The 72,089-nt window shown below is 29.6% G+C and overlaps 5 protein-coding genes, 1 long non-coding RNA gene and 1 pseudogene across 10 annotated transcripts in view; 2 read left to right on the top strand and 5 right to left on the bottom strand.

The window, feature by feature from the left end:
* The first annotated feature begins 12,604 nt into the window (after window positions 1–12,604).
* LOC111279729 (amine oxidase [copper-containing] alpha 2, peroxisomal-like) lies at window positions 12,605–16,349 on the top strand. The gene is made up of 4 exons (XM_022866755.2): window positions 12,605–13,523; window positions 14,007–14,391; window positions 14,478–14,591; window positions 15,511–16,349. The coding sequence occupies exons 1-4, from the start codon at window positions 12,688–12,690 to the stop codon at window positions 16,246–16,248; spliced, it is 2,073 nt and encodes a 690-aa protein (XP_022722490.2). The 5' UTR covers window positions 12,605–12,687; the 3' UTR covers window positions 16,249–16,349.
* A 4,822-nt stretch (window positions 16,350–21,171) lies between these two features.
* On the bottom strand, window positions 21,172–24,211 carry LOC111279363 (primary amine oxidase 1-like; annotated as a pseudogene).
* A 5,029-nt stretch (window positions 24,212–29,240) lies between these two features.
* On the bottom strand, window positions 29,241–32,340 carry LOC111279722 (homospermidine oxidase-like). Its single transcript, XM_022866745.2, has 5 exons — window positions 31,453–32,340; window positions 30,534–30,918; window positions 30,320–30,433; window positions 29,688–30,226; window positions 29,241–29,598 (listed from the first exon to the last, which is right to left on the bottom strand). The coding sequence occupies exons 1-5, from the start codon at window positions 32,226–32,228 to the stop codon at window positions 29,400–29,402; spliced, it is 2,013 nt and encodes a 670-aa protein (XP_022722480.2). The 5' UTR covers window positions 32,229–32,340; the 3' UTR covers window positions 29,241–29,399.
* A 2,436-nt stretch (window positions 32,341–34,776) lies between these two features.
* On the top strand, window positions 34,777–37,934 carry HSP70T-2 (heat-shock protein 70T-2). 4 transcript variants are annotated; one of them, XM_089756657.1, is made up of 2 exons: window positions 34,777–34,969; window positions 36,089–37,934. In XM_089756657.1, the coding sequence occupies exon 2, from the start codon at window positions 36,231–36,233 to the stop codon at window positions 37,770–37,772; it is 1,542 nt and encodes a 513-aa protein (XP_089612783.1). In that variant the 5' UTR covers window positions 34,777–34,969; window positions 36,089–36,230; the 3' UTR covers window positions 37,773–37,934. The 4 variants fall into 4 exon arrangements, with proteins under 4 accessions (XP_089612783.1, XP_022723042.1, XP_022723044.1 ...); XM_022867307.2 differs by having other exon boundaries at window positions 36,052–37,934; XM_022867309.2 differs by having other exon boundaries at window positions 36,047–37,934.
* Window positions 37,935–40,965: 3,031 nt separating this feature from the next.
* LOC111279361 (uncharacterized) lies at window positions 40,966–44,143 on the bottom strand. Its single transcript, XM_022866365.2, has 7 exons — window positions 43,870–44,143; window positions 43,510–43,627; window positions 43,239–43,327; window positions 43,078–43,124; window positions 42,898–42,986; window positions 42,241–42,374; window positions 40,966–41,711 (listed from the first exon to the last, which is right to left on the bottom strand). The coding sequence occupies exons 1-7, from the start codon at window positions 43,969–43,971 to the stop codon at window positions 41,049–41,051; spliced, it is 1,242 nt and encodes a 413-aa protein (XP_022722100.2). The 5' UTR covers window positions 43,972–44,143; the 3' UTR covers window positions 40,966–41,048.
* Window positions 44,144–68,764: 24,621 nt separating this feature from the next.
* Window positions 68,765–70,772, bottom strand: LOC149510871 (uncharacterized). The gene is made up of 2 exons (XR_016334814.1): window positions 69,269–70,772; window positions 68,765–68,941 (listed from the first exon to the last, which is right to left on the bottom strand). It is a non-coding gene; the product is annotated as an uncharacterized LOC149510871 (long non-coding RNA).
* A 927-nt stretch (window positions 70,773–71,699) lies between these two features.
* Window positions 71,700–72,089, bottom strand: part of LOC111280009 (Survival protein SurE-like phosphatase/nucleotidase) — a 5,155-nt gene continuing 4,765 nt past the window's right edge. For both annotated transcript variants that reach the window (XR_016334774.1, XM_022867139.2), the window contains exon 10: window positions 71,700–72,005. The gene's annotated coding sequence lies outside the window, so the exon portion shown is untranslated. The remainder of the gene's footprint in view (window positions 72,006–72,089) is intronic.

Raw genomic sequence — 72,089 nt, 5'->3', positions numbered from 1 at the left:
GAAAGAGCTCTGGGAGAGAGTTACAAGCTCTCGCCGTCCAATCGTCAGACCACTGCACCAACCGTCGCCTAGGTCATCACCGACGAGATTTTTGATGGTCAAAAAATTTCAATAATACTCTCAAAAGCATTCTTCAACGCGTTCTTCCTAAATCTGACGTTCGTTTTATCAGAAACAGCCCCAATCAATGTAGATCGAGGCTCAAAGCTTTCGGTCTCCTTTCTCTTTCTTTTCTTTTATTTTTATAAAAAAGACACTAATGATTTCTTCGCTTGTTTACAGCGCTTTCTGGCGTTAAGGTTCCTCCCTACGGGGATGACTATTTGTCTTTGTTTTTTCTTTCTGTTTTTGCGTTTCTGTTTGGGTATGGGTTTGGTGTGGTGTTTGGGGTTGTTGAAGGAAGAGGTTTTGAGGTTTTATGGATCTGTTCGAAGGCTTTTCGAGAGAGGTCTGTTTTTTGTCTGAGAGTTTTCGAAAAGGGAGGTCTAAAGGTTTTTTTTAGAAAGGGGTCCGAGAGAGGGATCAAGGGGAAGAAGTTAGAGGTTTTTAAGGAGTTCAAAAGGGGAACAATTGGTGGCTATAGGGTGGCTGTAGGCTGGTGAGCGTGGGCAGCTAGTGGTGGCTGTAGGGTGGCTGGTGCCAGGCATCAGTCGCATTGCTTTTTGCCATTTTTTATTTCTCTTTTTTTGTTTTCTTTATTTTTTTATTTTTTTTATAAAATTAATAATTATTTTTAAAATATATATTTATTATTTTTATTATTTTTATTATTATTATTATTATTATTAATAGTAGACAAAAAAAAATCGGTGTATACAGCTGCCCCTCTTTATACATTGCTGAAAATTATGAATAGGGCAAAGACAAAAACAACGATTTTGATCGAAAGCAAATCATGAATTTTTTTTTTTACAGGTCAGGTCAAGTGATAAAGAAAACGACATCGTGTGTTGAAAAATAAAGAATCGATTAAAGCAATACCGAAAGTCAAAAATAACGAAAGTGATCGAGACGACACTGCTAGTCAAAGAATAACAAGATCGGGATTGAACTTAGATTGAATCACAAGTTAGAAATGAGGAGACCGAGATTAAACCACGAGTAAGAGAAATGCTAAGGATCAGGATTAAACCACGAATCAAAGAATAAAGAGATCGGGATTAAACCACGAGTCAGAAAATAACAACAATCGAGATTAAAACTGTGATTTTAAATTAAAGAGATCGAAATTGAACCGTGAATCAGAGAATAAAAAGATCGAGATTAAATCACGAGTCAGAAGATAACAACAACAATTGAGATTAAATTACGATTTTAAATTAAAGAGATCGGGATTCAACCGTAAATCGAAGAATAAAAATATTGAGATTAAACCACGAGTCAGAAGATAACAACAACAATCAAGATTAAACTACGAATTTAAATTAAAGAGATCGAGATTGAATCACGAATCGAAGAATAAAGAGATCGAGATTAAATCGCGAGTCAAAAAATAACAACAATCAAGATTAAACTACATTTTAAATTAAAGAGATCAGGATTGAACTTGAATCGGAGAATAAAGAGATCGAAATTAAACTGCGAGTCAGAAAATGACATTAACTTGGATTGAATCACAAGTCAGAAAATAAAAAGACCAAGAATAAATCACGAGTCAGAGGCTAACAACAATCGAAATTAAACTGCAACTTTGAATTAAAGAGATCAGGATTGAACCGCGAATCGAAAAATAAAAGATCGAGATTAAATCGCGAGTCAGAGGATAACAATAATTGAGATTAAATTATGATTTTAAATTAAAGAGATCGAGATTGAATCGTAAATCAGAGAATGTTAACTTGGATTGAATCATAAGTAAAAAAATAAAGGGACCGGGATTAAACCATGAGTCAGAAGATAACAACAATTGAGATTAAACTGCGACTTTAAATTAAAAAGATTAGGATTGAATCGCGAATTAAAGAATAAAGAGATCGAGATTAAATCGTGAGTCAGAGAATAACAACTTGGATTAAATTGCAAGTTAGAAAGATAAAAGAAATTGAGATTAAACCGCAAGTCAGGGAAATAATGAAATGATTGGGACTAAACCACGAGCCAAATATTGACGACAACTGGGATTGAACCGCAAGCTAAAAAGATAAAAGATACTAGGATTAAACCGTAAGTCAGAGAAACTATAGAAATGATCGGGATTATACTATGAGTCAAAGATTAACGATGACTGGGACTAAACCTCAAGTCAAAAAAAAAAATAAAGAATTGATCGGAAGAATATCCCGAATCGAATTTATGCCCAGAGGTCTTAGAAGTCATGCTTGGAGGTCTTAGGAATCATACCTGGAGGTCTTATAGAATCAACTGGGATAATATCGTCAATCAAAAAAATAATGAATCGATCGGGATAATACTGTGAATCAAAATTATATCTAAAGGTCTTAGAAATCATGCTCGAAGGTCTTATAGAATCGACTGGGACAACACCACAAGTCTAAAGATAAAGAATCGATTGGGATAACGTCACAAATTAAAATTATACCCAGAGGTCTTAAAAATCAAAATCTTTGAATGTTCCTCTTAATTAGAAGCGAAGAAACTTTAAAATTTAAAAATATTTTACTTAAAAGTCTTGAAAGTTGTGCCCGAAGGCCTTATAGAATCAACTGAGATAACACCGCCAGTCAAAAAAATAATGAATCAATCAAGATAACACCGCGAATCAAAATTATGCCTGGAGGTCTTACAGAATCGACTAGGATAACACTACTAGTCGAAAGATAAAAAATCGATCGGGATAACACTACGAATCAAAATTATGCCTGGAGATCTTAGAAATCATGTCTGAAGGTCTTACAGAATCATGCCTGGAGGTCTTACTGAATCGACTAAGATAACACCACAAGTAGAAAGATAAAGAATTGATTGGGATAACAACGCGAATCGAATTTATGCCTAGAGGTCTTACAGAATCTCAAAATCTTTGAATGCTCCTCATAATCAGAGGCAATGAAATTTTAAAAATTTAAAAATCTTTTAAAACATGGCTTTTGCCTGATCAGAGATTTTTGAGACTTTAAAGGTCTTTTTTGAAGAAGGTTCCCTCTAAATAGAAGCTTTGAAATCTTGATTGAAATTGGTTCATTTTAAACAGAGGCTTTGAAATCTTGATTAAGAACAGTTCATCTTAAATAGAGACTTTAAAACTTTAAAAACATGCCCCTTTTCTTTCTTTTTTTTTTTTGTTTTTAATACTAACAAAGTTGATAAATGCAAACATGATACAAATGTCTATTCTCATCAAATGATGCTAATGAAAATGTCAATGCCAACGTAAGAATGCAAATGCTTGATACATTTGACTTTTTCACAATGCAAATAACAATGTCCTTTTCATGTAGATGTCCCTACAAATACCTTTTCTTAGGATACAGATGCCATAATGCAAATACAAATTATTCTTATGGTGTGAATGCAAATATCTTATGCCAATGCAAGTGATGTAAATACGAATATCTTTCTTGTGATGTAGATGCAAGCGATGCAAATGCAAAGACTCTTCTTGCCCTCTTTTTTTTAAAAAAAAATTTTGTTTAAATTTTTATTGTTTCATTTTCACCTAAAAAATGATCTCAGTATTATGTACAAAATACTCAAATAATCTCTGAAAAGTTTTAAAGTGATCAAAAATTATCCCACATAAAGTATCTTTGTAATTGAATGAAAAAATTTAAAACTCAAGACTTTTGAATCTCTTGAAAATTGATGATTAGTATTTGGAAGGCACATGGGTGAGGTAATTGACAATTCAATTTTTTTCACTGGTGGCATATCTCATGTAGAGCTCGACGAGGGTTGTAAGGATTTCTCTTAGGCTCACAAAAGAGATAATTTTTTTAAAACACTTCTTTTATTGAAAACGTAATACTCCAATATGAGTCAAAACTAACCATTACTTTTTAAACAAGATTTGAGAAGAAGATAAGGCTGGCCTCTTTTTTTTTAAAGGAAGGTCTTTAATGAGTACTGGTCCTTCAAAAAGCTTTGTATCAAGACCTTTTATTTTGGATAGACCTTGGAACTCTGAAATTCATTATGAGGCCTCAAAAATGACTTTAGCTCTAAACTGCCCTTTTGGGGTTTTCACCTTAGAGCTATATATATTTTTTTTATCAATGAAGAATTCAACAAGTATATACAAATTCAAAGATATTGCTCTTCAATCCAAGTATCCACATTTGATCAAAATGAGCTTTTCAGGGTGTGTAATGTAGGTTGAGGTTAAGGGTTCTGAAAGAAAGGATACATAGGCTCAAAATATGTTATTTAGGGTGATTAGGCCAAGGATCCTGATGAGCATTCTCTGACTTTCTTCTTTTGCTCATTTTTTTTGAAACATTTGGCTTTAATTTCAGCAACTTTACTCACCCTTTTTTTTTTTGCCTTGAATTCTCATTTTTAAGGTACATATTTTTTTTCTTTTTTGATTTGATTTTTTTCGAATTCTAATTGAAGCTTCAAATTCTTATCTCTAAGGTTTCTTGGTTTTGCCTTAGAAATACTTAACTTCATCTTTGGCTATTCACTTTCTTGAATCTTGAAATGTCAATTGAAGCCTTGTTCACTTTTTACCTTAGACTTTCACCTCCGAATGGCATTTTAGATGCTTTCAATATCGAATACTTTTTTTGAAGTTAATCTTGAATGTATCCTAATTTTTTCTTTAATGTAGAAAATGATCCTTGGCTAGGGTTTATTTTGGAACAAAAAATTTAATAGGCTCAAATGGGTAGCAAATGAATAATTTTTATGTACGAGAATGATAGAGAAAGATGGTCATTCATCATTTCAAACATGATTACTTGGCTAGAAAAGCAAATCATTGAATATGTCCCTTTTGTTTGTTTTTTTCTCTTTTTTTTTTACTTGTTTTTATTTTTTTTATGCCCCATCTTTTTTTACTCAAGGTTCTAATGATGATCAAGTCGTATAGGATTGAACACAGAGTCCAAAAAGGCTCTTTGAGCTCTAAAATTTTTTTGACATTTTCTTAGTGAAAAGAAGAGAAAAGGTATAAAGGTATGAAATAAATTGTCTTAGGCAGAAAGGGATTCTTTTTTTTCTTAATGTGCCTTAAGACATGGAACAAAGGTTATTTAAGAAAAAAGCTCAAGCATTTTTGTATCTATGGTCATAGCAAAATTTTGACACACATTGAATTATCAATTGGAAAATTTGAAAGAGTATCTGATTTTTTAAATTCAAAATAAACTTTCAAAATTAATCTCTTTTGTTCTTTGCCTGAGAAAAGATTATCGGTCCTTTAAGGTTTGAACTCAAACTCACATTCCGTGAAAGGTTATGGTTGATGAGTCCAATTATTTAAGTGATTAGAAACATGAAAGTATTTGAAAAGGTGTGGAGGTATTTGATGAGCTTTTTCCTAATAGTAATCACCATTTCTTTTAAAAATCCTTCCATCTTTATTGCAAAATAAAACTTTTTTTTTCTTTTTTTTGTTTTTTTGTTTTGTTTTGTTTTTTGAAATCTTGAAAGTTACTTATGTGGGACTTTTTATTCAAACAAATGCATAAAAAGAAAATTTTATGAAAAAGATCCAAAGTATTCAATTATTCCAAAATAGGTTAGATAACTCCTAGAGACACAATGCATATATCATACACATATAGTAAAAAAATAAAAAAAAAATCATCCTATCTTGATTTTCAAAACTTGACACCTCCCTCTTCATCTCAACTTCTCATATTTATCAATTGGATGAAGTAAACAACTTCTATTGTTCTATTACCTTCAGAGTCAGAATGCCATTCTTGATAAAATCTTCAACCTTTTCTTTTAACTATTTTTATTTTTCAGTTGAGTGACCAATTACCCCCATATGGTAATCGCACTTGTCATTAGGATCATAACTCCTTGCTAATGGATTTGGTGTTGTTTTTAGGGCCAGAGGAGTGAGATATCGACCTTTTATTAGCAAAGGCAAAAGGAGAGAAATAAGGATGGATAATTTCTCTTTATCATTCCTTGGTCTTTTTTTATTCTTTGTCGGTTGGGTGATGGATTCAAATGTAAGAACAAGATCATGAATGACTATTTGAGGATGAAAATTTACTTGAAAGCCCAAATGCTGGCTTGGTTGGCAAGATATGGGTTTTGAAAGATATGGCTTATGACAGGGTGATGAGGTTGATAAACAAGATGAATATTGTATGAGATAAAAGTATTAGGTAGATGCCCCTCCATTGTCACTGCTTGCACCTTTCTTTTATTCTTTTTTGATATACTTTTCTCTTCAACATTTGTCACCTCTTTTAACTTAATCCTGCCACTTTTGATTGCATTTTCTATAATTTCATCAGAAATCACCATGCCCGAAAAGTTTTTAGAGACATTTCCAATCATTCTTCCTCAAAAGTTAGATGAAGGCATATTCACAACCATTATTTTTTTTTACAGGCTCCTTTAAATATCCAATTATTAAAAGTGGATAGAGGCATCAATTCATAAAAAATTGGGCCAAAAGAAGTTTTCATTCATTCTTAAAAGTACTAAGTTTACACATCACGAACCATTTTAGGGCTGAGGCTAAAAAGTGCTATACCTATTCTTACTCCCTCTTGTTTCGCCTAAGAAATCCAAAAACAGTTGACTCTGATTGTCGGGAAGGACAACCATTTACTTTAAAAACTTTTTATTCATCATCTTGGCTAACCTTACTATTACCTATAGCACTACCTGCTATCTCAGTATGGATCAGTGAAGGATTTTCATGAATAATTGGCTTCATCTTCGTATCAAAACTCAGATATCCAACTTTCATCAATCTCTGCACCTTATGTTTCAAAGCTGTGTAGTCTTTCAGAGAATAGCTTACAACACCAAAATGGTATTCACATTGGGCATTAGGATTATACCATTTAAGAAAAGGTGATTTATGAGGTTCAACAAAGATAAAGGTAATGAGGTAGTTTCTTAGAAACACCGAGTATAACTCTGTGTAGAACATAGGTATTGGATCAATATGGGCTTTTCCTTTGGTGTTACCAGAGTTTTTCTGTCCTATGATTGGTTTGCCTTGCTGAAAAGGTACTGGTATAGTTGGTCTCTGGGTTAAAGATTGGGCTGATAAAATGATGATTGAATAGCATACTGAACAAGCGATTGTGAAATGTGAGGTGGGGGATGTGGATTCAAGTGTGGAATTTTATAAGGTCACATGATATTTGAGGGCCTAATCCTAGGTGCTTGAAAAAGAGGTTGGAAGTAATCATAAGAAGGATTTGATTACAAGTTATGACTCGAAATAGTTGGTGATGGTTGGTTGAAGCCAAACGATTCCGATTTGAAAATCAAACTTTTGAGCTCAGCCATCTATTTGGCTAGTTCACCCATTCTTCTTTTGAGTTCGCCCAAACTTTGATCACTGTTTAAATCACCCAATGCTTTAGTTTGTTGTGAAAAAGTGCTAAGACTAATAGGAGCAGATTAATCTTGACTTGATGGAATCGCAAGTGACAACGATCTTTGAGGAGGAACAAACTCAACTCCACCACTACATTTAACCATTTCTATCAATTGAGCCATTTATCGTTTCATCTCTCGAAGCTTAAGCCATAATTTCTCTTGATTCAACTCCAAAGCACTAATCTTTGCTTCCAATTGATCTCTTATTTTTGCCATTCTAATTTCTACGAAGACAGACATTTTATTTCGGGATTTGGACCAAAAATTTTGGACTATTACCCTTATTGAATGAATATCGCAAAAACAAAGACACATAAAGTATGTTTATGAATACATGAATATGAGAATGTCACGAAATGCATATATATTTATGACAATGGATTTTTATATGTACAAAGACCCAAATAAAAATTTTCATCAACCATGAATGTGTATGCAAAAAAATGCAATGTATGTTTCATACGACCCTATTATTCATGAATCTATATGCTTGAAATGCGATGACATATTTACATGAATGGTGAGATGTATTCTTATGACTAATGCAACATACTTGTATGAAATGCATGGACCTACTATATGTATGAGATATGTATGTATGAAATGTAATGCATGTGTTGTGCTGGCTTAATAAAGTAAACACTACCTTAAGATACATAACGAGATAGAATGCATGCATTACTTATCAAGAAGTGCATGAGATGCATGTGCTACCTATTGATATGGATGTGATGTAATGCACGTATTATCCTATTATTATGCGCATGGGATGAGATACATGTATGATGTATGAAATGCGAAAGATGAAATAAAATACAAAATTTTTTATTTTGAGAAGGAAAAATGAAATAAATAAGGCTTAAAAATTAGTCTTTATTCGGCCAATAAACAAAGAATTTAAAAAAAATCCTTAATCTTTGAAAATGTTCTTTTATCTTTTTTTTTCTTTTTTTTCTTTTCAATGATTGACCTAAAATAAATACCACATATTCAAATATAATGTACACAATCAAAAAAAAAAAAAAAGAAAATAAAAGAAAATAAAATGACTTAAGAATTCAAAACAAACAAGTAAGAGAAATAATATAATAACCATACGATAAAATAATATAATGTATAATGTCCTAATTTTTGGTAATTTTCTAAAAAGGTGTCATGGCTCTATCCTAGGCAGGTTTCCTATAGCTCACGATATGCTGGGTTATGATTTATATGTCTAAAGGTTCCCAGACTATTCTTCACATCATTGCCTATTATAGACTAGTAAGGTTCCCTGATCCTCGTCCATTATGGATTATTAACGGAAATGGTTCAATCTGAGCGGAAGTGTTTTGCTAGCAAATGCGAGGGTTATCACCTTACGAGAGCGTAGCTACTTCACTTCCTCCTAAAAAGGATGAAGCCCCGGGTATAGAGCTCATGCATACGAGTGAATATGCAAAGTGTGTGCAAAGTAATGTATTAATCAAAATAACATGAATAAATCATAACCAAAAACAAAATCAAAATGAAGTAATAACTAACACATAATTTATTTTATTTATTAACATATATATTTTTGAAAAATTAAAATAAAGGAGATTAAATGAAATGTCAAATAAAACCAATTAAATCCAAAAATTCTTAATAGTGCATAATTAAAAGTTTAGGCTTGACTCTCAAATTTAGTCCCCAGCGGAGTCGCCAAGCTGCCGTAACGGTTTTGGGATCGCCAGACATAAAGTGTTTTAAAATCGAGAGAAATAAAAGGGAGTCGCCACCAATCTTTGTTAGGGTGTGATTGGCCATCCAAAAGTTTATCTTTTTAATAAAACTATAAAAATAAATTTAAAGTTTATCAAAAAGATAAATTTCGATCTACGAAAAATCAAGTTGGGTCCGAGAGTCAGTTACGTGTGGGGAAGGATTAACACCCCCACAACGCTCATAAATTGGTACAATTTAATTACGCGCTATTTTCGGTGTTGGATAAAAATGATTTTAATTTGAAATTTAACACTAATTCCCTTCACTTAGAAAAAAAAATTTTGCTAAAATTTTTATTTAAAAATATTGAGAAAATCTTTAAGTTAAAGAATTATCTTAAAATTCTCCAACATCTAGGTAGAATTTAAAATATTTTTTTTTGCTTAAGATTTAACACAATAATCCTTAAAATGAAATAATACTCTTTATAAAAAATTATTAGTGACTATCCAATATCTAGGCAGAGTACCAAGAATTATTTTTTTCGGAATGCTATATTTATTTTATTTTGTAATATCACATTTTTTTTAAGTATTATTCTTTTTTATTATAAAATATTTTATCATCAAATAATGAATTAAAAATTAAAGACATAATAGTGTAAAAAATTACTGATAATAACATGCTAACGTATGTATGCCAATGAATGTTATGTAGGATGAGATGCAATTTAAAAGTTGGATTCTTAAGTATAATGACACCACCCTGACTCTCCAACATCTAGGCAGAGCTTAGGTGCAATTGTTTATATTTAATATCCCAATTTACTGTTATACTTTTTATTTATTAATTTTATTATTAATGCGAATTAAGAAATCATGTGAAAAGACTTAACGAAGTAAAATTTCCTAAATACCCCATCATCTAGGCGGTATTTGAGAATAAATTGCTTCAAATGAATTTTCACACGTATCCTTAAGATTTTTAGAATGTTTTGAGTAAGAGCTTGGGTAGAGGTTTTAAAGATTAAGGTTTCAAGATTTTGAAGATTCGGATTTTAGAGTTTTGGATTTTAGGATTTTGGATTTTAGGGATTTGGATTTAAGGAGTTTTAAAAACCTAGGATTTTGAAAATTAATAATTAGTGTTTAAGGTTTCGTTTTTAAGAAAATACGAACATCTCTAAAAATCTCCAACATCTAGGTGGATTTTCGAAGTAAGTTCGATTTTAATGATTTTTAAAAATTAATTAAAAATTTCTTATATTTCTTTTATGAAAATTTATTAATAATAATTCCTTAACATCTAGGCGAAATTATTTATTTAAAAAAATATTTTTTATTCCCTCCAACATCTAGGCAAAAAATAATAATAGTAATAATAATAATTATATTTTGAGCATTTTTAATATATATTTTTAATTATTACTTGTTTTCAATTTTATTATTATTAAAACAATTAAATATTTATTTTAACAAATTTAAAAATTTATGATGCATCAATATGTATATATAAAATACTTAAAATAATAAAAATAATAATATATAAAAAATATAAAATTAAAAAAAAAATTTTACTTAAATCGGACTGGTCAACGATCCGATCAACGTTGGTCTAGATCGGTCTAACCGATTTGACTATTCAATTAGTAGTTCAGGCAGTCTGGTGGTTCAGACCGGTTCGATCGGTTCACTGGCAGTTCGTTTGGACTGGTTCAAGGTTGGCTGAAGCGGGTTGGCGGATCAGTTTGAACGGATCTCGGGTCGGATTTGGGTCCACGCGTCGATCTTTCTTGGCTAAAATGACGTCGTTTTGCTCTTTAGTCTTTTATATATAACGAAAAAAAAATTTGTGTTCATTCTTTTCCCGTTTAAAAAAAAAAAAAAGAGAGATGGAGAGAGCTCTGAGGGAGAGCTCCGGGCTCTCGTCGTCTGGTCATCGGACCACCACACCGGCCGTCGTCTGGGTCACCACCGGTGGGGTTGCCGGTGGCAGAAAATTTTCAATAATACTCCCAGAAGCGCTCTTCAACGCACTCTTCCTGAATCTAACATCCGTTTTACCAGAAATAGCCCCGATCGGTGTAGATTGGGGCTCAAAGCTTTTAGTCTCCTTTCTTTTTCTCTTTTTTTTTTTTATTTTTATAAAAAGGACACTGATGATTTCTTTGCTTGTTTACAGGGCTTTCTGGCGTTGAGGTTCCTCCTTACGGGGAGGACTATTTATCTTTGTTTTTTGTTTCTGTTTTTGCGTTTTTGTTTGGGTATGGGTTTGGTATGGTGTTTGGGGTTGTTGAAGGAAGAGGTTTGGAGGTTTTGTGGATATGTTTGAAGGTTTTTCGAGAGGGGTCTGTTCCTTGTCTGAGAGTTTTTGAAAAGAGGGGGTCCGAAGGTTTTTTTGAGAGGGGGTCTGAGAGAGAGATCAAGGGGAAGAAGTTGGGGGTTTTTAAGGAGTTCAAAAGGGGAACAGGTGGTGGCTATAAGGTGGCTGTAGGCTAGTGAGCGTGGATAGCTAGTGGTGGCTACAAGCTGGCTGGTGCCAGGCATCATCCGCCCTATTTTTTGTCTTTTTCTGTTTCTCTTTTTTGTTTTTTTATAAAATTAATAATTATTTTTAAAATATATATTTATTATTATTATTATTATTATTAATAGTAGACCCGAATAAAATCAGTGTCTACAAGAGATTAATTTTTTCCTTTCTTTTTCTCTCTATTTTTTAACATATGGTTTTTGAGGTCGTAAAATAATTGGGCGCCATACAATACCTTGAATCGGTGATGTTCTTTCTATTATGATGGGAAAGTGATCCTGTTAATTTTCATCCTCTTTTATCTATATATATATATATATATATATATATATATAGATATAAGGAGACAACCTTAAAAGATAAGGGTATTTATATTTACTTTTACTGTACCATTTTCTTTGTATTTTTCCAAAAAAGTAAAAGCAAGTCTTTGTTAATAAATTAATCATTCCTCTATGTCTATGAGCACGAGTAAATTTTGTTTTGGTTAATTAGCAAACTTGATTTTGTGTGATTGAAGTTTTTATAATTTATTTAAGAAGTCATATTTTGTTTAGTTTTCAAAATATACAGTATTTATGATCGAATAACATATTTTGTGGAGAAAATGTTAAATTTTTAATTTTAATGATCAAAATTTAATTTATAACATCTTCAAAAGTTAAAAAAAAAAAAATTGAAAAAGAGCTCATTTACCATAAGAAACTAAAATGTTTGTACATAAAAATAAAAATAAAAATAAAAAGGAAGAGTAGCCAACATGGATTGATTGAATTGGTAAGATTTAAATATTTTGATTGTAAGTGATACGTTCAAATCTCATTATCAACGATCTCCTTTAATGAATAATCTTTAAATTTAATATACCTCCTCTTTGAGACTTACAGTTTAATCTTAGAACAAGAAAGCCTTCCCTCACCTTCTATTTTTTAAGCACCAAAAAATAAAAAGAAAATCTACTTATTACTTTGGTTTTTTACCTGGTCCATGATGCATTGCTTATTTTTCTATTTAAGGGCAATTAGAAACTCTAAGTTTTCCACACTAACAATGGCTTCAACGTTGAATGTAGGACTGTTCTTCTCCGTCTTCTTCATCTTCTTTCTATCCCCAATCAACTCTAAGCCCCACCCACTAGACTCCCTCACTCCATCCGAGCTACTCAAGGTTCGAGCCATCGTGAACCATTCCTACCTTAGCTCGAACAACAAGTTAACCTTCCAGTATGTAGGCTTAGAGGAGCCAGAGAAACCAGCTGTAAAATCATGGCTATCAAAACCCACCACCAACCCCCCACCGCGCCAGGCTTTGGTCGTCATCAGGCTCAACCAACAAACTCGTGAACTTATAGTAGATTTGTCAAAACGTTCCATCATTTCTGAGAAAGTCTACAATGGATTTGGCTACCCTTTACTCACTATTGAGGAACAAGAAGCTGCAGCCGACTTAGCACTCAAACATGAACCATTTTTAGCCTCAATTAGAAAAAGAGGGCTTAATGTATCTGAAGTTGTTTGCTCTACTCAAACAATTGGTTGGTATGGAGAAGAGAAGACTAAAAGAGAGCTGAAAGTCTCATGTTACTATTTGAATGGGACAGTTAATATGTATTTGAGACCAATAGAAGGGATATCCATGTCTGTCAATCTTGAAGAAATGAAGATATCTGAATACATCGACAGAGCTGTGGCTCCTTTGCCGAAAGCAGAGGGAACCGAGTATCGAGCATCCAAGCTAACATCACCGTTCGGTCCAAGTTTCAACGCTGCTCCGCCCACACCACCGGGCCAAACAGGGTTCAAAATTGATGGAAATACTGTCAGGTGAGAGTGTGAGACTAGCTATAGATCCAATTTGACTGATATTTTTAATAACTGCCAGTAGGGTTTATATCTTTTCCAATATTATTGTCTTTTATTTGTTTCTATTTCTAATAACCGATATTTTAAAATTTATATGTAACAAAATTTTTAGAATAATTTTCATTTTTGAAATTAATAAATAAATTTAAAATTATTAAAATTATTTTTACGTAAAATAATAATTTTTTAATAAATAATTAAAAAGTAATGAATATGATAGTAATATATCAAATAATTGATTTTTTAAAAAATTTGGTACTAAATATATTTATATAAATTTAATCTTCACATAGTTATGTTTAATTATTTTTTATTTTTCGATACTTATTTACATGATAATTTTTGTATCAAAATAACAAATATTGCTTAAAAAGATAACAATACATTTATCATATAAAAATAGCATTGGAATTTTTTTTCATTAAAATTTTTGTATTTTTTCAGCTGGGCAAACTGGAAGTTCCACATAGGATTTGATGCTCGAGTTGGTCCAGTAATCTCTCTAGCTTCCATCTACGATGCTGAAATGAAAAAATACCGTCAAGTGATGTATAGATCATTCATCTCCGAGCTCTTCGTTCCGTACCAGGCTCCAACCGAGGAATGGTACCACGTAACATTTTTCGACTGTGGCGAATTCGGGTTCGGTTTCTATGCCGTTTCATTGGAACCCCTCAACGATTGTCCATCCAATGCTGTTTTCATCGATGGTTACTATGCAGGCCAAGATGGCAAACCTGTCAAAGTGTCAAATGTAATCTGCATATTTGAAAGACATCCTGGGGATGTAATGTGGCGACATACTGAGTCAGAGCTACGAGATCAAGAGGTTTATAATTCTTAATGACTCTTTTTTTTAGTGATTTTTTTTTCTGTTGAAAATTGACTTAACATTAACAATTTTGATGTGTGCAGATCAGAGAGGTGAGACCCGAGATTGGCCTTGTGGTGAGAATGGTTGCAACTGTGGGCAACTATGATTATATCCTTGATTGGGAATTCAAGCCAAGTGGATCCATCAAATTTGAGGTATGATTTTTTTTCACTTACAACTTTTTTTTTTTTTATAAATGAGTTTGTAAGATGAAAATATGAAAAAGAGATTGCAAGTACTAAAATTTAAAATTTAAAACTATTAATTATTATTTTTTAAAATAATTATATGAATAAATTGAGATAAATTTTATGTTGTACTTTTAATTTGTTAATATAATGTACGCTTAAAATTGTTAAAACTTTCCATGTCCATGCTAGAGTTTTGATAATTTGGGCAGTCAGGGTCTAATATAAGTTTTTCTTATGATCTAGGCATAAATATGATCAAGTTGATAAAATATATACTGAAACATTAAAAACGAATCCTTTTTTTATATGCCTGATTAATGAAAATGAAAATGAAAAAACGAATGAAGTTGATTGATTACTGCCACTACATGGCTTGGCTTCCTGACCTATTCGGAAAGAGTAGTCCATATCTGGTTCAGTGGTCCAATGGTCTATGGCTGCTAGGGCTTCCTCGTCCACTAAGAGACATAGCCTATAGACAGATTTTCTTGGGCCAAGAAAAGATTTATTATCTCTTCTTCGGTCCCTCTATCTTTATTGTACACCACTCGAGGATAAATTGTTTTATTTTAATTAATTTAGTCCTATCCTATCTGTTTGGCCTTTTTATACGTGGCAAACACGTTGTTCATGTTTTAACATCAAAATCATCTAGAACTCCGTTTGATAATAATAAAATAATAATTTATTGATTAAACTGGAAAATAATACATATTTTTCTGAATCTCTATAATTAAATTAAAAAGTTTTACATTCTTCCCCATTTTCGTTCTCACAGCCAACATAACATAATTGCTGTTATCTTTTTTTAATTCCATATTCGAATTCCTTCCACGTACCTAAAAGAAAATACCCAAAAGTTTCTATCTGCTCTCTTCCACAGGTTGGGCTAACAGGAGTGGTAGAAGTGATGGCTGTGCCATACACCCACATTGATCAAATAAAAGAGGAAGTCTATGGTACATTAATAGCAGACAATACCATTGCTATACACCACGATCATTTCCTTACATACCATCTTGATCTTGATATTGATGGTGATTCCAATTCCCTTGTCAAGACTAATTTGGTCACCAAACGAGTCACAGACAAGAACATACCAAGAAAAAGTTATTGGACAGTTGAACATGAAATAGCTAAGACAGAAGCAGATGCAAGGATTAAACTTGGGTTGAATCCAGCAGAGCTCGTAGTGGTGAACCCAAACAAGAGAACTAAACCTGGAAACAAGGTTGGGTATCGTTTGCTTCCAGGACCAGCCGTAGGGCCACTCCTAGCGGCAGATGACTACCCACAAATCCGAGCTGCCTTCACAAATTATAATGTGTGGGTAACTCCATATAACAAGTCTGAGAAATGGGCTGGCGGGCGATATGTTGATCAGAGTCGAGGAGATGATACTTTAGCAGTGTGGACCAACAGGAATAGGAGAATTGAGAACAGGGATATAGTGTTATGGTACACGTTGGGGTTTCACCATGTCCCTTGCCAGGAAGATTTTCCAGTGATGCCAACTTTGAGTGGTGGATTTGAGCTCAAACCAACTAATTTCTTTGAGTATAGTCCTGTGCTGAAAACCAAACCTCCTCACCATTTAAGCTGGCCTAATTGCACCGCATGATCTGGGGCTGTCCTTTAAAACCATGGCTACTTCATTGGGAATATAATGCCCATCCTATTTTCAGTAATAAAATAGAGTTAATAGCACTCTTACTCTTTCAACTTTAAGTTAAATTTTATTTTAATTTTTAATTTTTAAAAATTTTTAATTACTCAAAATTATTTTAATTTAATCCTTCCATTTATAAAATTATTTAAATTAACGATAAATACCGATAGATGTCATGTAGATAATGTCACCTCTTGTAGATGTGAGATTCTCACGTGATAAACGAAGGAATTGAAATATAATTTTATTCAAAATGTAAGGATCAAATATGCAACTATCTCAATATTTACTCTATAAAATATTAAATTTACAATAATTTTTTATATTTTTTATTGCAATATAATTTATTAGTTAAGTTTTTTTTTTTGACAAAAATAGATATTCCAAAATTCAAATTAAGTGATTAAAATCGTTTTTGTAAAAATTCAAGTCATTTGAAAAATTATATATATTATATTAAAAAAATATTATTTTACTAATAAATCATAATAGAAAATGTTATTTTCTATCTACAAAACTTATTTTCTATAAAATATTAAATATTTTTTGTTTTCCTTTTCTAATATATTTTATCAAGAAGAGAAAAAGGGTCACAAAAGAAAAATACAAATAATTAAAGAAAAAAAATATTTTTTTAGCATTTCATATATATTTTATTAAATATTATAATTTATTCTTTTAACTTTTATTGTGGCATTATTTATCAATAAAATACTATTTTTAATAGAATGTTTATTTTCAAATAAAACTAAAATATTAAGTAAAAATTTTCATATCATTTTTTTAAAAAAATAAAAATTTCTATATCAGCTTTAAAAATTAGAAAAATTCATATAATTTTCAAATAATAAGTAAAACTTTTAATATCATTTTTAAAAAATAAATTTATTAATCTATTCCAAAATCTATTTTCTTTAAAAAATTATTTTTAATATACTTTTTAATTAAGAAATTTATGTTTAAATAATAAAAATATATTACTTTCACTAACTTGTTTTATTTTCCTTACCTGATCAAAGGAGGTAAGAGCCATTTTTTTTTTTAATTTTATATTAATATATAATTTTAATAAGAATACAATCAAAATAATTTTTTAATATGAAAAATATTATGAATACATTAATAAATAAAATTTTTAAATTGATTTGAAAACTTTTAGTTAATATCTTGAAAAGATATGAAATTTTTTATTTAAAATTTTAAATTGACATATAAATTTCTACTTAATTTTAAAAAAGATATGGAATTCTTTGATTAAAAGCATTTTAAAATTTTTAACTTAATTTTAATTTTTGAAAATTTATTTTTCGTTAAAAATATTTAACTAATAAAATATATTATAATATTTTATAAAATATATTTGAAATATAAAAAAATTTGAAATAGTAGCATCCTTGATTCCTAAATTTTAAGCGAAATTCTATTTTGATCCACCTATTTGCCACGTGAAATGAAAATTGCATCATACACATGTTGTCAACCGGTATTTATCATCAATTTAGATGGTCCATAGATAAAAAAATCAAAATAGGATAATTTTGAACAATTAGACATCCAATTAAAACATTTTAAAGAATAAATAGAATTTAACTTAAAGTTTAATAACTACGAGTGCTATTTACCTTCAGTGATACATTTCAGAGTAAATAACACTCGTGATTTTTAAATTTTGAGTCAAATTTTATTTTAGTTCTTAATTTTTTAAAAATTCTAATCAAATCTTTAATTACCCAAAATTTTCCTACTTTGATTCTTCTATTTACGAAACTATCCAAATTGATAGTAAATATTAGCTGGCACCATGTGAATAACATTAGCTAGCTAATGTGGCAAATAGAAGGACCAAAATAAAATTTTATTCAAAATTTATGGACTAATGATTTTTTATATATTTATTTTTATAAAATTTAAAATTTAAAATAATACTTTTATTATAACACATAACTTATTACTTAAATATTTTTGTGTTCTCAATATAAAATAGATTTCTAAAAATTAAAATTAAGCTAAATTTTCAAAATCCTTTTTACAAAAGTTTGTATCATTTTAAAAACAAATATTTCTACTTTTTATTAAAAATATTATTTTATACATAAATAATAATAGAAAATATTAGGTAATTTTGGGTTTTAGAAAATAGATTTTTTTTTTTTTGAAAAATAAAAAATTTTAGTGAAACCGTGTTTGATAATTGAAAAAAAAATTTGAAAACAAGAATGAAAAAGAAGTGAAATATGAAAAAAAAGAAAAGTTATTTTCAATTGAGAAAATAAGGGAATGTATAGTACTTTTTTTGACAAGTTAACCATATTTGAATTTTTTTAATGCCATTAATTAATAAATATATATTATATTTATAATTAGATGCCATTAATAATATTATTATTGAATATTTTATTTTTTTCATTATTTTTTCATTTTAAAAAATAATTTTTATTTTGGTTTACCAAATACATTTTTTAGAAAATGAAAAATAGAAAATAAAAACTCTTTTCTAGAAAATGAAAATAAAAATAAAATTTTCAAACCAAACAAAGCCTTAATTTCTACCCAAAAAATCTATTTTCAAGAATATTTTGTTAAATATACTTTCTAAAAAAGAAAAAATTTAAAATTTAAAATAAAAACAAAAGTAATTAACAAAAAATCTTATTTTTAATATTTAAAATATAATTTATAAAATATTAAATTTAAAATCTAAACCCTAAACCCTAAAAAATTAAAATTAAGTTAAAAATAGAAAATCATATTAAAATTTTCGTATTATTTTAAAAAATTAAGTAAAAAATTTCACATCATTTTAGAAAATAGATGTATTAATTTATTTATAAATTTATTTTTTATCCAAAAAATTCTATTTTGAATCGATTTTCTATTAAAATTTATATTTATAGAAAATAAAAATATTATTTTTAATAACTCGATTTTTCTTATTGGCTGGATCATAATGTTATGAACTTTTCTAATTGTCTATTTTTTAAATTTTTTATAAATATAATATTTTAATAAAAATAGATTCAAAATAAAATTTTCAATAGAAAAAATTATCAATAGATTAATATATCTATTTTTTTAAAAATGATGCAGAAATTTTTACTTAATATTTTAAAATGAGATGGAGTTTTATATTTGATTTTTTTAAATCGATATAGATATTTTTACTTAATTTTTTAAAATAATAAAAATTTTTCAAAGGGATTTTAAAAATTTTAAGTTAATTTTAATTTGTGAAAATATAATTCCTAATAAGAAAATTAAGAAAAAAAATTATATTACAATAAAATTTAGTATTTTGAATATTATATAGAATTATTTTAAAATATAAAAAAAATCAAGATAGTAACATCTTTGGTCATTAAATTTTAAGTAAAATTTTATTTTTATCCTTCCATCTGGCACGCAAGAGGTCAGCTGGCATCATCCACATGGCACCCGTTGATAATTTTAATCAATTTAAATGGTTTTATAGAAAGAAAGACCAAATTAATATAACTTTAGACAATTAGAGATCTAATTAAATTTTTTAAAAATTAAAAATTAAAATAAAACTTTAATATTAAAATTAAAATTAAATATTAAATATTAATATTAATATTAATATTAATATTACATTTTAAATTTTAATATTAAAATTAAATATTAAATATTAAATATCAAATATTAAATATTAATATTAAATATTAATATTAAATATTAAATATTAAAATTAAATATTTAATATTTTTTTCTTATAGTTATATATAAATGAATACGAATAAGATATGGATAATGAAAATAATATCTCTCACTGCTTGAAATTTAGTAAGGGTTTGAGTTATGATATCCGCTATCCAAAACTGTTAATCAATATTCCTTTTTAGTGCGGCTGTCCATTTCAATAGGTTTTTTTAAAGAGGAAAAACTTTCCATCTTTACAAATGGAGAGATTTAAACCTTTTGTAAATGTTGGATTTTATTTCATATTTAATTTATATGTTATTTTTTGTTTGAATAAAAAGAAATAGGTTATCAATGTTGAATTTATTTTGTACTATTGATGAGTCTATCACTTTGGTTTTTAATAGGTTGAATTCGGATTAGAATTTTTAATCAGAGAGCTGCCAAATAAATAGTTACTAAAATAGATAATTAGAATATATTTTCAAACAATTTTAATTAAAAGTTATGGATATCTTAATATTAAAGAGTTTTTGTTAGGAATATTTAAAAATAAGCAAATATTCTACTCGTCATCTTAAATGAATCCTTTTCTAATAACAAGGATGGAACCCTGAAATTTTAGAAAACATATTACTTGTAATTCTTTTTACTACAATACTATACTTGTCTAATCAAAATAAAAATTTACACAAGGGTTCATCGTTTATAAATGTAAGTTTCACATAAAATTTTGATGGATCTCAAATTTTGAGTTGTAATTAGTTAATTGTATTACAACTATTATAAGTGATATGCTCCCAAAATTTTAAGATTTTAAATTTAAGTCTTATCTTGTTTAAGTTTAATCTAATAGTTTATTTTAGATTTATCTATCCATTTATATATTATTTCGTTAATTGTTTTGTTTACTTGCTTTAATTTATTGATTTCTTATATGAAATGTAATATTATTATGATTATAATTTTTCTTTGTACTGATAATTTCATTAAAAAAATTTGTCAAATTTGGATGTAGACGTTGGCATCCTAGTTATTTTTTAAAAATTCTACATTGCTTCTAATTATCTTAATAGTAAAAGAAAAAAGCTTTGCAAATTCAAATATTTTTAGAGTGCATTTAGATGAAAATTTTTCAAATTTTTTGAAATGAAGATATTTAAAATTTTATTAATTTAAAATAATAACATTTGTAATAGAATTGTTTGGATAGATTTTTTAAAATAAATTTTGAGTATTAGAATTTAATGAGATAAAAGAATTAATTGTAAAAAAGAATAATGATGATTGGAATAGAAAAAGAAATATATGTATTATAAATGTCCTTAGATTTGCAAAAAAATTATAGATGTTACCAATAATATGCAAAAAAATTAGATCAGCATAAAAACCACTAGTCCACCTCTCTGACTTATTATAGGCAGTCACCCAAACTTGGTATTTGGTATAAGATGCCCTAATTTGAGGATAATCGTCCTCAGCCAACAGAGAAGTCGCCGGTTCTCCAGGCATTAACCGGTAACCCATTTCATTTCCAAGCTTTGTTTTCTTATTTGGATTTACAATCAACAAGTCAGCCGGCTCTAAGCCAAGCCGAAACTGTGCATCTCTTCCCTTCTGGCGGTTTCTCTAACGACCTCCCAGTAACTTTTTCTTGGAGAAGCGCTGAAGTCCGTTGCTCTTACCGTTTGTAATTTGGTCTTGACAAAGAAGTTAGCATTACCGTCAACGTCAAGATCCAGGTAATATGTGAGGAAATGGTCGTGATTAACGGCGATGATGTTGTCCGCTACTAACGTGCCGTGAAAGTTAGTCGATATCTGGTTGTTACTTGTGCAAGTAGTGCCTTTCATCAATAGTATTCCTGTTAAATCCACCTGAGAAGCAAAACCCATGTAATTACGTTGAATCTCAAGGATGTAAAAAAAAAAAATAAAATGAATAAATTTTATTATATTCGTGATTTATTTGTTTATATAAAAAATATTTAAATGTTTATAATCATTTATTATATTTAATAAATAAATATAAATAAATAAAAATCAAATTTGTTTACCTGAGAACATTTCGTTCCTTTACGACCGTACTTAAGGTTGAATCTTACCCCAACTTTGATCGTGCCACTGTTCTTGAACTCCCAATCAAGCACGTAATCGTAATTTCCCACGGTAGCCACCATTCTAACAATCAAACTTTTATCTGTTTGCCCACTCCTTATCTGTCAAACAATGAAAAAGTCAATTCAAATCAAAATCAATAAATCATTTGTAACCTTACTAAAACCGGCAGACTAGATTAGCTTACCACTTTTCCAGGATTATTAATTTCAGCATGTCTCCAGGCAATGTCACCAGAATACCTTTCAAATATACAAATAACCCTTTCCATTTTCTGTGCATGTCCATCAGCTCCCGCCCAATACCCCTCCAAATATACAGCATTCTCTGGACAGTCAATTAATGGCTGGAGAGTGCTGGCAGATCGTCCGAAACCGAATTCTCCAATATCCATGAATGTCCTGAAATAGCATTCACTTTCAGGATCCATATATGAAACAAAGGTTTCAGACACATGACCTCTATATAGAATCTGTCTGGACTTGTTTGTTTTTGCATCCAAAATAGAAGCTGTTGATATTACAATCCCTGCCCGAGCATCAAACCCAACATGGAATTTCCAGTTACCCCAGTTGACAATGTTTCCTTCGATTTTGAACCCTTTTTCTGTCAAATTACAGGTGACAGAATAAGCCTTCTGGTTTGATCGAAAATCAGTTCCCTCAGCTTTAGGCAAAGGGACTTTGAATCTATCAATGTACATTGTGATTTGCATTGAATCAACGTCAACAAAAATACTAATTCCTTCAATAGGCCTTGCATAGACATTAACGTTATATTTGGATAAATATTAAAAAAATAAAAAAAATAAAAAAAAAGTTTTTTTTTTTTTTTAAAATGATATATGTAATCCTTGTTTGGATAATTAAAATTAATAAAGGAAAAAAAAGGAAAAAAATTTTAGCAATCAATGTTTGGATAAAGAGTGAAAAAGAAAAAAAAATGATTTATTATAATAAATTTTTTTAATTATAACATTTCATTACCTGTGATCTTAAAACAATCCTGGACTATAATATATTTGTTATCTTGTCTGATCTCATAATTGCTACTATATCAAATAATTTTTAATCAAGTGAAACAAAAATATATTTTACAAACATTCATTAATGGATTTTGAGCTAATCTATCATCTCATAAACTCAAAAAATTTATCTATTCATATTCAACAATTCATCAAAATCAAATCACCAAAAAATTATAAAAAAAACTTTTATATTAAAAGAGATATATGAAACTTACTTGAAAAAAGAGATGGTTTTAAAAAAATTACAAGATAATTGTGATCTACTTAAGTTTTTTTATTAGGATTTTAGTATTAATAAAAAGATGGACATAATAATCTTTTTATAAAAAAATTATTTTTCAACTTTCATTTCCCTAGCTTTTCCTTTAAATTAGGATATTAAAAATATTGAATTTACAAGAAAAACCAAAAATTATTTAATTTACACTTCTTTCGTTTTTTTTATATTAAAAATTTATTCAAACAAAAGAATTGGGATTTTGTTTCCTTTACATTCCTTTACTTTACTTTTCTTTCCTTTCTTTTCCTTCATCTCCCCTCAATCCAAACGTACTATAACCGAGCCTCATCTATAGTAACACGACACTCTAAGAGCTCTTTTTGTGACCTTTTCTCCATACCAACCAACAGTGAGTGGTACACAAGAAACTTCAGACAAGTTTAAACCCGTTTTCAGAATTGAATTCTTGTACTTGGGGTATTGCAGAGGCCTGGAAAAACTCATTAAACGTGAATGGAGGATAACCATGACCAGTATAGACATGGCTCGATTTGATTGAACCAAAGGCCAGGTGTACAACAAGTTCCCGAGTCTCACCTCCCCCTCGAGCCCCCACCTTGGCTTGTCAAGTAAGAACATTCTTATTTTGCTTGTTTGAAGATAGCCAATTAAGAACATCTTTTTTTATCTGGTTCTTCGATCCACGAAGTGAAATGTCAGATTAGTAAGAGAAGCAAGATTAGTCTTATCAACTATGAGCTTTATCTGGTTGATTTCACCGGAGGTGTGAGGATCTAAGGGATGATAAAGGCTAAGACTTGAACAACATTGTAGCAGAAAAGCTAGAACCAATAATGGAATAGTCATGGATGAGAAAAGGGAAAATAATTTCTTATTATTTCATTACGAGAGTTACAAGGGATTAAATAGGCCAAGATCCAAATCTTAACTTTCTAATTAACCGAGCACGAATCTAGGAATTGAAGGACAACCTAATAACTGAGAATCCAAATATTTTTATATGTATTAATTAGATCAGATTATGTAACAAAATAAAAAATAAAAAAAAAGAACTCTTGATATATTTCTACGGTTATCTCTAAACAAAAAAATTAACCAAACAGTTATGGTTTAAGAAAGCTCACTGTTTTGAATATATAAGGAACTGTATTAATATTTATTGTCTCTTTCCAATAAACTATTTATAGTCAAGGGAAAATCCTTACGATTTTGGGTGAAAAGTCAAAATTTTAAAATTTAATTAATTTAATTGTTTCAATAACAAAAAAAAAAAAAATTGCTAGCCTTCATTGTCAGATTCCTTTCACAAAAAAATTATATATTATTATATATATATGTATATATGTATATATATATATATATATATATATAGAGGGTGTCTTTAAATTGTCTTGTTTTGTAACCTATTAAAACTTATAGTATAAAAGAAAACTATTTTTTGTTTAATTCATTTAATTTAATTTGATTAATAGTAATTTAATGTATTTTATAGTAATTTATTTATTAAAAGTAAGAATATTAGTTATCTAGAAGTGAATATTTATAATTAATTTTTTTAAAATTATTTATTAAATTAAGAATATATATTTATTAAATACATGATGCATGTTGATTATCTAAAATTATCCACACGTCAAAATAATAGACATTCAATATTAGATTTTTTATATATATATATTTATATAAAATTATAGTTAATAAATTTCTTCCATCCTAAGCGGACATTGCACATCGCTGAAATTTTAATGGGTCCTTGCTTGCACTAAGAGCAAGAATACTTGACTTGCTTTGCTTGTAGTTGTGCAAGTGAGGGAATACGATATCCTTGAAGGCTTGAGCCTGAGTGAACCACGTGCTGAATAAGTTCCGTTAGCTGCTCACCAGGATAATACCGTGAAAGATTAATGGAGTTGTTAAAAGAAAAAGAGATAATATTATGAATGACTCTTAAATTATAATAAAATATTACATGTGATATTTAAATTAAAAAAATTTAATGTGATATATAAATTATAAATTTATTAATTAATTTAATATTTAAATAATTATTAATTTTTTACGTGCATCATTTGAAATTAATTATATTATTATTTAATTAACGTATTCATATGATAAATATTATATTAAAAAATTTTTAAATTTAAATATCATATAATTTAAGAATAATTTATGATATTAAGTAAAGAATAAAGCTCATTTGTTTCGGTCTACTAATTAAAAATTTAGCAATTGGCTTTGAAACATTAGTTAGTTTGTTATTAAAGGGAAAAGGGGAATGAATGAAGAAGATTTGGTGAAAAATCGTTTGGTATCCAGGAACAGGACGGGAAAATAGCTGTCTTTTGTTTTTTTTTTTTAATCTTACTTTTCATGAAAATATAAGTTCTCTTTTCTAGTTAGAAAGAAAAACCCAGCCCAAGTATTATAATAGTAAGTTGCATATAATTTATACTCGTTAAACAGACTCCATCCTTTTCTTTTGTCCCAAACAATCTTTCCTCCCTTTCCTTCTCGGCTTCTGCTTTTCTTCCTTTCCTTCTTGGCTTCTCCTTTCCTTCCTTTCAAGTTTCATCATTTTCCGTCCTTTTTCTCTTCTCCTTTATACAAAATTGTTGCTTACCTCACCACATGATGCAGAAGAATAGAGTATTTTTGGAGCATCTTTTATATATATATATATATATATATATATATATATACACGTGCTTGTGTACGCAATAAGTACAACCAAAATGACCAAGCAATCTTCCAACTGAATCTTGTTTATGTCTCTTTAAAAGTTCAAATGTTACTTGAATTCAACATTAAGATGCCATACTTTTTGAAAACTACGGATAGGGTTTTCATTATTCATCCAGTCAAAGTTAATAATCCAGAATTCAACAATTTATTTGTCAAAAGCCTAATTTATTAACTGTTGTTACTTTACTCATTTAAAATTAGTGAAGTTGTCCAATCAAATTAACAACTTTCAAGTACCAACAAGTTGTTGTTTTCGAAATATAATGCTTGATACCCCCTCCAATGAGTAAAATCTGAGCAAGGAAAGTATGTAATTATTGCTGATGTTTAGTGTTTTTCAAGCAGAAATCAAACTACATCAGAGTTTCAAGCTGCAGGTAATGGGGAACAGTTAAGCCACAAGACATCTTTAGCTGGTTTCACTTGGAGCACTGGATTATGATCTCAAACAAATTTGCTAGCCTAAGCTAAATTCTGCCGCATTGAGTTTACAAAAATCTTTGATGATGAAAAGATGTACATAATGCATAGAAATACTATCCCCTTGCTCCTGCATTTATAACCAGCATTACTATGTTGATAATTGATCCCAAAAAGAGAGTCACATTATGGAAATGATGTTGGGAAAAACAACAATACCATGCGCAACAATCACACACAAAATAGCAAGCTCAAATCAAGAATAAGAACACACAAATATATTTGGTTTGGCCCAACTCAAAATGGCATACTCCAAACACAATCCACTAACAAATAAATCTTTACAACTGTGAGACTTTTAGAATGAGAAAAGTCTCCTAAAACTCCTTGCTCAAAACTTAACCAAAAACCCAATTACACCCTTTAATAGCCTACTCACTTAGCTATTCTCTTGGTGTCTAACTCTCTGGGGTTACTAAACTAAAACCAAAACATCTTATTTATAGGGGTGAAACCTTTTATACCTTTACTAAACTCCCGATGTGGGATACAAGACAAATTCAAACTTACTTAACTTTCGATGTAGGATTCTGAGATTTAAGGCAAATCCCAACAAATCCTCCCTTGACTTGAATCTCCAAACACTTCAACAGTATCTGCAAAGCTAACATGCTTACCTTTCTTCTTTTCTTTCATCACAGGCATTCCAGCAACTGAGCCTCCATCAAACATGTACAAGTGATTGACCCTATTCCCTTGTAGAATCACAATACTATTTTTGTACACTTTCAACCAATCATTACTACCATAATATGTGTACCCTCGAGAAGCTAACTCACCCAAAGCAATCAAATTGTAGTGACAATTTGGTACATACCTTACATGACGAAGTGTCCTAATAACACCATTGTGAGATTTAAGGCGAACACTCCCAATGCCTTGAATCTGCACCTTTTCTTTGTTAGCAACCACAATATCCCCATACTTTTCATTCTCATTCAACTCCACAAAGCAGCTCCTATCATTGCAAACATGAACTGTAGCAGCTGAATCTAAAACCCAACCTTTATCACTTTTCAAAGTCTGGGTCTCATCCACACAAGTTGTCAAAACAACATCATCATCATCAGACAAGACAGCAGCAGTATCACTCTTTTCTTCATCTGATATCTTCTCATCATTCGTCCTTTTGAAAGCAGCCATATCCCTTCTCAGCTTCCTACAGCGCACTTGGATATGTCCCTTCTTACCACAATAATAACATTCTACATCACTGTAATCTCTGTCTCTTGACTTAGATCTCCATCTTGATCCATCAATCCTCTTTTGAGTCCTCCCTCGATCAAAACCCTCTACAGCTAGTGTACTCCCTCCAGGTGATGAGTTCTGAGCTCCCATAAACCTTTCATTCTCACACAACAGGGCAGTCACATCATCCAACTTCAAAGTAGACCTGCCTACCAACACAGTCTGAACTAAAGGCCTATAAGACTTAGGCAAAGATGCCAGCAAAATTAAAACCTTCTCTTCATCTTTTAACTCATCAACAGAAATCGCTAGCAATTGAGAAACCAATCTATTAAACTCATTCAGGTGATTATGAAGAGTCATACCTTCTTCCATCTTCAGAGAATACAGATCCATCTTCAAACATAATCTATTAATCAACGACTTCGAAGCATAAATACCTTCAAGCTTATCCCATAAACTTTTCGGAGTACTCTCAGTTAACACACTGTACTTTACTTCTGGAGCTAACGCCAATCTAATAGTACTAACAGCCTTCTTCTGAATCCTATTCCAATTAGCATCAGACATTCCCTCAGGCTTACTACTTTCTAATGCCTGATCCAACCCTTGTTGTACTAACAGATCTTGAATCGTACTTTGCCATAACATAAAATTACTCTTTCCATCAAATAACGAAATCTCAAACTTAGGCATAGACATACCAGACATACCTTCTTCAGACATCTTCAAACACTGCTTCACGATCTCTTGGACCCACGAACCTCGCTCTGATACCACTTGTTGGGAAAAACAACAATACCACGCGCAGCAACCACACACAAAATAGCAAGCTCAAATCAAGAATAAGAACACACAAATATATTTGGTTTGGCCCAACTCAAAATGGCCTACTCCAAACACAATCCACTAACAAATAAATCTTTACAACTGTGAGACTTTTAGAATGAGAAAAGTCTCCTAAAACTCCTTACTCAAAACTTAACCAAAAACCCAATTACACCCTTTAATAGCCTACTCACTTAGCTATTCTCTTGGTGTCTAACTCTCTGGGGTTACTAAACTAAAACCAAAACATCTTATTTATAGGGGTGAAACCCTTTATACCTTTACTAAACTCCCGATGTGGGATACAAGACAAATTCAAACTTACTTAACTTTCAATGTGGGATTCTGAGATTCAAGGCAAATCCCAACAAATGATAGACCATTTTTATCATATCTAGCTCTTTTGATTTATTAATCCAATACCAGGGCTTGAATCCATCAATGATATCACTAAATCAGCCCTCTAAAAGATAGAAACCAAGTGATTTTTATGTATTTTGGAGTAATAATGAGTCCAAAAAGTCCCGTTTCTTTGTGTCCAAGGTGATTTATTTTGTTGAGCAAAAAGAGTTGAGTTGAATCATGAACCACTTTTCTGTTGGTAATTTGGTTTCAATGATCTTCACTAGATAACATTGCATTGAATTATGAACCACTGTTGAGTTGGTTTCAAAATGGTGAACTCCACAATTTTCTTTTCTTTGCTATAATCCAAGAAAATCAAGATTATCTCTTCAAAAGTAAAGAGTGAAAATGAAGCAAAGAAAGTCAGTTAGTGTTCTTCATGCTGAATGCACCAAATTCACATTTTTCATGCCAAGCGTTATATGGAGCAATTAGGCCACCTGCCAAAGCTAGTAACTTTTACTTTAAGCACGGGATTGTTCTCAAAAAAGTTGGCTGGCCGGAGCTCAAATCCGTTGCTTATTGTTGGCATCAAAGGAAAATCTTCTTGGTAAGGTACATGATGAAAACCAAATGTGTACCATAACACAATGTCCCTGTTCTCTATTCTTCTATTCCTGTATATTAAACCAATAATAATCAACATTATAGCAATACCGATCAATCCAATAAGGAAAAGTAAAAATAATCTTTAATAACACTATACCTGCTGCTCCATGTTGCTAAAGTGTCATCTCCTCTGCTTTGATCAAGATATAATCCCCCTGCCCATTTTTCAGACTTGTTATATGGTGTAATCCACACGTTGTACTTGGTGAAAGCTCCCCGAATCTGTGGATAATCATCGTCTGTTAAAAGGGGACCGGTAACTGATCCTGGGATCAATCGGTAGCCAACGAGGTTACCCACTTTAGTTTTCTTGTTAGGATTCACAACTAGAAGATCAGCTGACTCCGAGCCAAGTTTAATTTTTGCATCTGACTCAGTTTTAGCTGTTTCACTAACAACCGTCCAGTAACTTTTTCTAGGTGAGCTTTGGTCAGTAACTCTGGTTGTTTGCAATTTGGACTTCACAAAGGAGTTGGATTCACCATCGACATCAAGATCAAGGTAGTAGGTGAGGAAATGATCATGGTGAACACCTAATGTGTTTTCTGCCAATAATGTGCCATAGACTTCCTCATGTATTTGGTCTTTGTGGCTGTATTTTGATCCCCTTACTTCTAGTAATCCAGATAGTCCAACCTGTTAAGAATGGTAATTTCAGACAAAATCAAAACAAAGGCACCTAGAAATCCTTAATGACATTAGTAAAGTAACCAATTAATGTGACTTTACTGTGACTTTAATGGATCCAGTCTGCTTGAATTCCCAGTCATTTATGTAGTCATAATTGCCCACAGTTGATACCATCCTAACTACAAGGCTCACTTCTGGCCTAACCTCTGTAACCTGCAAAACCATTAAATTTCCATTGCATTAGTAAACCTTCCAAAACTTCAGCTGAAGTTACAATAAGAACCACCAAGAACTTACTGAAATTTTGACATACCAGTACTTCTGGAATCATAGTCTCAGTGTGTCGCCACATTACATCGCCAGCGTTCCGTTCGAAGATGCAGAAAACATTAGGCATCTCAATAGGCATCCCATCCTGCCCAGCAACAAATGCACCCATGAATACTGCATTGGCTGGGCAGTCTCTAAGTGGTTCAAGTGGCACTGCACATAGACCATATCCATATTCCCCGGCATCAAAAAATGTTCTATAGTACCATTCTTCAGTTAAATCCATGTATGGAACAAAGAGCTCTGATACAAATCCCCTATACATCACCCTACGAAAATTTTGCTTCTCAGTGTCATATATGGATGCTAAAGATATTATTGGACCAGCCCGAGCATCGAAACTCATATGAAAATCCCAATTAGCCCACCTGATTTAAATCAACAAATGGACAATATTGTGTTAAAGGAAACCAAACCAAGGAAATGTGTACAAATTTACCTAGTAAAAGTTATGGAAAAGCGATAGCATAAACTGAACATAAACCCCACACTGAAACGAAGTCTTTTGTCATTTCTAGTAGGAGTCTACAAGTCATTATCACTGAAGAATGGATTTTTTTTTATTTTTATGTAGTCTAGGGACAGAAAAAAAGATTATAAGTTAGAGATTCGAACTCTAAACGTACTCAATGCTAGGTCGTAGAAGGTGCTACATTAACTGAGTTAAGCCTCCTATTCATCTTAAGAATGATTTTTTTTTTTTTGGTTAATTTTTTTAAGAATGAATTTACTATATGACATTTAATTTCCTTCCTATGTATGATATTACCACTACCATTAATATACATGTTGTCTCTTCAACAATGAGTTCAGACAGCTTTACAAATAGGCTAATAATTTCAACAACTAGTGGCAGGATAAGAAATAAATAGTCATAGTTGGCCCCTCATTACTGCACTTACCTAACTCTGTTTCCATCAATGGAGAAACTAGGCCCGTCTGGTTGCACAACCGTGATTCCTTTCAACTGTGGCCCGAAAGGTGCCCTCTGCTTGGACTCTCTGTAATCTGTCCCAGTAGCCTTTGGCACAGGGATCATGAATCTATCCTGAAAATGTATGATCTTCATTTCTTCAAGATCAACTGTCACAGTGATTGCCTCTATAGGCCTCATGTACAAATTAACTGTCCCATCCAGATAATAACACAAAACCTTAACTATCCTTCCATTTTTTTTCTTCTCTCCAAACCATCCTACGGCAAAGCTTCCGCACAGAACCTCCTCAATCTTGAGCCCTCTCTTACTTATGGAAGCCAAGAACGGTGCATGCTTAAACAACAACAACTCTGCGGCATTTTGTTCTTCAAAAGTGAGTAAAGGGTATCCATAACCATTGTAAATTTGATCAGAAATGATTCTGTTACGCGATAAATCAACGATGATTTCACAAGTCTTATGGTTTATACGTGCTATAACCAGGGCTTGGCGAGGTGGGGGTGTCGTGGAATAGCTCTCCAGCCAGGAAATGACAACCTGTTTATTTGGTTCTTCTAAGCCTATGTATTGGAAGGTCAAGTTGTGGTTGGAGGTGGGGAATGATTGTTTAACAATGGCTTGAACCTGGATGAACTCGTTTGGTGTTAAAGAGTCTAGAGGGTGTTGGATTTGGTGGGAGAAGGGAACAATGGAGAGGGTGGAGAAGAGAAAGAAGAGGAAATTTTTTGAGTAATGTGCCATTGTTATTTTTTAGTGATGGACCATGGATGGATAGCTGGCTTTATATCCAAGTAGTTCAGTTTTCTATGGAAAAAAAACAAGATAGTTGTCTAAAGTTGAATTATACATATGTGAAGGAAAAATATCTATGGAAAAACAAGAAGGTCGTTTCCTAAATTTCAATTATATGAACGAAAATGATCTTACCTTGAAATGGAGTTTTCAAATGTACGAAAAACAAACAATAAGATGAATATGTTTCTGTACAGTTTTGGAGTTTAGATGAGACATTATTTTGTTTGGTGCGGGTCATATAATATCCTACTTCTACTATTATTTCTATTTAATGGTATTAATTGCATTAAAATTTTTAATTTTTAATATAATACAATAACACAATAAAAAAAATACACAAATAATATTATTTAAAAATTTAATAAAAATCAAATGGCATAAAGTATAATACAATAATTTTTATCTTTTATATATATATATATAAATATTAAATAAATACATAAATTATTAAATTTACTTTTTAAATACAGCAATAATTTAACCGACATAAATGTTTGATCTCTCGACAATACTATTTTTTTCATGGCAGATCGGACGATTTTGATTGCTCTTTTTTGAGTGTGCTGATATGTTCGGATCCATCGGGCAGAAATGAATTTAAATTCATTTTATTTATAAACAAAGTTAAATAGAAAGGGGAAAAAAGCTAAAATTTACTTATAAAAGCCCATTTTAATTAAGGAGCCCAAATAGGAGTGTAGGGCCCCAATCAGACCCTTTGTCACATCGACAAAAATCAAAACCTGACTGAAAAAAAAAAAAAGTACTCCCTTGCAAAACGGACCAAGCCCATGTCGGTACTTATGTAAATTGATTAGATGACTTAAATGATTAAAAAAAGCTAATATTACAAATTGTATTAAAATTACAATAAAATATTTAATATGATATTTAAATTTAAAATATTTTTAATGTAATATTTAAATTATAAATTTATTAGTTAATTTGATATTTGAATAATTATTTGTGTTATGTATCATTATTTAAAATTAATCATATTAATTATAAATATCAATTCTTAATTTAAATATCATATTAAAATTTTTTTAAAATTTAAATATTATATTAAATATTTTTATTATAGTTTAGAAGTTATTCGAAAACATTAACCCTAAAAATTACTTCTAGCTCAACACAATTTTTTTTCACTCGTGTCAATAATTTATATACTTTATTTTATTTCAATATTTTATTTATAGATTAATTTATTAACTCGTGATCTGAATTCTGATGATTCATTTTTTAATTTATCTAATATTTATTGTTGATAAGTATAAATAGTTGAGAAAATGGTGAGGGAAGTAAGATTATTTACAATTTTAACTAATAATATTTCATGTATTCACTTCTCATTTAAAGTATTTTTTTAATAAAAATATTGTAATATGAGATTATTAAATTAAAAAAATTGATTTTATGTATTAGAAATTGAATTAATAACAACTCATGAATCAATTTAATTAAGTTTCCAATATTTATTTAAACAAATAAGTTTTTTCTTGCTATATATTATAAATTTTTTGTTATGACTCAAATTTAAAGATTAAAAATAAAAAATCATTTAGTAATTGATTAAAATTATTTTATTTAAAGATACAAAATTTGAAATCTTATTTTTGAAATAAAAATCAAACACCAACTCAAATATTTGGATGTTTAATTATTTTATTTAGTGATGCTATATCAATTTTTATTTTTAAAATTGTTTTGTTATTTATTTTAGGGATAAGTAAAATTTATTAAACAACTATAAAGGAAGAAAAAGAATGACTCTCTACACTATATTTGGACTGAGAGGAGGGGAAGAAAAATAAAAAAAAAATAATAGAAACAAAAAAATTATTTTTTTATTTAGATAAACTATTCATTTAAAAAAAAAAGTAAAAATCCAATAACTTTTGGCATATCTTATAATCTTAACTTTCTTAATATCTCAATTAGGAAGAAAAACTAAGGAAAAAAAAGTCGAAAAAATTTTATTTTTATGAAAGGTTTATTATATCTATATTTTTATTATAACATTAGATTTGATTATATAACAGACGTATTTTACAAAGATAATTTTCTTTTAAAAGTATTTTATATAATATTATGATTTATAAATATTTTATAATTTTTTAAGTCTTAATAACAAAATAAGTTAAATTATTGTTAGAATAAATTAAAATGTTGAATTAAATACAAAATTAAAAGTAAATCAATAATTAATTAATACATCTTATCATATTAAATATACTTAATTTTATTTTAAAAAATTATTTATACAAATTAAATAATATAAAAATATATTTATCTATTATATGTTATTTTATTAAAAAAATATTATAATTAAAAAAATATATTATAATAAATTATTCTTTTCACTATTTATCAAAATAATGATTCTTAAAATTACTTTTTTTTTTTTACTTATTAATTTCAACTATCCAAGAAGTATATATACTTCCTTTTCCCTTTTTTTTTTTTTCTTTTCTTTTATTAATACCTATGAAAAGAGCAGTCTCTCTCTAGGAAACTCTAGAATTTTTTCTCAGTGCGTAAGCAGAGAGTCAACCTGTCTCGATTCTCAACTCTTCTTCTCGCCTCTTCTACTTTCTACATTCTTAGCCACCTTCTCCTTTTCTCTACTAAAAACCATTCTCCAGTCTCCAAATTTGGCTTTACTATTTTGCCCTTGCTTTTAGCAGGTTTGCATTTCTCTTACTCACTCTTCTTTCGTTATTGATTTTATGAAGCTCGTTTTTTTTTCTTTTATACAATCCTCTTCCATTTTTTTTCAATGCAGCTTGGGAATGACCAGTTCTTTGCTTCTTGTTTTCGTTTTCTTTGAATGTCGAAGATGTGAAATATATAGTTTATAGAACTGGGTCGGTTTTGTTTTATCCCAAAAGTGGACGATTTTTAGTGTTCGGATATGGCTTTTTATTGGAAATTTAGGAACTCGATCGTCCACCAGTGTTGTTTTTGATAGCTAAAAGTTTTCAGCTTTATGATCTTCTTCTGATGGGTTGTTAACTACTTGGGAAATTTCAGTGTTGGGGTTTATAGTCTGAATGGCTTTTTATGAAACGCTCTTTTTCTTTTTTATCTTTATGGGTGACTATATGTTTTATGTTCATAGTGGAGTTTTGAGTTTAGAAATCGCAGGCTTGCATGATTTTGTCTATTGGTTTGTAATAGTAGTATATTTCAAGCGTTTGTAAAAAGTCCTACATGAATGATTGTTTTTATAATTCCATGATGTAGTTACCCTGCAAAGTTTGAGGCTAAAATGCCATTCTAATGGTTGCTTCTGGGTACTTAAATAAGCTTTCTTCAAATACGCATGAGGATGGGAGATTAACATTGCATTTGTGACTTGCTGGGATTGAACAGTAATCATTTTTCGTTCTTTTTTTTTCCTTAATAAAAAGTTTATGGTTTTTGAATTGGCTAAAACTTTTATAGTAATAGTAAATGTACTGTTTTGAGGCAATATATGGTTCATAAGTTTGTGAAATTGAGTTTTTATAAAAGAATTGAAAGATATTGTTGTGGCATTATATTTTATGCGTGGACAAGGACTTAGAAAAAGTTTTTCAATTTTCTTGTTACTAAGGGACTAAATATATTTCAGGATCAGAGAAAAATACTTGAAGTCTGATTCCAACTTCTTATTTTTGCTGTGCTTGTTTTTTCACAAGTGTATATGATTATTAGAAGCTCCTTTTCATTGATCATGAGTATAGGATAAATGTCATTGTTGTTTAGTTATTCTGTCAAAGTGCAGGAATGGCTGAACCAGCGTACACTGTGGCATCTGACAGTGAAACAACAGGGGAGGGGAAATCTTCGTCTGCTTTTCCAGAAATTGCAATTGGAATTGATATTGGAACTTCACAATGCAGCGTCGCTATCTGGAATGGCTCACAAGTAGAGCTTCTCAAGAATACTAGGAACCAGAAGTTGATGCGTTCATATGTTACATTCAAAGATGAAATTCCTTCAGGTGGAGTGAGCAATCAACTTTCTCATGAGCACGAAATGTTATCCGGGGCTGCAATCTTCAACATGAAACGTCTTATTGGACGAGTTGACACTGATCCAGTTGTTCATGCAAGCAAAAACCTTCCTTTTCTAGTTCAGACTTTGGACATTGGTGTTCGTCCTTTTATTGCTGCCTTGGTGAACAATGTTTGGAGATCCACTACACCTGAAGAAGTTCTTGCAATATTTCTGGTTGAATTAAGAATCATGGCTGAAATTCAATTGAAGCGGCCTATAAGGAATGTTGTATTGTCAATCCCAGTTTCTCTTAGCCGGTTTCAATTGACTCGAATTGAACGAGCTTGTGCTATGGCTGGTCTTCATGTTCTTAGATTGATGCCTGAACCAACTGCTGTGGCATTACTATATGCACAGCAGCAACAACAGATGATACATGACAATATGGGCAGTGGAAGTGAAAAGATTGCTCTCGTTTTTAATATGGGTGCAGGGTATTGTGATGTTGTTGTGACAGCTACAGCTGGAGGAGTTTCACAGATTAAAGCCTTAGCTGGAAGTGCAACCGGAGGAGAAGACCTTCTTCAGAACATGATGCGCCATCTCTTGCCGAATTCAGAGAAACTCTTCTCAAGCCACAGTATTAATGAGATCAAGTCAATGGGATTACTTCGAGTTGCAACTCAGGATGCCATTCACAAGCTCTCTTTCCAAGAGAGTGTCCAAATTGATGTAGACTTGGGTAATGGGACAAGAATATGTAAGGTGGTGAATCGGGAGGAATTTGAAGAGGTAAACCAGAAGATCTTTGAGAAGTGTGAGAGTGTGACAATCCAATGCTTACATGATGCAAAGGTAGAGATAGATGATCTGACTGATGTAATAGTTGTGGGTGGCTGTTCATATATTCCAAAAATAAGAAATCTTGTTAAGAGTGTATGTAAAAGAGAAGAACTTTACAAAGGTATGAACCCACTAGAAGCAGCAGTGTGTGGGGCTGCACTAGAAGGAGCAGTGGCTTCAGGTATCAGTGATCCTTTTGGCAGCTTGGACTTGTTAACTATTCAAGCAACAGCTCTTGGAATTGGGATACGAGCTAATGGGAATACACTTGTGCCCATTATACCTAGAAACACTACAATGCCAGCTCGGAAAGAACTGATCTTCACGACTGTCCATGATAGCCAGACTGACGTATTGATTGTTGTCTATGAAGGTGAAGCGGAGAAGGCAGAAGATAATCATCTGCTCGGCTATTTCAAGATTATGGGAATTCCTCCAGCACCTAAAGGAGTTCCAGAGATAAATGTCTGCATGGACATTGATGCATCAAATGTGCTCAGAGTTTTGGCTGGGGTCATTCTGCCAGGTTCTCAACAACCTGTAGTTCCAGTAATGGAAGTAAGGATGCCAACCGTTGATGATGGGCATGGTTGGTGCGCTGAAGCTCTGCATAGAGCATACGGGTCAACTCTGGACGTGGTGACAGTGCAGAAGAAAATATAAAATTGATGCTCTTCCTTTACTGTTTTTTATTTGAATATTTTATGTTTTTTCGTCCATAAGAGAACCAGTTTTCAGCTAGAACAGTTGTGTTCTGTGTTTGCATACTTCCATAGATGTGAGCTTGGTGTAATGAAATAAAGCATGTTTGGTGTTATTTATGTATATTCTTCCTTTTTCTTCCTTTACAACCCCTCAGGACGCAAGGATTTTTTGGGTTCAGACTACTAGACCATATATTTTTTACTATGTTTCATTCATTTCTTACTGTTTTATATTTATGTATATTCCGTTTATGTTGATTAGACAATCTGGAGAAGATGGCACCGGCAACTGCAATGAGAGTCGTGATTTGTGTAGTCCTTATTTTGCACCCATTAACAGTCTTCGGTGAGTAAATTTTTCTCCTTACCGTAGCCTATAATTTTTTTTTTTTTCCAGGTGATGATACTGGCATCAATTATGGAAGAAAATCTGCCTTCTCCTAGACGGGCCATTGGTTTCCTCTCAACAGAATTGAACGACAAAATCTAATTGATTAGGGTTCAATATGCCAACCTTGAAATCTTAAGAGGCATTGAGTGGAACCAATGTGGTAGTGACAATAGGGGGTTCCAAATGAGGCAATTACGCGTGTGGCATCAAGCCAAGAAGCTGCAGATAAGTGGTTCCAAGACCACATTGTCACATACATCCGAAGAGGTGTCGGGTTCCGATATCTCTGCGCAGGCAGTAATGCGATCCCAAGCATCTTATGCCCTAAGAGCCATAGCAAATCTCCAAGAGCCAATTAGCTGTTGGAACTTGGAAGCAGATTCTTAGGCGCCTCATACCCCCTTTCCGGGGCCAATTTAATCAAATTATATGAGCAATCTGACTTGCTATCTCTATGGCAAAGGCTCACCACTTCTAATCTATCTGTACCCTTCCTTTGCCCTTGCCTCAGAGCCTAACCATATTTCATTAGACTATGATTAATTTGTTTCAGTCTCAAACGCCCGTCATTCCATTAGTGTACTATAATCTATCTGATCCTATGGTATACGCCTTTATAGCAGCAATAGTGAGGGCAAAGGGCAAGGAGGATGACAAAGTTGTGTTCTCGGAGACTGGCTGGCCAACTGCAGGTCATGAATGAGCCTTATTCAAGCATAGAAAATGCAAGAATTTGTAACAGCAAATTGAGGAATCATTGTTACTGGAGTAGGAAGAACACCAAGAAAGGCAGATGTGAATATGGAAGTATACATCTTTGAAACTTTAAAATAAAATTTGAATATGCCTTTGAATCCTATAAAAAATGGAATTTAATCAATTTGCTTTTGCATGTAAATTCTATGACCAAAAAAACACTGTTGTCCTTACTCTACTAGTCTAATCATCCTCCACCAGCATCATCATATTCTAAACTTTGTGGATATGGATCTTGGATGATTTAATTAGGTGTTGTTCTGGGTAGAGGAATTTGCTGCGTTATTTAGACCTATAACGAATGGGCTTCACCACAGCCTACTAGAAGAGAGGAATGTTGGTAAACAGTTAGATTGGTTTCCTAGGAAGGTATCGAAATCCTTTTCAAGTACAGTACTCAGTCATTAACCATTTCTATAGTAATTATTCAATGTGAGTGGTAGCTTGACTTCAAATTTAATGAATTTGTATGTTTGTGAATGCATGCATGTCTTAGCTTTTTAAGCGTAGGGATTCTTTAGATTTACTTATATGGAAAAAGAAATACATTGAAAAATCAAGGTGGCAGAACATATTCAATGAAAGATTGCTTTTATATTTGTCAACTTGATAAAATTAACAACACAGAGTAAAGGACCCCAAAACTTAGTTTGATTGATTTACAGTGATATTCAATATATGTCAAGTTAACTCTTAACACTTATAATTTTTTTTTATTTTTATATTATGACCTCCTTTTAAAAAAATTTAAAAAAAAAAAGGAAAAAAGAAAGAGGGAATGCTCGAATCTCACTGAATCTAAACAATCCTGCAGAGACTAATAAATACAGACGCATCACACCGCTCAGACGCTCAGTAATTAAAATCCCATGACAATCCCATTCCCTGGATATGCCCCAAAAATCCAAACGAAAGCGACGCTTCCCAACCTGGCAAACAACAAAGGATGAACTCCACACATTCTCTCTCTCTGTAATCGTACCCTCATTTCTGGCCCTAAATTTACACTCTCCTCCCAAACCCAAACCCCAAAAATTTTCACCATGGATGGTAGCAGTAAATTTCCAAACACAAAATGACATCTCTTACACGACGACACTCCTACTTTTCTTTTCTTTTCTGTTTTTTACATTTTCCAAAACGAATTACTCTTCCCAAATTTCTCCTTTCATACTACAAGTAAAGAATCAGAAGCTCTTTGTTTTGAGTTTGACTCCTTACAACAACATAAAACGACACACAATCCCACCCAACTCTGCTAAGTTGAAACCAATGCATAATAAACAAATAATATGACATATCATATGAAAATGTTTCTAATCAATACAAATAGAAGATTCAAACTCAAATGCTCCTTTTTTGGCGCAAAACCAAAGTAAAACATTAAAAAGTCATAGATTCTACATCTCCCAAAACTTAAAACAAATAATATATTAATATCAACTATGAACTATTAAAACATTTGAAAAAAAAAAAAAAAAAAAACCAAAATAAATTTTTTTCAACGCTTTGGTTTTATTTGGTACAATGATTTCCAATGCAATGTTCAACGTTTCGACCACGGTGTCTTCTTCCCATGTCCTCCAAACGCCGACTTTAATTAAACAAATTTTTAGCCCAACAATGCTCAAATTTTGCACAATAACTCACATCCCACCTCGCACGTTGTCTCCCTCAATTCATTCATTTCTCTTCCTCGTGCTAATCAAATTAATAATTACAGCACCAGCAGCATGAAGATTGTGTTCTTTTAACACTTGAAGTCAATGTAAATATATGGATTAATATTATGAATAATTTTTAAATTATAGTAAAATTTATAATATTATATTTGAATTTAAACATTTTTAATGCTATATTTAAATTATAAATATATTGATTTTTGAATAGATATTTATTTATCATATATTATCATTTAAAATTAATTATAATAAAAATAAATATCACATTAATTAATAAATTTATAATTTAAATATTAAATTAATAATTTTTAAAATTTAAATATAAAATTAAATATTACACTAAAATTCAATGTTTTCGTAACATTAACCAGTAGCTCTATGCATTTTTTTTTTTTGTTATTTTGGATTAAAACCGTTGTGATACTGACATGTGGCGACGTTTGACTATGGAGATTAGGCCACCTAATGGGGGCCGCATCATTGACCTGTATATCATCTCATCGTACGGCCTCCTGTAGAACTTAAAAAATGGCAAGAACGACTCTCGAGACTTTTCTGTCTTGGTACTGACGTGGCAATCCCTTCCAAAAAACGTGGCAGGTGATCGCAGAAAAAATGGCCGTGGGGTTCGCGGATAGTTGGCTTTGACGGATCCACTGGCTTTGCTACGTTGTGGTAGAGGTGTAGATGGGAATAAGCTCTTCCTCATGGTGATGTTACCACGTGGGGTCCTGGCAGCCGGTGATGCAAAGGAGAGGGACCTAGCGTTGAGGGGGGAGATCAGAGCTGGGCCGATGGAGGAGGGGCTTGTGGGTCCAACTTTGAATGATGACGTGTCAGTCAAGGTGAGGTACCAAGGCTTGAGAGAGTCAAAATGATGTGATACGGTGAAGGAGAATCTGGAGGAAGAACATGAGCCGATCTTAGCCGTTGATTTCATTGAGGGGTCAAACCGGAGAGATGTGACTGTTGAATACGACGGAAAGTCGTTAAACTCTAGTGATTCTTCAAAATCTAGTGATGATACCACCATCGTTGCCGTTGATAGCTCCACAAATGGACGAACACCCTACAGAAGAAGAGAATGTTTAATTTTACACTAGATTTAGGCCTCATTATTCTAGACTAGTCAAAATTTTCAAATGCATGGAAACTAAGTTATTAACCGAAAAATTTGCAAATGATCACGTAATTTTTCATGAAAATATATTAAAAAAACAAATGCGAAATACTTTAAAAGTTTAAAAAAAATCATATATAAATTTATCAAAAGTAAAAATATATATTTTATATTTTTATAAATTATCATATATAATTATCATATAAATATAAAATAAATATATGAATTAACTATATTTTATATAATATAAATACAAATAGAATCATATTTATGTAATTTCAAACTCATCCGATAATCAAGATGGAATAAAAGGACCCACCAAGAGAAAACTAGAGTGTAAGATTTGACTTAAGCTTGTGATGATCAAACGGGGAGCATTTCAGGCTTAACAGAATTAGACTTATGATTATTATTTTTTCCAATAAGTTTTGGTACGCAACAAGTACGAACAAAGAAGTGGGCAGAGTTTTCAAATTACCTTCCAAAGATAGGAAAACAGCGAAGGTGGGTCGATGACAAAAGCCTTGTAAAGTCGTCCAGGGTAGTACTCGGCCATAATTTTCAGTGCTGCCAGCAATAAGTTCATAAAAGCCGATGCTGATCTGAAAAAGCCTGTCCAAAACAAAAAAAAAAAAAAAAAATTCTCAGAATCATCAGCAAATTCCCCAATCCCCTTTACAAATTAATAAATTCAATTTCTTTTTTTTTTTTTACTAATTTATGATTAAAAAATTTAAAGTCCGACATTTACAGAGGATTGGAGATAAAAGCTTTAAAAAGTAGAATCCTGGGTACTTCTGGAGTTCCCAAGTGTAGAAAAGAATAATAATGATAACAAGTCCAATTACCGATAATACCCTATAATCCCCTAAAAAAGTGATATTGACTTTGACACATCAAGGGGCACTCCGGACATTATCTAAGGTTGTCTCAGAACCTGCGGGTTGTTCGACATGGTTACATGTCTTGGGCTTTTTTCTCTCATTTATTACATTATTATAAAACTGCTCTAGCGGCGTGCAATGACGACACAGAACACAAAATGACTCAAAAGTAACTCGAGTTTCAAAGTTTTGTGGAGTTTTTCATTGGATTTTGTAAGGGTATTGTAGTCATTTGAATTGTGAAAACTTACTTGCATCGAAGAGTAGAACTAATTGTTCTACATTTTTGGGCATGGTTCCTATAGCAACCTCCAATGTAAAAACCAGCAAACGAGTAAGCCTAAAAACATGACAAACAAAAAAACAACAAAATTTAGATCTTGTTTTCCTTAGTTAACAAGAAAAAGAAGACAAGAATTTGTGTTACTCACAGTTTCTGAGAGTGGAACTTTTGGTAATCTTGTTTGATGCTGAAAATCTGTAACAAAGACAAACAGAACAAGATTTTCAATTCCTAGAAATGATTTTCTAGCTTCAACTCTTGAGAAAATTAGTTTAGTGGAAAAGAGAACAAATGGGAGTTGAAAATTACCACGATAGGTTTGGACTCTTCATCATGACCAGCTACATAAGCAACTCCCTCAGCTAACTCAGCTGAGAACTCATCTGCTATCAAATTTTCTGTATATATCCAAAACAAATTAAAAAAAAAAACCCAGGAAAAGAAAAGGAAAAGAAACCCTTTGAGTAACTTTTAACGTTCAATTTGAAATGCAAAAGCAAGACTCTTTGATACATAAGAAACAAAAAGAAAAAGAAGCTATGGAAACAAGAAGAAGAATAGAAAGACAAAAAATGGTTACCAGTGCCAATACTCTCTCTCCAAGAAAGACAAGCTCGTAAGTGTTTAGCAGCCTTCTTCACATTATCACATTTTGCCCTTAAAAACCTCTCAATACAAGCATTGTTGCAGTACTTCTCCTGTTTCATGAAACAAACAATAAATCACATCAGAATTTGAAAACCTCAGCTAGCTACACAGGAATCTTATGTCCTTGGTACGAGAAAATGATTGGCTATAAGATTTTTTTATGAAACCGTTGATGAAAAAAGTTTGAAGCACTATATGCAAAAAAATGAAAGGAGTAGTGAAATTAAAAGAAACCCTCCCTCATAATTGTTGTTTGGTGACAGAAAGATCTGAAAAACTGAGAAAACCCCACCTGCTTCACAGTTAATGGAGACTGTTTCCTAACAAGTTGAAGAACAGCTTCAACTCTTTCCTTCGCTTTCTCATCTCTCAACTGATCTTCTTTCTTCCACATTTCGAGAAAACCAAAAATAAAACACCAATATTCCAAACTTTGCTTCACGCAACAATTAAAATCTTGCAGTAAAGAGATGAATATAAAAAAGAGAAAAAGAGAGAGAGGGAAGAGATGTTCAAAAACTAGAAAAGTTGAATCATGGGAGCCTACGGGTTCCTATATATAGCGGAGAGATAGCTGATAACGCCGTTATATCATGCCGTGCCAAGAAAAAAAGAATATATATATATATATATAGATATTTATAAAACATAGGGTAAGGTTCAACGTCAATAGTGCTTTTGATTTTTCGATTCCTAAACGGGAAACGTCGTTCCCGTTCATAGCATAGCCCACCGACCGTTATAAGTTCTCGTTTACCGTTGATGTTGAAAAAATTTGTTGCCTTCAAAAATTATTTTTAATCCAAATGGAATATTAAATAATAAAAAAATTTTGATTTTTTTATATAAAATTTTGATTTTTCAACTCAAATAAAAAATTTGATGTTTTTGCCATAAAAAAATACGTTTAAGAGAAAAATCACTTTATTATCTATATATTTTTAATATTTTATTATTTTATATATATATTTTTTTTATATTTTAATTACTTACAACAACACCAAATATTTAAAATTTCTAATCACACGTTTTAAACAAATTTTTTTCAATGTAATTTGTTCAATTCAAACTTATTTTTAACCATAACAATATGTAATCTACAAAAGTAAATGGACAAATAATTGCATTCACACTACAGAGTACAGTGTTTACATACAAATTTATTGATTTTAGGCATGATTCTAGTAATTTAATATAGAAGTTTTCATGCTTTGAGGGATGTTCCTAGCTATTTATTTGTTGTTATTCCTTGGTATAAGGTAAATTAGAGTTTTCTTTATCCTTAAGTAATCTTTTAGATTATTCTTTAAGTTTTATATCTTTTAGGTAAATTTTTTAGAGTGGTAAACTTCTATTATTTTATATCCTTGATTAGAATTCTTATAGTGATATTTTTGTATTCCTTAGTTTCTAGTCTTTGTAGTGAACTCTTATCTCTTTTAATCCAAAAATCATATTTTGCCATTATTCAAATTCTTGTGAGTTATCTTATTTGTGAATTTTTATGTTTGCAGTTAATCTCCACATCATAAACATCAATTCTTGGCATTAAATTAGTAGTAAAGCTATGACAGATCATCGTCATCAAGCACCAGTAAAAAAGTTTGAAGTCAACACCGATATTACGGTAACTACTAATATTAACCCTAAGGATACCCTCATAGAGGAGATGCGATAACAGATCATTTAACTACAACATCAGCTATATATACAAGAAGAAAAATAAAAGATAATGAGGCAATAAAAAAAAATAAAGAAGATGAAGGAGAAACAAATTCATACCATGAAAATAACAAAGATTCTGATAATAACACCTTATTTCACCCACAGTAAGTCAGAGACTATCTAAGCAGAAATTAACTTCAATCTAGTATATTCAATCGAAAGATAAAGATTTTTAAGTTTGAGGGAAAGATGTAACATGAAGAATTTTTAGATTGGCTACACACAATGGAATGCGTATTTGAATACCATGATGCCTCTGAATATTGTAAGGTAAAGCTAGTGGCCATCAAACTTAAAAAGCATACATCATTTTGGTGGAAAATTTTAAAGAAACAAGGAAAAAAAGAAGGCAAAATAAAAATTACACCTTGGGAGAAAATGAAAAGAGAGTTAAAAAGAAAGTATCTTCCAAACAACTTTTAATAAGATGTCTTCCTTAGGCTCCATAACTTGAAGCAAAGAGATCTCTTAGTAGAGGAATATACGACTGAGTTTGACCACTTCATACTAAAATGTGAATTGGTGAAATAGGAAGAGCAAACTATTGCTCGATATCTTGAAAGATTGAAGATTGAGAAAGTTAATGTGATACAGCTACAACCTTATTAGACTTTCAATGATGCATGCAAGCTTGCCCTTAAGGTAGAGAGATAAGAAAAGAAGGCCCATAGTAGAAACTTGAAATTTGGGTCCCAAAAAGGTTATATCAATAAAAGTGGCTCATCCAAGACTATTGTTCCTTCTAAATCCATTCCAAAATAACCTTAAAAGAAACACGAAACCTCAACAAGCAAGCCTTAGTCTAGTATATAAACCAAAAGGCATTTTAAATGTCAAGGGCTTGGACATAATACCTTAGAATGCCCAAATAAAAAGATTATGACTCTAGTAGAAAAAGACTTTGAGAAAAATACAGAAAAGCTAGCTAAAGAGAATCAAAACCTTAAAGAGGAAGAAAAAGTAACCTATAGCGATTACAGAGCATCTTTAGATATACAATGCAGCTTAAGTACTGCACATGCTAAGAAAGAAGATTGATTGCATAAAAATATATTTTACACTCAATGTACTATCTATGAAAAGGTATGTGATATTATAATTGATAGTGAAAGTTTTGAAAACATTGTTTTTACCTTTATGATGCAAAAATTAGGTCTCGAGGTAGTGGATCACCCCCAACCAAATAAGCTATCTTGACTGTAGAAAGAGAATGAAATCAAAGTTAGCAAGAGGTGTTTGATTCTTTTTTCATAAGAAAGCAATGCAATGATGAAATATGATATGATGTAGCTCTAATGGATGCTTGTCATTTACTACTCGAAAGATCTTAGCATTATGATAGGAGGGTCATTTATGATGGTTATCGAAACATTTACAAATTCGTGAAAGATGGATGTAAAATCATCGTACGCCCTACTGAGCCCATGATGATGTCAAAACCAATCAAAGGGGAAAGAAACAACTTGTTTACCAAAGCCAATTACAGGAAAAAAATTAAAATGGGCATACTTTATATACACTAGTGTTGATTGCAGAAAATAAAGATAATGAGAAGCCCCCTACAATGATACAACCATTATTAGTAGAATTTCAAGGTGTTGTTCATGAAGAGTTTTCAGCTGGTCCACCACCAATAAGAGACATTCAACACTATATAAACCTTATCCCAAAAGTTATTCTACCCAATAAGGTAGCCTATAGGATAAGTCCTAAAAAGCATGCGAAGTTGTAACGCCAAGTTGATGAATTAGTGAGAAAAGGAATGGTGTGTGAAAGCATGAGCTTTTGTGCAGTCCCAACCCTTTTAGTGCCTAAGAAAGATGGATCATAGCACATGTGTATAGATAATAGGGCAGTCAACAAAATCATAGTTGATTATTGTTTTTTTATTTCATACTTAGATGACTTGCTGAACCAACTACATAGAGCAATTATTTTCTTCAAGATAGATCTACGCAATGGTTATCATCAAATTAGAATGAGGTCTGGATATCAATGGAAAATAACTTTTAAGATAAACGATGGTCTCTATGAATAAATAGGTTTATGGTGTCAAATGAAGGAATAAATATAGATCCCAGCAAAGTTGAGGCGATTTTAAATTGGCCAATACCAGCATTTTTGCATGATATCCAAAACTTCTATACACCTTTTTATAGGCATTTTATTAAGAGTTTTAGCTTCATTATGGCTTTCATCACCAATTTTTTAAAAAATAAAGCTTTTAAATGGACTAAAGAAGCCTAACATAGCTTTGAGCTCATTAAGACTAAAATCAGTGAAGCTCTCATCTTATCCCTATATAATAGACTTTATCAAGTATTTAAGGTGGAATATGATGTATCCAATTCTGAAATATGTGCTATTTTAAGTCAAGGAGGAAAGTCTATAGCATTTTTCAATGAGCAGCTCAATGAAGCCAAAAAAAAGGTATTCAATTTATGACAAAAAGTTTTACGCCATTTATAGGGCTTTATTCCATTGGAGTCAGTATCTTCTCCCTAAGCCATTTGTCATATATTCAGACCATGAGGCTTTGAAGTTTGTCAATAGCTAACATAAGTTTAATAAAAGACATGCAGCTTGGGTGAAGTTCCTTCAAGTCTACAACTTCATTATCAAAAACAAATCAGGAACTCAGAATGTAGTGACGAATAATTTAAGTCGAAAGCACTTCTTGTTAAGAAATATGGTTATTGAAGTTATTGGATTTATTGTAATCAAAGAGCTCTATGAGACAAATCTTTATTTTATCCAAATTTAGGAAGAATGGAAGTAAGGACCACACAACCTGTTTTTGTTGCATAATGGATATCTCTTCAAGGCTAACAGCCTTTACATTCCTCATGTTCTTTGAGACAAGCCTTAATCAATAAGACTCATGATAGTGCACTAGGTGGACACTTTCGATAGGATAAAACACTTACTTTTTTAAAAGATAAGTTTTATTAGCCCAAGAATGGAGAAGGATGTGATGGAACACCTTCAATGATGTACAATGTGCCACATTGCCAAGAATTATGATGCCTTTCTCTTCAAAGCTAATTGCTTGTATAGTCCTAAAAGACAAGCTATTTTTACCAAAGTTCATGATAGTACATTGGGAGAACATTTTGGAAAGGATAATTTTAGCTTAGACTTTGTAGTGGGATTGCCAAGTATTCAACAGAATAAGGATTCCATCATGGTGTTTGTGGATTTTTTTTTTAAGATGGTAAATTCTATTGCTTATAACAAAACCATAGATACTTCTCATGTTTTTTATTGGTATTTCAGAAAGAGCGTGAAGTAACATGATATTCTAAAGTTTATGGTGTTCAATCAAGATTTCAAGTTTTTAAGTCATTTTTAGTACACCCTTTGGAGGAAGCTTATTACTAGTCTTAATTACAATCCTTCTCATCATTCTCAAACTAATAAGCAAACTGAAGTTATCAATCACAGCTTGAAAATTTTCTTAAAAAGTTATCTGGGAAAAAAACTAAAATAATGGGAACTTGTTTTACTATAAGTGGAGTTTGCCTACAACTATTCACCAAGTCAAACCATTGGATATAGCCCTTTTGAAATTGTTCTTAGTAAGAATGCAATCTATCCTTTAAATTTAATTCAACTTTATACTAATTAGCATTTTGATGGAGATATAGAAAAAAGAGCCTAGAGTATCAAAATATTTCATGAACAGGTTCAAAATAGAATTTTGTAGAAAAATAAGAAATATAAAAGGATAATAATCATGCATTGAAGATATGTGAAGTTCAAAAAACATGATTAGGTGTGGATTAACTTGCGAAAAGAGAGATTTTTTTCAAGAAATTTTGGCAAATTATAACCTAAAGTAAATGGTCCATTTAAAATTCTCCAACGTATTGAAAAAAATTCCTATAAAATAAAGCTTTTCGACTCTTATGGAGTATCTTTCAACTTCAATATTGCTAATTTGTCACCCTACCATAATAAAAATACTAGTTCAAACTTGAGGACAAGTCTTTTTCAATCAGAGGAGATTGATACTGGAATGTCTGCACATCATACAATTTGGGCTGAGACTAAGGTAGACTTATCCAAAAATAAGATAGATCTATCCTTAATCCAAATTCGTTAAATAAATGCAAAAATAAGGTAGGCTGAAATAAAAAGATTATGTTCACACTAGCTAAAAGAAAAGAACATGAATATGGATAGGATAATGGTTAAATTCATTATTATGTAATTTGTAAGAGTAAATAGGTAAATAATTGCATTCACACTACAGATTACTGTGTTCACATGTAAATCTCTTAATTTTAGGATGATTCTAGCAATTTAATCTAGAAGTTTCTATGCTTGGAGAGATATTCCTAGCTTATTTATTTGCTATTAGTCTTTGGTATAAGACAAAATAGAATTTTCTTTATCCTTAAGCAATCTTTTAGATTATTTTTCAAGTTTTGTATCTCTTAGTAGGATTTTCTAGAGTGTGAACTTCTATTATTCTGTATAACTTCAATTAAAATTTTTAGGGTGGTATTTTTGTATCTTTGAGTTCTAGTTTTGGTGGTGAACTTTTTATCCCTTTTAATCTAATAATCATATTCTACCATTATTTAAATTCTTATGAGTTATCTTCTTTGTAAGTTTTTTGGTTTGTAGTTAATCTTCACATCTCAAACATCAATTCTTGGCATCAACTTGGAAAGTATTTTGTTTGGTCAAACGAACTAGATCTAAAGAAATAAAGATTGCATAAAACCCGAAACATGTATTGAAAAAAAAATAGTATTGCCAAACTTGTAAAAGCATGAAAGAAATAATTAAACAAAAGTGCATCAAAACCAAGAGTGAGTATTGAAAAAGAATTATGGCCAAATACTTGTAAAGCAATAAAAGAATTTGAAACCGAAAATAAAAAAAAGTTTTGAAAGAATACTTGTATTGAATATAAACAATTTAAGAAAACAAAAGCTTTTGTAATAGCTAATCGATCACCTTAGCCTAATATAAAAAAAAATTTTAAAAAAATTAAGAAACTAAAAGAAAAAAGAAAAGATGAATGGTGTGGAATGAGATGTTGAAAACAAGAATGCCTCCCTATTTATAGATGGGAGTTTCATCTATGAGGTAAGATAAGGATTACAAGCTCAATTCTATCTAAACTCTAAAGGATAAAAGTCATCTTGAGCTTTAAATGTTGGCCGAACATGGGATTTTTGGTCTTTGAAGAGCCTTGATCGATCATACATCCTTGGAATCAATCTTAGATGTTCATCTTGAATGGCATACATCTTAATCTTATAATCACGAAGAGGTTTCATCTATTTTGAATTCCAAGACCTTGTTGTTGGTTCTCATCTGAACTCTTAAGATTAATCTTGTAAAAATCCTTCTTGAAATATAACTATTTGAATGGTGATTAAAAGAGCCATGGTTGCATTTAATCTTTCTTTGTCGAATATCATAAAGTCATTTCTTGAATAAAAATCTTCAAATAACCTATACATTATAGAAGTCCTCTTGGATTTAGGAAAATCGAATCAATGCAGGAGTCAAAGTGTCATTACGATTCCTATTTCAAGTTGAAATTAAGAAATCCTACTTCAAGTAGAATTTAGTTACTTCTTTAACATGCATGGCTAAATATTACAATAATGAATCTTGTTTTAATCTTGCATGAACTTTGCATGAAAATGAATAAAAATTTTACTCTAAGTAGAAAAACCAAAAGATTGAGAAAACAAAAATCGAACAAACCAAATTTAGCAAATTATAAAATTTTTCAACTAAATTGAAATTCTAAATCTCTATATATTTTAATGCTATAAAAAATGGACTCCTAAAAAAGATTTTCAATAATGCTAGTAATTTAAACAGTATGATAATAGAAGAAGTTTATACTCAATTCAAGATCAGGCATTATAATTCAGCCTCATATCGTCCAAAGATGAATGAAGTCATAAAGACTGCTAATAAAAACATCAAGAAAAAACTAGAAAAGATAACTAATAATTATAAAGATTAACACAAGAAGTTACCTTTTGCCCTTTTTGTTTATAGAGCATCGATGCGTATTTCAACGGGTGCCACCCATTTCTAGTTGATATATGGAATAGAAGTTGTGTTAATAGTCAAGATAGAAATTCCTTCTTTAAGATTTCTAATTAAGGTTGAATTAGAATAAGCATATTGGATTCAAGATTACTACGAATAGTTGAATCTTATTGCAAAAAAGAGACTCATATCGCTTTGCCATGGTTAAATTTATTAGAAAATAATTATGCGATCACATGATAAAAATGTTCGACTCAGACGCTTTCATGAAGGCAAATTCATTTTTTTAAAAAATCCTTCCAAATCAACATGATAGTCACAAAAAATGGATGCCAAATTGAAAAGGCCCATATGTAGTAAAAAAAGCTTACTTATATGAGCCGTTAATGTTGATAGAAATGGACGACGATGAATCGCTAAATCCGATAACCTTCGATATTGTGAAAAAGTATTTTATCTAAAAAGAAGAAAACAAAGAGGAAGAATGAAAAAAGAAATAAAAAAAATAAAAAAGGCTAAAATTGAAAACTTAAATAAAGTGGTTTGACTCACAATGCTTTATCATGGTTAGATATACTAGAAAATAATGATGCAAAAACATGATAAGAAAGTTTAACCTAGACATTTTCATGAAGGTGAATTGGTTTTCAAAATGATTATTCCAAATTAACATGATAGTTATAAAAAATGGATGCCAAACTGGGAAAATCTATATATAGTAAAGAAAGCTTTTTCAAATAAGCCATTAATTTTGACAGAAATGAATGGTGATAAACTACCAAATTTGATAGCTTTAGATACTGTGAAAAAGTATTTTCCTTTCAAAAAAAAAAAAGAAAGGAATAATGAAAATAGAAAAAAATGAAAAAAAGAATGAAAACAAATGGCTAAAATTGAAAACTCAAATAGGACGGTTAAAGTAAAAAAAGAAGGTATCTAAGTTGCAAACATAAAAATGTGGCCTAGATAAGACGTGTCAACATCATTTAAGGATCTCATCACATAAAGCAAAGTTTGATTTGATAAACTCAAAAGATTAAGAGTATTAATAGAATGAGTTTTTAAGAAAAAACCTTATTTAAGTTGTACAAGATTATCCAAATGTTCATTATTTGGGAACTGTTACCTTAGCTAAACCTCCATCTATAATGCGATTAGAATTGCACATTTTCTTATTTTATCTTGACAAGTTTATTCTTATTCATTTCACCAATGAATATCTTTTACCTAATTTCCCTTACTTATGTTCATTTTCTTCCCATAATGATCGATGCATTGTATTTATCATGAATTTGGATAATGATTTATAGTTTTTATTGAATACTTATGCATTACTCTGAGAGAGAATTTAAGGATTAGAGGGGCAATAAAAAATAAATATAAAACCAAAAAGAACAAAGAAAAAATAAAAAGCTATTAAGGACAAAATGTCCAAAGCTTTCAATTGAAAGTAAACATTGTTGAAAAAGTATGAATTTTGTGATTAGATAATGAAATCGATCAAGGATCATTTTAAGTCATGAAAATTGATTAATTGAACCTACAAGAAAGTCACGAAGCTGTGCTTGGAAGCTAAACAAGAGAAAAAAAAAATAGAAAGGATAAGGAAGTTGATATTGAAAACTTTGTTACCATAATTTAAGATGAATGATATTGATTAGTGTCAATATGACATGCATTGCATTCATCACATTCATTACACATATTCAGTAAAAAGAAAATAAAACTTTAAATTTTGAAATTTTGGATTTTGAAATCTAGATTGCCAAAAAGGATGAGAATTTATCATGAATAGGAAATTTTGAAATTTTCAATCCTCAATTAAATATGGCTTTTCCCAAAAAAAAAAAAATGAAATCTTCAATTGAGAAAATCTTTTCAAAAATAAGCACGATTTGTAAGATCATTGGATATGATTTACAAGTTCACCCACATCAAACTCTTGAAGGATTCTTTAAGATTTTTAAAGTTTTAATGCCTTTTTTTTAAAAAGAGCTCTTTTTAGATAAGATTTTTAAATTTCCAATGCCTCTGATTAAGAATAGCTCTTTTTATATGAGTTGTTTAAAGTTTCAAGGCCTTTATTTAAGAAAAATTCTTTTCAAATGAGATTTTTAATATTTCAAGGCCTCCGTTTAAAAAGTGCTCCTTTCAAATGAGATTTTTAAAGTTTCAAAATATTTGTTAAATAAGAGCCCCACTTTTTATTTGTTTAAAATTATTAAGCTTTTGATTAGGAGATCATTTTTATCTTTTCAAAGTTGTTGAGTCTTCAATTAGAGGAATACTTTTTTATCTTTTCAAAATTGTAGAGCCTTTGACTAAAGTATTTTTTTAAAAGAAAACAACAAAATAAAAATAATAATAATAAGCAATTAGATTGGAAATTGTTATATTCGTCTTTGCTCTATTTTCGATTCTCAATAACGTGTAAAGAAGGGCAACAATAGAATCTAAATTTTATCTGGATTAATTTTAGGTTGGATTAAGACAAATTTTAAACAACTTATATTTCACTCAAATCTACTGGGTTTGGTCGGTTTTGAATATTGCAATTGATTGTTGTCTTGTTAAGTCCTTTGGGTTTTTGGGCCACCAATGGGCCAAATTGCAGCCCAATCCAATTTCAGATTTTATTTAAATGATTTGGGTTTGAAAGCCCATTGGCCAAATTAATTGGGCTTGAAAGCCCAGTGAAAAATTTTAAGTCGAAAATTATTTTCTCATTTTTATTTTATTTTAATTTCATTTTATTAATTAATTAATAATAAAATATTCAAAAAAATCAAACCCAGTTGTAAACATTAAATGATGATTACACATCATTTTTCCTTTTTTTTTTCAACTATTAAAAAAATCATAAGCATTTAATGTTTCTTCAATCCACCACCATCGCTAGTTCTGCTAGCCACCTGACATAACCACCCAAATCGCATTTAGCTCCAAAAATTAAAGATTTGGATCCTTAAAAATCTAGGATTTCATCCCACTTTAGCTATTTAAAATGAGCCATTCACAGATAATGAAAAAAAAAGTAAGACACGATTGTTAAAAAAATCATTATGTGCCTCTACCAACACTAAAACAATACCTCATCTACTACCATGATCGAAATTCCAACCCCTCCAGAACCAGTAATCATATCACACAATCCTTCAACTGTGTAGAGAACCTATTTGAAACTCCCTATTACCACCACCATCACCACTGAACCCAACACACAAAACCACCGTTTTATAGACCTAAAATCAACCTAGCATGCTCACCACCACCATGCCCTAAATCACCAAATACAAGCACACATACCACTACCAGAATTGGTCATTCACCCAAATCACCTAGCCTCCAACAACCACAACATAAGTCACCACTACAACCTTCATTGCCACCTACCGAACACCCCTCACCCGGACCACTAACTCGGGACTTACCTCCAACCAAACAAGCCAAACCTTAGTCTCCCAAAAAGAATATGCAAAAAAAAGGTAAGAACCTAAATTATCAACGACATTCCTATAAGGAACCACAGCATAATAACACAAAAAAAACAAAACAAAATAAAGCAACAAAAAATAAAGAGAGAGACAGTTTCAACCTAGGATATTTTTCGTTGGTTTTAAAGCTTAGAATGTAAGGACGAGGGAGGTTAAGACAAGAGCAAATACATACTAAAAGAATGGGACCATTGGAAAGCCGAAAATTGGAGTTTTGGAAAAGTTTTCTAAAACTTTAGAAGTAGATGTACGCTTGTAGGGTTTTTTTTTTTTTTTAATAAAACCAAACTTAGAATGGTTATGCAGAGGCTGAGAGGAGTTTTTGGTAAATGTTAGGGTTGAACGAAGATCGAAGGTGGCGAATGACGGCTGTTGCAATGACATCGACGACCAGAATCTAGGCTTTTAAGGTTTTCATGTGGGGTTTGGACTTGCTAAAAAGAAAAGCTCTAGGGTTAAAGAAAGAATGGAAGGGACGAAATGAGTTGAAAAAAAAAAAGGGTTTTACAACATAGCAAAACACGGTGTCTTGAAAGGAAAGGATCGACGTGCTGACCCGTGATCCAACCTAGGATCCGGATGTTCGACTCACAAAGAACCGCTCCCAACCGACTTGAGCCATATCCTGAACTAGCTAAATTGCTCACCTAAACTGCCTATCCTTTTTATTGACCAACATTGGTCGGCCATTGACAGACCAATTCTGATTTTTTTTCTTTTTAAATTTTAAAATTATATTTATATTGTTATATTTATATTATTATATTCATGTTTAAAATTTTATATTTATATTGTTATATTTATTTATTTACTTAATATATACATGTTTAAGATTTTAAATTTGTTTAAGTAGGCATATATTTATTTTAGCCAAAATAAATAAATAAATAACAATAAAATAAATAAAAAAGATTTCACTATCAAGGTTTAATGTCCATTTTGTTAAAAAATTCTTAAAATGGAAAAACTATAAAATAAACTAACTAATAAAAATATTTTAAATGTTATTAGAAAGATGATAAATTTAGAAAAAAAATTCAAATGACATTTATTTTGAAACAAAATGAAATTAAATAATAAGAATTAAATAATTAAATAGTTGAAAGCCTAAAATTTTAGGCCCCTTTTTACCTTTTAAGGATAAATGTAATTCTTAATCAATTATAAAATTTTAGAACAATTACGAATGTGTAATTTTCTAGAAGAGAATTTTTCTAAACTTTACTAGAATGTTGGAGAATTTAGAAAACTAAAAAAGAGTAAATTATGATTCCAAAGGTCATATTTATTCTCAAATAAAAGGAAATAAATGAGTAATAAAAAAAGTAGTGTATATAAGAATAAAAAAATAAATAGAATTAATTATTTAAATCTCACTAGGCAAAATTTTAACAAATCATGAATCAGGATCATTAATCAATAATAGGATTTTAAAAAAAGATAATTTGGATAAAATATCAAAGATTAATTTTATTTTTAATAAAAATAAGAATAATAAGAACCAAAATGATAATAAAAGGAATGGAAGAAAGAGAAATTAGAAATTAGAGTTTTCATGAAACTTTTAACAAATTCGACTACAAAACTTTTTCAAAGCAAACAAACGGATTCTTTAAATACTCTTGAAGTCGAAAACATTTCTAAGGGCTTTATCAAAATAATAGAGAAATCCTGAAATTTTTTTTTAATATTTAAGTGACTAAATTTAATAAAAATAAAAGATCTTTTAATTAAGATTATTTAGATAAATATAAGATTAATTGGTACTGTATTTAAATGGATATTGTAAGAATATTAATTTTTTTTCACACGTAATCATATTCTCAAATTTAACTCTATAATATAAACCAAAACCTATCATTTTAAGAAATCTTAGTTAAACTTAAAATTTTTTTTAAAAAATTAATTTAATTCGGAGGTCAATCACAAATAACCAAAACTATCGGTGGTGATTCCTAACTCCTTTTTCCAGATCTATTGATGGATTTCCGATGCCCACATGTTATGAATGCAGTCGACCATCCCTTTGTATTTTAAATTTCCAAAATATTATTTGAAGCTGAGCAGTCCATCCTCCTTAGAACAGTCAACTCCTTTCAACTTCTAAAATGCATTCATCAATTGAACGGTCAATTGCTTCTTATAGTAGTCAACTTTTGTCAGTATCCCAAACGATTACTCCTTTAAGGTAGTTAACTTCTCTTTGATAGCAGTCGGCTGTAATGGCTTAACTCAAATTCTAAAAAATTCTTAATTAATAGCAATTTATTCCCATAATTGATTTTCAGTTATAGTAGTCGATTGCACTAGACTGGCAATCGACTACTAATTATATGGAGATTATGTTTAGCTTGTATTTATCAAAATAGTTGATTTGATGCTATTGGTAATTAACTGCTTTTCTTGAAAGTCTAAGACAGTCAACTCTTACGTGTATGGCAGTCGATTGCCCATATGATAAATCATATTAAGTAGATACTTTAAGTTTAAAATCGTGCTATTTATCTTACACCTTACTTTAAACTATTCTCTAGTTTAATATGATTTCTTTTTAATTAAATATTTACTTAATCATATTATTTTTACATTTTAAAAATATTTATAACACGTTTAAAACTTATCAAATCATTGGAGTCCAAACAAAATGTACATATATATCAAATCTTATGGAGTGCAGCATTTCTTTAATGTGGACTTACCCCGAGTCTTTAGTTGGTCACTAACATGAGCAGCATGGCAATTAATACAAAAATACATATGCATACTTGCTTAGTCACTGCATTCACAAAATCCAAACAGCTCATCGATGGTCCATTGTCTTATGTTATCCTATTCTTTTTGGTAGGAGTAATAACGGTTCGGTTTAGATCAGATTCAATTCAATTTTTTTAAAATATTATATAATATTATAAAAATTTAAAATTCAATTCGAATCTTCTTTAGATTTGAACTAAACCGAATCAAATTTTACTGGTTCAGTTTAGTTCAACTTATTAATTTTTAATTTTTTTATATTATTTTAATATAAAATTTTAATAAATTTAATTAGATTTTGATATAAAATCATTATTTTTATTTTATAAAAATTAAAAATATATATAAAAATTAAAAAATTATATAATTTGATTTAATTTTTTTTTTAGTTTTTTACGTCTCAATCTAAAATTCGATTTGAACTTAATATATATATATTTAATATTTAAATTTGATCTGAATCGAATAAAAAAAAATTAATCCAAACCCAAACACTACAATTTTGAATCAATTTTTTAATTTTTTTTCCTCGTCTCTACTTTTTGGAATGGTTTTACCACAATCACAATTCAACTCTTCATTGATTTCGAAATTGAAACTTTCTTGTACTTAAATCCTTTTAATCAGAAAATTTAGATTTCTTCTATTATTACTAATTAATTATGGTGTATGTATATTTGGGAAATGAGTTTGCTAAAACATGACGATTGTGCTTTTTTTTTAATTAAAAAAATGATTAAATTCAACTCTTTCGTAAGAAAATACATATATTTAATCTACAAAGATTACTTTAAACGGTAAGAGATTATTTTTTCTTTTTAATTAAAGTTCAATTTTGCATAGAGATTTCAAGAGTAAAATTTTAAATGTATCAAATCGCTGTGAAGAAATGTACCTTTAAAATTATTTAGAAAACATTTAGGTGGAGGTAAAATCTTAGATTTTCTGATTATTTATATATAAAAAAAAGTACGTGCTTATACTTAAATCAAATACTCTATGATTACACTTTTAATCCTCAGCTAACAATACCATTTGGACCCAGCCTTCTCTCGTCCCCGTAGTCGAGAGCTCATTGGACCAACACTGTACCATGTTAATTAGACCCAAGCATTTAAAAGAAACACACGTACAAAATTTTAAAAAATAAATAAATTCCCCAAACCATTTGGAAATTAAACCTTCAACAAATCATTAATTTTTGATATCCCATTATGCATTAAAAGATAATTTAATTATTAAAATACAATAAAGAAAAAGTCCCTCAATTTTAACAAATTATTTCGATTACATTAAATAATTTAAGCTAAAAAATAATTGGATTAGTGATATTTGGACCGAATATGCTTCATAAATTGTTTGTCCTTTTGGTTGTTGTGATATAGTCTTCTTCTTGGTTAAAATATTCTTTTAGAAAAAAAACATAGACAAAATTTTTATATGAATATTATAAGAATTAAACCATTTATTTATCTATTTTTTGATTTTTTAAAAACGAAAATAGCTTATATAAACAAATTCAAAGAAATTGTTCACGCCTACAAGGTGCCAACCGCCGACAAAACAAAATACTACTTTAGAAAAAAAAAATTCATGAAATGAAGTAAGCTTTGCATACTTTTACAAGGTGACACGTGCTTAACTGCCATTGGACGTGGTTTTATTTATGCTTGTTTTGGAAAATATGATACCCTTTTTGCATTGAAACATGATGCATGAGATCATCCATTATAAACTTATGAAAGTAATAATGCCTAAAATGGTTTTTAAAATTTTTAATGGTTTTTTTTATATATATAAAAGAGGTTTAATTTAAAAATAAAGAAAAAGATTGTAAATGATAAGATTTGAATTATAAATTTATTAAATATATTTTTTAAAAAATGAGTATATAAATTAACTAAATTAAATATTAAATTTTAATAATAATCACTTCATCTTTGATGCCTTCAGGTTTAAGCTAATATGAAAAAACTCCTTAATGAAAAAAAATAAATATGTAAAAAATGAAAATTTTTATATTTCCCTTCTAAAGGAATTTTCATCATGGATTTTTTTTTTCCCAAAATGAAATTTTGCAAGTATTGAATTATTTATGGTATAATAATGAACGGACTTAGACCCAAGCCTAGGGCCTATGAGGCCCATACAATGATAAATATCCACGTGGCTTCAACAACAAATACTGCCCATAAACTGAATATCTCCTATTGGTCGACATACACTTGCAATAAAAGTCGACATTGGATGGGAGATTAAATGGGGTGAAATTAAAAATATTATGGAAATGAAATTAATTATTATAAAATTAAAATTAAAATTAATTGTGGTATTTTTTTTTAGATAATAAAAATAATAATAAATTAATGAAATTATTTTTATTTAAATTATAAATTTGTTAAAAATTAATAATAATTTTTTTATATAAATTAATTTTAATAAAATATTTTTTCATTTGATTATTTATGATATCATTTTTTTGTTATATGTATAATTAATTATGTATCTATTTTCTATTTATGTAATTTTTTTATTTATAAATAATTGATTATATATTTTGTTATTATTTATATTTTCCCTTGAATGATTATTTTTATTTCTAAATTATAAAATATCAATATATTTATTCATCTTAAAATAAAAAACTAATATTTATTCCCGTTATTACTTATATAATTATTTATTTTATAAGATATATATATAACTAATAATTTATTTAATTATAAATTTTATTATTTATTCATTAAATTATTTATTAAATAATTATATAAATGATATGTTAAATAATTATAATAAATTAATTTGAAAAACTTTAAATTGAAAAATAAAATAAAATAACCAAAAAAAAAAGGTAATGAAAAATGCCAAATCAGTCTACAAGTGCAGAAACATATTCATCCATGCATTGTAATCTCAAGGAAAAATAATAACAAAGTAGTTGGGGTAATACGGGAAAACAGAGGTGCAATGGTTAGTAAAACTTCCACTGCAATTGCCGGTGACTAAACAGAGGTCTAGTCCGGTTGGAACATATCCAATTCCACTCAACTGATGTGTCAAACATGAATCAATTTTTTTTTTTTTATCATTCTCCTTTTTTTTTTTTTTCATTTTATCAATTTATTTTTGAATTTTTACTTAAAAGATTTTCAAATATTTATTCTTTGTCACTTTCCCATTTTTCTTTTTTATTTTCATTTTTGTTAGTTCTCTTTTTATATTTTTGGTTTAAAGGTTTTGAAATTATTTATTTATTGAATGTAATAAATAACTTTATACAATAATATAATAAATAAATAAATAAATAAGTTTTTAGCCAAAAAGGAAGTAACTAGTTAAAATATTTGAATAAATACATAAATAAACAAATAATTAGATAATCAAATAAATTACATTTTGTATTTAAGAGAAGGGAAGTGCCAAATCTTGCTTTTGGGAGAAGAAATACATGCACGTATACAGAGTGAAATGCTAGGATGCAATCAAAGAAACTTCTGGTAAGTTAAAAAAGTGATTATATTTATAATCAATTAATTAAATAGATAAATATACAAATAGTTAAATATTTTTTGTCCATTTTAAATATTTGTAAATATATAATATTATTTAATTTTATTAAAACTTATTATTTTGATATAAAGAAAGAGCGTTAATTGTCATACTTAAAAATTCTAAGGTTTAAGACATAACATTGCATACTTATAAGATGAATTTCATAAGTATATAAGGTAACATATATCTAACAAAATTGAAATTAAAACTTTAAAATTTTCTAAAATTATATTTTTCAAAACATTAAGTCTCAAAATTTTAAATTATACAACTTGATCATATGATACAAAAAATTCTAGTGAAATAGGATTTTTAAAATTTTAAAAAATATTGGAAGGCTAGCAATTTGAATGCATAAATTCAAAATAATAGAATTTGTAATTGTATTGTTTGGATAATTATTTTTTAGAAAAAAATTTTGAATATTGGGATTGGATGAGATAAAAAAAATAATTATAATTGATAAATAATGATTGTAGAGATAGAAAAAAATAATTATTTTTAGAAAGAAATTTTAAATATTAGAATTTAATGAGGTAAAAAATAATTATAATAAATAAAAAATGATATTAGAGATAAATAAAATAAAATACTAAAAAAATGTAATATGAGTGTCGTTATATTTGTGAAAATATCTAGATATTACTAACAATATGAAAAATTAAAAAATTAAATTTGATAATGAATTTTTTTAATTAAAATTGAATGAAACAAAAGTTGTGTGTTGCGTTGACTTCTTACCATAAAACGAAAGAATTTCACGATATCCACTTAAATTGAATTTGAACTCTCCAAAATTCCTAATTCAAAATCCAAGAATTTTGATAATTTTAATTTTTATTTTGCCAAACAACGTAATCATTTTGCAATTTTAAAAATTTCTCCACAAATCAAATCGCTTTTTAAAACTCTCATCCAAAGTGTCCTTAGAACTAATATCAAAATGCTCATATTCAAAACTATACAAAAATAAAAGATAGATGACAATCTTATTAATACAATCTTTCTTCGCAACTAAATCTCAATGATGCAAATACAAAAATATGAAAAAAAAAATTAAAAAATAAAATAAATAAAATTAGAGGAATAAGTACAACAACTACTAAGTAATCAACAAAATATTTTCACAAATTTTAATAGTTTTTATAATATCGAATATATTATAAATTACAAAATATATCAACTTTAATGAAACATTAGGTGGGCGTCCACGATCAAAATTTTTTTGTTTTGTCTTCTTTATTTATCATTTTTTGTTGAAAATTTATCTAATTTAAAAAAAGTAAAATAAGCAAATGGTAAAAAAAAAAAAAAAAAAAAAAAAACCCAAACAAGAGAGACACATAGATATATAACTTAGCTTCTTATTCTTACAAAATATATTTTACAAAAATAAATTTTTTTATTTTATTTTTTGCATGTGGGAACCTCTAAATACAAAGCTTTAAACAAATAAAAAATCTGTGAATACATATATATAAATATAAAATTAAATAGCAAATAAAGTATATACTTTTATATACAAATATATTATGTATAAAATATATATAAATATAAAATTAAATAGATAATAAAATATATACTTTTATATATACTATAAAATGACACGGGGTAGAACATTGTCAACCGGTATTTTGACTCATCCTAGAATTTTATAAAAAAAACGACTCAAATTGATTTCATATAGAATTTTTTTTTATAAAAATGCCCATAACAAATTGGGATGGATAGGAATCTATACCTTGAATACCTTGAATGAAAATAACTTGAATGAAAATAAAATAAAAGTTCAAAATGAGTAAAATTTATATAATAGATCGATGAATTAAATTTTAATTATATTTAAATATACTAATTTTATTAAAGTAAAATATTAAATAATAACTTAATTAATATAATGCATAAATATAAATATAAATATAAAATAAAATAATTATATATATAAACTCAATGTAAAACGAAAGACTGTAAACTCACTTTCGACGTAATCATAAAATTTTACAAAATGAATGAATTAATTAAAAGTAATTTTATATATATTTGAAGTAAGATAAAAAAACTCTAAACTCCTCTTAGATTCAATCACAAAATTTTTAAAAAATCACATATATTGAAAAATAGTAAATTGAAGTCCATGAAATATGATTTGTCTTGTAATTCTTATATTCATCGACTTTTTTCTTAAAAAATTTATTTAAAAGAGTTAAAAACTTCAAAAAAATTGGTAAAACAAAATGAAAGAAAATGAAGTCAGATGAGAATGACATATGAATTTATTAAATTAAGATATTAAAATAATAATTTTATTAATATAATACATATATCTAAATAATGATTTTTTTGTAAAAATTAATCATAAATTTTTAAAAAGAAAAAATTCAAAAACGTAAAATAAAGGAAAGGATTGAAATATATATATATATATATATATCAAATTTGAATGTGAAGTCAACACATCTGTAATTCTTTTCTTAAAAAATTATTAAATTAAAAAAAATTTTAAATCAACAATATCAAATGAGTTTCACATCTAATAAATGTTAAAATATAAAAAAAAAAAAAAGTTTATTAGATATCAAAAAAAGACAAAAAGAAAGAGATAAATAGAAAAAAATTTAAAAAAATGAAGCAAATGAATTGATACGTGGCATCCTTTGGTATCATGTGATCAGACAAAAAGAATTTGAAATTATAAAAAATATTTATTAAATATATAAAAAAAAAAGAAAGTAGAAAAAGAATAAACATGCAAACACACAATATATTCTTGGTATAAAGTAGGTCTCATACATAAAATTAAAATATTTAAAAATATTAATAGAAAAAATAAAAATATAATAAATTACTTGACATGCTATATACTTTTGGTATCAAGTAAATCAGATACAAAAATTTAAAATATTAAAAAATATTTATTAAATATATAACAAAATAAATAATAGAAAAAAAATAAAGGAAAAAAACTATACACATGATATACTCTTAATATTAAGCGGGTACAATGCAAAAAAAAAAGGTTTAAATCTTAAAAAATATATTTTTATAAATTTTTTTTAAAAAAAGTGAAAAAGACAAAAAATAAAAAAAAATAAAGAAAAAAGCTTTGTGTAAAGTGGATCTCACCTTTATAAAATTTAAATCTTTTAAAAAATAAGTATTAATTATTTTAAAATATATAAAAGGATAAAAATAAAAAATGGAGATAAGGGAGTACCATCGAGCACCCCTAAGGAATTGGTACTCTACTCCGTACATTTATAAAATTTAGGTTATGGATATTAGAATAGACAATTAAAAATAACAAAAAAAAAAAAAAGAGCTAAGGCTAATAAAGAAAAAAGGAAAAAGAAAGAAAGGGCTAAAGTAAAAAAAAAAAAAAATTGGAAGTTAAATTAGGGTGCCATGTTGACACTTATACTTAAAAGATGACAATGGGATAAGTCAAAATAAGTTTAAGCCCCTTTCGATTCTTTAATAATTTTATTTAATTTTACATTTAATTCAATATTAAATAATTATGTTTTAATATGTGACTTTAACACGATTTATATATGTATAATTTGTATTCGATTTAACTTATTCACAAATGAATTTAATAATTTTAATTTAATATAATATTAATAAAAATATTATTTTTTATATAACTAACATTCTAATTATATATAAATGTTGTTCTTTCTAAAAAATAGTATATTAAATAATAAATTTATTAATATAATATAAATAAATAATAAATTAATAATAAAACATAATTTTATATATACCTTAAAGAAGTGCATCATAAGCCTGTCTCTAACCTGTTCATAATTTTGAAAAAGAAAAAATTTATCCCACTCCTGATCCAATTTCAATTTAAATATAATTGCTCCTATTCAAGGTGGCACGTGAAAAATTTTTTGTAGATCAAAATATACAAAATTTATATAATTGATTAAAAAATTGTAAATAATTTAAAATAATTTTTTTAATATATCAACGAGTTTTAATTTTTCTTTTTATATATGTTTTAATTTCTTGAAGAAAAAATTAGCTGAAATGATCTATTTATACATATGAACACCAATTACCTCCAATAAATAAATAAATAAAGATGAGAGAGAAATAAAACCCGCTGCAAGTGCTCCAATATCTATACCCAAGCTCCCGCCTTGAGCTGATGATGAGTTTGTATTCTAATAATGATTGATCAGTCCAATCTCTGGGTCAGCAAGTCATGCCACTGTGACACTTTGAAGGCACCCAACAAGACGGGTGTTTTATGGGAGGGAAACCTTGTGGGAGAATTTTTATCTCAACTTTTTTGTTTACTTGAAACACAAGAGGTGGCCCAGAAAAGGCAAAAGTATTGCCTATCCAAAAACTTATTTTCTAAAAATGTTAGTGTAGTGTAGGAGACCAGAAAATTTTGTGGCTTGAGGCATAAGGGAAGTTAGTGAAAAAATGGGGCAAAAAAGGGTTCTGCTGAAGTGTGAAAATCACAGCTGATTGGTGGGGTGGCTTCTTGTTCTACAAGGAAAAAAGGGTTTGACAATGACACTGCACCAAGAGCAAAATGTGCTGATACGCATAATTGGCAAGCAAGTAAATGTAAAATGTTTTCAATAAAATGAAAAAAATTTGTTGACATGGACTTCATCCTGCTTGTCTAAGCAAACCTACAGTTTCTCTGTCTGTCTGTTTGTCGTGGTCTTGTCTTATTTTTGCTCCCACATTTTCACCTACATGAGCCACTCCCTCTTCTCCAAATGGGGTGGCTGCAATCCCTCCTCTCTCCTTTGAAGAAACTCTGGTTTCGTCTACACTCAGCTCAAAAGAAGAGTATGTTGATTACCAATCACTGCATTTTCATGATTTCTTCTCTTTTCCAGGCTAAGTTTCAGCCTTCCCTTCTTTCTTTTCTTCTTTTCTCTTCATCTTTGTCTTTTCATGCCACCAATGCTTGTTCATTTTCTTCAACAATCTTGATTTAGCTTCTTTTCATGGAATTTCCATTATAATTCTGTGGAAAACCATTTTAAATTAAAACAACAAGAATCATTATGACTTTGAATTTCATACTCAAATTATGTTAGCAACTCATTCATACACCATTTAACTAAACTGCTGTGTTTTTTACTCATTATTACAGAATTCAATCAAATTTTCTTCATAAACTGATATTTTTTCTTTTTTTTTTTTTTTGGATTCCTTCAGGAAGAGGGATATACCTTTTATATGAGGATGTGAAATCCTGCCCATATGAAGATGTGCATGTGTTATGGTCAATACTGGTGGAGTCAAATGCACCTTCCTTGCCGGCCAAACAGTGAAGGCCCTTTTGAGGGGCATAGTTTCTAAAGCAAAGAGTTCTTCACTCTTGTACATAATATATTTATGATGTTTTATACTCTATAAAACAGTTTTTGTTTTTCTCTTTTTTCTCTTAACTTTCCTTTGAATATGCATCAGATACCAGAATATGAGTTACTCTTTTTGTTCCCCTTTTTCTTAGTTCACTTTACCCATAATCCAAAATTTTCTTTAAGCTGAATGATTATAATTGAGAATCATTTGGGGAAAAGGAAAGGGTAGTTCTTTCTTTACTTAAAATTTGGCTTCTTGTTGTTGCTTTGTCACTTTTCAGCAGTTGGGGGATGGCAGTTTTTTTCTTGTTTTCATATCCCTCTGAAGTTGACTGGGGAAAACTTTGAATGGATGTGATAACCTAAATGATTTTCTTGTCTTCATTTGCACTTAAACAATTGGTAAAGAAAGTACAGCATGGACAGATTTTGTATGTAAATTGGTAGTCTACAATCACTATGTAACAAGATAAAATAATTTAATCAAAGCTATCCTTTTCAGATTAAAATTTTGGATAAAAGCTCAGTAGTAAGATATAAGTTTGGTTTTATCCCATGAATCCAAGCTGATCAATCTTGGAACAGATTTAACAGACATGTATGAACAAAGTCTCTGAGAGCTTAATTATTTTTTATCTCATATCCAATTTAAAGTTAATCCAATATAATAGATGAAACATCATTCTTATTTGAACCATGATAGCAGGCTTAACATGGTTTGCATCAAAGGCTTCTCAATATGAGAATCATTATTTTGTTAAAATATTAGCTTGCCTCCATGGAAAATATAAATATATATATTTTTTTGTTTGTCTCAAAGTCCTAATCTTTTGGTAGCTTGAACAGGATTAAAAGTTCAAAAAAATAAAATAAAATAAAATAAGATTTATTGCTTATAGTTCCTAAAAACTGGAACTGATGACATAAATGTGCTACATACTACAAGGCAATGCTAACTTTAAACTAAATTGAATCATCATGAAAATTAAATGGTCCCTATTAGACAGTCCAATAGTTAAAACTTGAGACATCAAATTGAAGATTTGAAGTTTGAATCCGGATAAAGAATTATAAATATAAACTCTATATAAAATTTTAATGGATCTCGCACAAATTTGGATTGTGATAGATTAATTATAATGCAATAATTTTAAATTGTGATGGATTAATTGTAATTCAATAATTGTAAGTGACAAATTTCTTAGTCCAAAAGTTGAAAATTTCTGGTTTTATAAAACTAAAAATAGTGTTTCAACTTGTATCCTTGTTTTAAAATGAATTAATCCATTATGGTGAAGCAAAATCCTCATTCACATTGTAAAAACCACAAATGTAAACACATTATCAACGCCTTTTTGCATAATTCAAGGAACATCTAAAATTTCTAAACTGCTTAGGCCATAGTCTTGGCAGGGAAATGATGTCAATTCTGATGCTTTGACACGATGGTTAAAACAAGATAATGCTAACAGTGTAATAGAGATTGAATGGAGATTGAAGCATTATGAAGTTTAGAGCAAACATGTTGAAATAGTTAGTCGTTATCATTGATTCGTCGAGTCTTAATCATCCCTCTCAGCGCATTTGCTGCTCTGTTTTCCTGCACAAGATTGATCCCATAGAGGGTTATCAGGTTGATGAATTGAAGATTGGTGTTGACCCACTTTTGGGAGCCAATCTTCAAAAGTATGCCTGGCAACCCATATATACATAAAAACTGGTAAAGGAAGGAAACATATAAAAGATGCATGGGCTAAAAATTGCAGAAGTTCATAACTAGCTGATACATTCAAGGAAGGGCAAAAAAAATAAATAATAACGAAAGCAAGCTCAAAAACAAGAAGTCAATGGAAAGCAAGGTGAAGTAGGCTTTTAGGACATGATCCTAAACAATTTGATGAAGGATGTTGTCATCCCTTAAAAGAAAGGGCACAAATAAAAACAACATTTTCTCTTTAAAATTCTCTAATGGAAACAACTTTATGCTTTCCTCATATCAAAGGAAAAAAGATGGTTTCGATCAAAAGGGACCAATATAACCTATACTTGATAAAAATAGTGGCTTGATGAGAACATTATAACGTACACTAAAAATTGAGATTTTAGGCTGTATAGAAGGGCATAATGGAAAGAATTTTCCAGTCTTCGGCTTCAAATTGGTAGCGTAATTGTGAAGGTAGGACATGGGAGTTGGACCATGACCATGCATGTTAATGCGCACACAGGAACCAAATATGAAGAAACTAGTGGAAGAGGACTTTGCTCAGGATTATTGTTAAACACATCCTGAGAATTGCAGCTTGACGTCTGCTGATATACTGAATTGAATTTAACTTTGGACATAAATTTCTTTCTAATCCAGCAATATATAGCTGCAAGATATGCCTGCATAACAATCGTATGATATCTAGACAGCAGTTACACCATTTAGGAAGCCTTTCGAGCACCAGCAGCCGTGCCAGAATAAACACTGCAATTTCATTGGTCGAACTGGGTAAGTATTGCAATGAACAAAAGCCTGCCAGTGCCAAACAACTAAAATTCACAACATACTGACAGAACAATATCTGAAACAAAGCTAATTTAACAGCTACTACTAGAAAAGTTAGTTTAACAAATAAGTAGTTTCATTTAGCTTAGCAGGTGTGGTGTTTAGGAGATTTCATGACAATAAAATGACTCGGACACTTTAGAGATGCTTGTAAAAAATTCTGTATTTTGATTCAGGGTGCTGGCACATTATGATTTAAAGTAACAAGTCAATAACCATATGAAAATTCGACAACAGAGAACATACTACTCATATGTGATAACCGCAGTTGCAGCCATGATTATTGCCATAGATAACCTGTCCAGCGAAATTAGACATGCATTAACAAAACAGAAGATTCCTGAACTAATTTTATGGAAAACAGGCGTCAATTTGTGTTTTTTGATAACTCCAGCAAGGGAATTTTGAAAAGAGTATGTTTGTCTCAAATAACTACACATGAAATTCAGGGAACTGCCAGGTCAGAAACTGAAGAAAAGAGCATTGAGGAGACTCTCACATGAGAGCATTTCATACAAGAGTATTTCATTTACAAGCATTGCATTATAATTAACTAAACATAATTCATAATTACGCGAGATCTACCATAATTTCATGTGGAGTCCGCACTTACAATTAGTGGACCCTTACATAATTTTTTATTGTGATTGAATAATTTTTAGTAAAAAAATGATAGGTGATATGCCAGAAAGATGCCCAATCAGCCGGAATTCTTGAAAAAAAAAAAAAAAAAAAACACAAACAGGGGAAGTGTGTTAAAATTAAGACCGTGCACTTTGTTGGTTCAAAATCCGAAAAGAAACATAAATTTATCAATAGTTAAGTAGATTCCATGGGATCAAGCATCAATCCAGAAGCCATGAAAGCAGTAGTTGCTCCTTCCATTTCTACTCGCTTAACTCAAAGGGGTTGGCCCTAGGTAATACTCGGGGGGCGATCCACTCTTTAAACAAGAATTGAAAAATAAGAAAATTTGATAGAAAATTTTTGTTTGAATATCCTTAAAATATTTTCATGAACATCCTTTCGTAAAAATAATTTTATATTTATATTATAATTATGTATATTATAAGTAGATATAAGAAAAAAAATCAAGAATCTGCCACGAGTAATACTATGATTAACAGCTGAAATTTCCCTAGAATTGTTGCAATAATATCAATTCACAGATAAAAATAGGGATGATAAAGACTAGTAAGATGCTGCTGTGGAGGATTATTAGTCAAGTGAAACTACACTACTACAGTACTAGTCATAATTATTTTGATAAAATCTCTACTTCAAACAAATGCACTACTAAAAAATAACTCAAACTTGGCCTAAAAGCTCCGAGTATAGGTGAATTTGAACCGTTGAAAAGCTTCAATTAAGCTTAAAACCCGAGAAAACATGTAGAGTTGAGGGGCGGAGTTGATGGGTGGAAACGAGGACGTTAATCAAAGCTTTCAAGCCGAGTGCGTCAATTCCATCGACATTGGTGACCAAAATATGGTTGGCCTCTCGCCGTAGCCGTTAGAATCAATTACATTTTTCATGTTCTACGGGCAAAGGATCAAATTTTGTATGTAGAATCTGCTTCTTACAGAATTTATAGGCAAAGTTGTATTGTTTAAGATAGGCTCGTAGATGGAAGATCAAGAAAACGTTTTTTAAGTGAAATTTTTAAGTTTTTTATTTGAAATGATTAAATAAAAATAAAATCGATATTTTTAAAAATCTTATTATTATATAGATTAAGTATTTAAAAAATTAATAAATTTAGATATATTTTTTAAATAAACATTTTTAATAAAAATATTGATAAAATTTTTATCGTTAAATAAACATCAATCAAATTTGAATTATAAATAATATTTTTAATAATTTTTTAACATATTATTAATCTTTATATTAATTTTTATCAATAGATTGATTTAAATTTTTTATTAAATTTTTTTAAGATAAAATTTTATAAATTTTAATTAAAAAAACTTCATATAAATTTTATAAATAGATCATGAAAAGTTTTCTTGAAATGTATTTCGGCAATTATAATTTACAAGGTACTAGTGGCTCAATTTCAATTTCAATTTGTTTTTTTTTTGGTCTAAATCATTATTTAGTATATTGTGAGTAAAATTTTAAAACTCTAAAAATAATATCACTTTGAAACTAACTTAACTAAATTTATTTGTTTATTTATGACTAATTTAGATTAAAATATTATTTTTAATTTTAATTATTTTATTTAAAAATAAAAGAAGTAAAGTCTATATTAATATAAGTGAATCTCTTTATTTAAACAGAAAAAACGCAATTATTCTCTATATTTTCTATATTTGCTTTAGTAAACATCCCTTAACACCCAAAAGCCGAATAATAGTTACATAGAAATGCACTTTGAAAGGCGTTACCTTTGACAAAAAGTAAATAAACAAGGTACTTCATATTATAATATTCTATCAATATTTATAAGTATCTTACTATGCCAAATTCCCATCTGATTCAGCAATATATTGAATTCTCCCTCAGGTCTCTTTCATTTCTTTTTTTTTTTTCATCCCATGAGACCCGTGTAGAGATAATAAATAGCAATATATACTAATTTAATAACTTTTCAGATCGAAACACATTAAAATAACTTCAATGTCTTGGGGCCAAAAAAAAAAAAAAGAAAAGACATTAAAATAACTAGAAAATGGCGAGGAGAAATCAACTAGCTTTGACATTAGGGGTAAATACCAGGCACTACAAGAATTCCATATAGTTCATATCATATAATAGGGTATCCAATGACGGGTGTCCTCCAAATAAAGCAAAATAATCATAAAAGCTTATTAGATGCTGAGTTTTCAAGAGAGAGAGAGAGAGCATAACTATGTGAGAACCCGCCAGTCAGATTGCAGGCAAACAATCACATCATAGAAGAGACGACAGAACCCATGAAATCACCTCAGAAATACTGAGTTCAAAAGGTCCTTCCAACCGGACTCTAAGCAAGTTCCTGAAACCACCAAACAGCAAGTAGTGAAGATATTAGATATGATTGCTCAAGTTGCCTAATAGTGGAATTCTTGCAGCAAGCCAT

The sequence above is a fragment of the Durio zibethinus genome, chromosome 27 (assembly GCF_047325235.1).
Source record: "Durio zibethinus cultivar Kanyao isolate XHJ-2024 chromosome 27, ASM4732523v1, whole genome shotgun sequence".
NCBI lineage: Eukaryota > Viridiplantae > Streptophyta > Magnoliopsida > Malvales > Malvaceae > Durio > Durio zibethinus.
This window is presented reverse-complemented; position numbering and strand designations above follow the sequence as displayed.

Excerpts from the sequence above, each read along its gene's own strand:
- LOC111279729 (XM_022866755.2), top strand. The coding sequence starts at position 12,688 with ATGATGCATTGCTTATTTTTCTATTTAAGGGCAATTAGAAACTCTAAG. Across the intron at positions 14,392-14,477 it reads CAGAGCTACGAGATCAAGAG|ATCAGAGAGGTGAGACCCGA; the intron begins GTTTATAATTCT and ends TGATGTGTGCAG. Across the intron at positions 14,592-15,510 it reads GTGGATCCATCAAATTTGAG|GTTGGGCTAACAGGAGTGGT; the intron begins GTATGATTTTTT and ends TCTCTTCCACAG.
- HSP70T-2 (XM_022867307.2), top strand. The coding sequence starts at position 36,054 with ATGGCTGAACCAGCGTACACTGTGGCATCTGACAGTGAAACAACAGGG.
- LOC111279361 (XM_022866365.2), bottom strand. The coding sequence starts at position 43,971 with ATGTGGAAGAAAGAAGATCAGTTGAGAGATGAGAAAGCGAAGGAAAGA. Across the intron at positions 43,125-43,238 it reads AAGAGTCCAAACCTATCGTG|ATTTTCAGCATCAAACAAGA; the intron begins GTAATTTTCAAC and ends TCTTTGTTACAG. Across the intron at positions 42,987-43,077 it reads AAGTTCCACTCTCAGAAACT|GCTTACTCGTTTGCTGGTTT; the intron begins GTGAGTAACACA and ends TCATGTTTTTAG.
- LOC111279722 (XM_022866745.2), bottom strand. The coding sequence starts at position 32,228 with ATGGCACATTACTCAAAAAATTTCCTCTTCTTTCTCTTCTCCACCCTC. Across the intron at positions 30,434-30,533 it reads CTATGATTCCAGAAGTACTG|GTTACAGAGGTTAGGCCAGA; the intron begins GTATGTCAAAAT and ends ATGGTTTTGCAG. Across the intron at positions 30,227-30,319 it reads CTGGATCCATTAAAGTCACA|GTTGGACTATCTGGATTACT; the intron begins GTAAAGTCACAT and ends CATTCTTAACAG.